Here is a 64884-nt window from a genome sequence, read left to right as displayed (position 1 = left end):
AAGTCATCTCCAGAAATTCACTCTTCCACTTTTTCCAATGCTACTGCACCCACACTTGTTTCCTCCTCATTTCCTATTGTTTTTCCTTTTCTGTCAAACTCTGTCTCATTTCCATGTGTTGAAAACCCCATGTCTCCTCATTCCTCTGATATCACAAAGAACACTTAGGAAGGGTTACCTCTCAGGTGTCAGAGGTTTCTGAGGATAATCCTGATCAGTATTTGAACTCCTTCCTTTTGGACTCAGTGGCTCTCACGGAGTCACCAGAAAAGGAAGCAGCACACAATATCATGGCTATCGCTGCTGATAATCTGTTGAATGAAAGAACCTATCTCTTGTCTGAGTATTAGGGGGAAGAAACTCCATTCCTAGGCGATGAAAGAACCATGGTACTCTTCAAGTCTTTAATCCATGAAATTGTCCCAGAAAAACCTGTTGGAGGACCTGATTCTCTTCCAGATAAATCCACTTCTGAACCTCTTGATTATCCTAATCCCTTAGAATCCTCTTCCAAGTCACCCCCTATCAGGTTGCAGCAGAAAGAGGGCTTCGAGTCTACCTTTCAGAAAAGTAAGAGGAGTGTCAAGACGAGGAAGAAGTGGGTGATGAATCAAGGGGAATTTGTGACTGACAAGAGCATTCCAGTGGGTGAGGTTGACAAAGATGCTCTAAAGGAACCAAGTTCCTTAGTAGAATGATCTATAAAAGTCCAGAAGTCTGTGGATGAAGCTTCTGATGAAGCTATTGCAAAACAAAAAGTGGAGCATCCGTAAAGGGTAGCAGTAAGTCTAAGATGAGTATAGTTGAGAAAGTTATGTCTGAAAGAGATACTGTAGGGCTTGTAAGTTAGAAAGTGAAGTCTCTTGAAGGATCTAGAAAACAAAAATGGGAAACTGTAGGGGAACCTGGTTCTCTGAAGACCATGCCTAGTGACAGTGGTCTTTGGCAGGAGAGACTGAGAACTCAGAAAGTCTTATGGGGCCGTATATTTGATCCGGCAATTTTAGAAATGGTAGGTATGAGGCAAATTCTGGAGATAATGGAAATTCAGCAATAGGAGCACTTGTTTCAGGAGAACATGCCTATAGTATACGAAGATGCGGTACAAAATTTCTACGCATCTCTCTTCACTATTGAGGGAGATTATATTTGTATGCTAGTAAATGGGGTAGGCATTGTACTTGACATTTTAGCATTGGGGAAGGTTCTCTAAATTACATGTGAAGGAATGTCCTCAATTAAAGGTATCTGTGGTGCCAACTTTAGGAGAGCTATCATGAAAGAGCAAGCTATTCAGCAGGGGGAACATGTGCATAAGAAGGTACTACTTCCTGAGTATCAGCTCCTCTTTGAGCTAGTTAATAAGGTGTTTTTACCTCGTTTTGAGAGGCGATCTATTGCTACAAAGTCTGATCTGGTCTTAATGGAGGCTCTTGATGATTTTGTCTCGATCAATCTGCCAGCAATCATGATAGATCATATGCAAAAGGTGGCAAACTTTAAAGGTGGTAATCATGGGCTTCCATATGGATTTCTCCTCACTCAAGTGTTTAAGTTTTACAAGGTTCCTTTGGGTAATCCCAAAGTGGGCACACGCAATCATACCTTCTCTAAAACCACTCTAGAAGAATATGAGTGCGTAGAAAGGGTTGGTGGAAGCATCTCAACCATTTTTTAGCTGATCAATGCTCAAAATGCTGCTTTCAAAGAGATCAGAAGGTTGAGGGCTCAAAATGCCATACTAGAAACTCAGCTCAGTCAAGCGGTTAAAGGACTCGGTTCCATTAATGAAAAAGTTGACCGCCTGACAAAGGAAAATGATAAGCTTCGTGCAAAATACTTGAAAAGCAGCTGTCTGCAAATGCCCGACTGGACCTGATCCTCAAGACCCTTGCTTCTTCTCTCTCCTAGTCCTCCTCGTCTAGTGTCTCTTAGATACCTCCTAGTGCCCAGTTGTCTTCTGTTATGATGTTTTGTGGCTGCTGTTTCTATTTTTGTTTGTCTTTTTGCTGATGGCATGCTGGATTTCACCATTACTACTCCTATTTTGCTCAGTCCATTGTTCATTTCAATGAAACAGCTCCTCTTTTTGCTTGTACAATGTTGTTTTCCTTAGCTTCTCTTTTCTGTCATATTGTGTGCAAATATATGGCATGAGTCGGCTGTGCTAGACTTCTTTATGTTGTTTGACTGCTTGTGTATTTTTAATGATGCCAAAAGGGGGAAGATAGTAGCGTATAGTATTGTGAAACGGGGAAGGTGGGGAACTTGTGAAAAAGTTGATTCAAAACAGGGGATCTGATTAAGGGGGAATCAAAAGCAAAAGGTTAGGGGGAACTTGTGAAGTTCATGGTACCTCATCTGGTTACTTTTGCTCTAAGCAAATACTATCAATGCCTAAGTTTGTCATTATCAAAAAAGGGGAAATTGATGGGTTTTCAATGTCTTTGTCTTATGCTTCTTATGTTTTGATGATCTAACAAACTTATTGTTAAGAACCACATAGAGAACCTGACTCACTTGGTACACATTTCAAATGAAGGAAGTTCAGTCTGAACTCCAGCTAATGAACTGCTACAAAGAGGAATATGACAGGGACCTGATCCCTTGGTGTTCTCTGATAGAAGTACAAGTCAACTATACAGTTGGAACGCAACTGCAGAAACTCACTGCATGCAACTGTACATGTTACAGTGCAGCAGACAGTGCAACAGTCACTTCCCATTGGGAAGAAGCGTGTACCAAGAATTGACATCACCATTGTGATATCTTTTGTAGTATAACAACCTGGTGCAAGGCACAAGATATTCACTTGAGCATTTACTAATATTCTCTCAAGCATTAAAGTGTTGATCCAGTATTAAAGTCACAAGTGTGTCAAGAACAAGAAGACAACTCCAGTAAAGGATCAGTTTCACAATGAGTCTATATGTATCCGTAGTTGAGTTGTAATCTTGTTATTTTCTCTTCATTGTAACTCCTATCTTGCTTTCTTAGAAGTTGTGTTTTAGAAAACCCAAAATCACAAACCTTCTAAGTTTGTGTTGTGACTAGAGTTAGTCATAAGTTAAATTCTTTGGAACTAGAGAGTGACAAAGTGGCTTGTGGTAAGAGTATCAAAAGTTAGTTAAGTTTAAGCCTTTGTAATAAAGTCATTGCAAAGTGGCTTGTAATAGTGTGATTACAAGTTAGCGAAGTTGAAAGCCTACAAGTGTAGGTTGTAGTTTTTTTCCCCTTGAGTGGGATTTTTCCACGTAAAAATCCCATGTCTCTTTAACTTAATGCTTCATAAGTATTCTCACTGGAAACTCATAGAGGATCAGGTATTTTATAGTTTGGTGGATTCATATAAACAAACAATTAGTATCAGAGCAGGTTCTTTCTAAAAGGTTAACACCTAGAAAGGATCTCAATGGCTGCTCCAGCCAACTTTGAGGAAGGACAATCAACCTACAGACCTCCTAGATTCAATGGTCAGTACTACGGCTGGTGGAAGACTCGTATGCATGATTTTATAATGGCCGAAGACTCAAAACTATGGGACATCATCTGTGATGGTCCACATGTTCCTATGAAGAAGCTTAGAGAAACTGGACCAATGGTGCCGAAAGACAGAAAAGAGTACAGTGATGTTGACAGAAAAGCCGTAGAAAAGAACTATCGTGCCAAGAAAATCTTGGTATGTGGTATAGGACCTGATGAGTACAACAGAGTCTCATCTTGTGATTCTGCCAAAGAAATATGGAAAGTATTGCAAACCTCACATGAAGGAACTACTCAGGTTAAACAGTCCAAGATTGACATGCTCACCACTAAGTATGAAGTCTTGTAATAGAGTCATTGCAAAGTGTCTTGTAATAAAGATTACAAGTTAGAGAAGTTGAAAGCCTACAAGTGTAGGTCGTGGTTTTTGTCCCCTTGAGTGGGATTTTTCCACATAAAAATTCTGTGTCTCTTTTACTTACTGCTTTATAAGTATTCTCAGTGGAAACTCATAGAGGATCAGGTACTCTATAGTTTGGTGGACTCGTATAAACTAACACAGCTATAACCAAACTTTTACCAACAATTAACTTCATAAATGAAACCTCAACTGGAGCCAATGCTCAATAATAAACCAATACCAAGAAGGTAATCATACGTCTCGCTCAACATGGATAATCAACAATTTAGGCAATTGTAGTACTTATTAAGAAACATAACGATCATAATCTAAGACTCACGGGCATGATTGACACCAACGTATAGATAGTCGTCACCACACCTATACATCGTACACTACACTAACACATCGCAAATAAAGCACAATACCTATTCCCTCAAGCTAAGGTTAGACCAAACACATACCTCAAACTTCCACGGCCAACTCAAACCTCAAACACTGGTATTCCTTTAGAATTCGCCTCCAATTTACTTGTATCTAGCCCAAATTAATTTAACAACATCAATAAATGCTAAGGAATTCATACCTAATGTTTAATTATAGGTTTTCTATCATTTTTCCTAAAAAGTCAAAATCGACCCCGGGCCGGCTTGGTCAAAACCCGAGGTTCGGACCAAAACCCGATCACCCATTCACCCACGAGCCCGAATATACAATTAGTTTCGAAATTCGACCCCAAAATGGGGTCTAAATTTCAATTATTCAAAAAGCCCTAATTCAACCCAAAAACCCTAATTCTACCATGGAAGAACAATATTTAGGCCTAGAAATCTAATGGGAGTTGATGAAAAATGAAGGAGATAAGTTTAAGAACACATACCTATGATTTGGTGTTGGAAATTTTCTTCAAAAAATGCCTAAGGTCTGATTTTAGGGAAGGAGATACGAAACTTATGGCTTATTCCCATTTTTGGTTCTGTTTTTAATTCACTGGACAGGTCTTCTTCGCGTTCGCGAGAAGCTTGTCGCGTTCGCGAAGGGTTAACCCCCCTGACCTTCGCGTTCGCGAGACCTACATCACGTTCGCATAGGGTAGAATCCATTTCCCCCAGTTCCCTGCCAAATGGCCTTCGCGTTCGCGATAGCCAGGTCGCGTTCGCGAAAGGTAACACCCCCAATGCTTCGCGTTCACAACTTGAGCCTCGCGTTCGCGTAGAAGAAAATGTCCCTCAGACTAACTTACTCTTCGCATTCGTGAGAGTTCCTTCGCCAACACGAAGAAGAATACACCAGCACACCAGAAGCAGGAAAACAGCAGAAAATCCTAAGTCCAAAACACTCCGAAACCTATCCGAAACTCACCCGAGCCCTCGGGGTCCAAACCAAACATGCATACTAACTCAGAAACATCATATGAACTTACTTGTGCGATCAAATCACCAAATTAACATCTCGAACTATGAGTTAAGCATCAAAATCAAAGAAAAATCTTCATAACTCTTAAGTTCAAATTTTAACAAACGAGGGTCCGATTCACGTCATACCAAGTCCGTTTCTTACCAAATTTTACAGGCTCAACTTAAATATCATATAAGACCTGTACCGGGTTCCCGAACTAAAATACGGGCCAGATACCATCAAAATCAAACACATTTGAATTTCCAAAATTCTTAAAATTTCAGTTAAACAATTTTCTTCAAAAATTCATTTCTTGGGCTTGGGACCTCGGAATTCAATTCCAGGCATACGCCCAAGTCCCATATTTTTTTACGGACCATCCGGGACCGTAAAATCACGGGTCCGGGTCCGTTTACCCAAAATATTGACCGAAGTCAACTTAAATTTAATTTTAAAGGCAAATTAGCATTTTTATCAAATTTTCACATAAAAGCATTTCGGATATACGCCCTGACCGTGCACGCAAATCGAGGTGAGATAAAAGGAGGTTTTTAAGGCCTCGAAACACAGAATTGACTCGTAAATCAAGTGATAACCTTTTGGGTCATCACATCCTCTACCTTTAAAACAATCGTTTATCCTCGAACAGACATAGAAAAGAAGTATCTAGGTCGGGGAAAAGATGGGGATATCGACTCCGTATATCGGACTCGGACTCCCAGGTAGCTGCCTCGGTAGGCTGACCTCTCCATGGAACACAAACTGAAGGGAACTTCTTTGATCTCAATTGACGAACCTGCCGGTCTAGAGCAGCTATCGGCTCCTCCTCATAGGTCAAGTCCTTGTCCAACTGGACAGTGCTGAAGTCTAACGCGTGAGATGGATAGCCGTGATACTTCCGAAGCATGGACACATGAAACACTAGGTGCACAACTGATAAACTCAGTGGCAACGCAAGTCTGTAAACCACCTCTCCCACTCGATCAAGAATCTCAAAAGGACCAATGAACCTAGGGATTAGCTTTTCCTTCTTCCCAAATCTCATCACGCCCTTCATGCGCGACACCCGGAGCAACACTCGCTCTTCGACCATAAATGTCATATCACGAACCTTGCGGTCGACATAACTCTTCTGCCTGGATTGAGCGGTACGATGCCTATCCTGAATGCTCGACTGGTAGCTGTTGTTGTAGGCAAACTCTGCTAATGGCAAGAACTAATCCCAAGAACCTCCAAAGTCAATGACACATGCCTGGAGCATATCCTCCAAAATCTGAATAGTACGCTCGAACTATTCGTCCGTCTGAGGGTGAAATGATGTGCTCAACTCGACCCGTGTACCCAACTCATGTTGTACTGTCCTCCAAAAATGTGAGGTAAACTGCATACCTCGATCATAAATGATAGACACGGGCACACCATGAGGACGAACAATCTCCCGGATATAGATCTCAGCTAACCTCTCGGACGAATAGGAGACTGCCACAGGAATGAAATGCACTGACTTGGTCAGCCTATCAACAATAACCCATACTACATCGAACTTCCTCTGAGTCTGTGGGAGTCCAACAATAAAGTCCATAGTGATCCGTTACCACTTCCACTCAAGAATCTCAATCTTCTGAAACAAACCACCAGGTCTCTAATACTCTTACTTTACCCATTGTCAATTCAAACATCGAGCTACATAGGCAACAATGTCCTTCTTCATTCTCCTCCACCAATAATACTACCGCAAATCCTGATACATCCTAGCGGCGCCTGGGTGAATAGAATACTGGGAACTATGGGCCTCCTCTAGAATCAACTCACGAAGTCCATCCGCATTAGGCACACAAATATGGCTCTGCATCCTCAGAACCCCATCATCTCCAACTGTAACCTGCTTGGCACCTCCGTGCCGCACTGTATTGCTAAGGACAAGCAAATGAGGATCATCATACTGCCGATCTCGGATACGCTCAAATAATGAAGAACGAGCAAATGTGCAAGCAAGAACACGGCTGGGCTCAGAAACATCCAACCTCACAAACTGATTGGCTAAAGCCTGAACATCCAAAGCAAGCGACCTCTCACCGATTGAAATATACGCAAGGCTGCCCAAACTAGCTGACTTCCTACTCAAAGCATCGGCCACTACATTGGCCTTTTCCGGATGATACAAGATGGTGATATCATAGTCTTTCAACAACTCCAACCACCTCCTCTGCCTCAAATTTAGTTCCTTTTACATGAACAAGTATTGCAAACTCTTGTGATCCGTGAACACCTCACATGACATGCCATATAAATAATGCCTCCAAATCTTCAGTGCGTGAACAATGGCTGCTAACTCCAAATCATGAACTGGATAATTCTCTCGTGGATCTTCAACTGTCACGAAGCATATGCAATAACCTTGCCATTCTGCATCAACACAGTGCCAAGTCCAATACGCGATGCATCACAATACACTATATATGGCCCTGAACCTGTGGGCAAAACCAACATCGGTGCCATAGTCAAAGCTGTCTTGAGCTTCTGAAAGCTCGCCTCACACTCGTCCGACCACCTAAACTAGGCACCCTTCTGGGTCAACCAGGTCATCAGGGCTGCAATAGATGAAAACCCCTTCACAAATCGACTATAATAGCCCGCTAATCCCATGAAACTCCGGATCTTTGTAGCTGATGTGGGTCTAGGCCAGTCCTTGACTGTAGCAATCTTCTTAGAATCCACTTGAATACCCTCTACCGATACAACATGACCCAAGAATGCAACCGAACTCAACTAAAACTCACACTTCGAAAACTTAGAACACAACTGACTATCCCTTAGAGTCTAAAAAATGACTTGAAGATGTTGCTCGTGCTCCTACCTACTGCGGGAATAAATCAAAATATCATCAATGAAGACAATCACGAAGGAATCCAAATAAGGCTTTAACACTAGGTTCATCAAATCCATGAAAGCTGTTGGGGCATTGGTCAACCCGAATGACATCACTAAGAACTCTTAATGCCTGTATCGAGTGTGAAAAGCCGTCTTAGGGACATCGGATGCCCTAATCCTCAACTGATGGTAGCCAGATCTCAAATCAATCTTCGAAAATACCTTGGCACCCTGAAGCTGATCAAACAAATCATCAATCCTCAGAAATGGATACTTGTTCTTGATGGTGACATTGCTCAACTGTCGATAATCTATACACATCCTCATCGACCCATCCTTCTTCTTAACAAACAACACCAGTGCACCCCAAGGTGAGACACTCGATCTAATAAAGCCTTTATCCAGCAAGTCCTGCAACTGTTCCTTTAATTCTTTCAACTCTGGTAGGGCAATACGATATGATAGAATAGAAATGGGATGAGTTCCCAGAGCCAAATCAATGCAAAAGTCAATATCCTTGTCGGGTGGCATCCCAGGCAGGTCTGAAGGAAATACCTATAGAAACTCATGAATAATGGACATAGAATCCATAGAAGGAACCTCAAACATCCTTTATCAACCATATGTCGAGCCTTCATATATGAGATAACCATGCTGGTAGAATGACCGGGAGTACCTCTCTACTCCAAATAAGGCAACCTCGGTAATGCTAAGGTCACAGTCATGGCATGACAATCCAATATAGCATGATATGGGGATAACCAATCCATCCCTAGAATGACATCGAAATCCACCATCTCGAGAAGTAGGAGATCTACATGGGTCTCAAGACCCCCAATAATGACCATGCAATCATGATAAACACGATCTACCACAATAGAATCACCCACCGGTGTAGATACATATAAATAAGCACTCAAAGAATCACAAGGCACAACCAGATAAGGGGCAAAATAAGATGATACATAAGAATATGTGGACCCTGGATCAAATAGAATTGAGGAATCTCTACTGCACACTAAAACCATACCTGTGATAACTGCATCGGAGGCCTCAACCTCAGGTCTGCCTGGCATAGCATAATATCGAGGATGGGCCCCACCACTTTGAACTGTATCCCTAAGACAGCCTCCTGCTGGCTGGCCTCCACCTCTAGCTGCCTGGCCTCCACCTCTAGCGGTCTGGCCTCCACCTCTAACACCTCTACCCCTACCTCTAGATGGCTGAGTGGGCGGTAGAACACCTGGTGCTAGAACCATAGCATGAGAACCCTGGTACTGAGAACTTCTCGAGACTCGAGGGCTAAAACCTAGCAATGTGCCTCGTATCACCACAAGTATAGCAAGACTTGGGTTGCTGAGACTACTGACCTTTACGGCCTAGATAACCACCCTAAAAACTCTAGAGCGGAGGTGTACTGATAGGAGCTGGTGGTGCACTATAGGGAAACTGATCAGAATACTGCATGTAAGAACCATATCCACCTAGAGCACTGTAAGAAACCTGAAGTGCTGACTGAAATGGCCTAGCAGGATGGCCTCTACCAAAAGAATCCCTGCCTCCAAATGAGGCACTACTGAATCTGCCGGAATGACAAGGCCTCTTATCAGACCCCTGACCGCTCCCCTGAGTTAAAACCATCTAAACCCTCCTAGCCACATTGGCCACATCCTGAAAAGAAATCTCGCTACCTATCTCCTTAGCCATCTATAGTCTAATAGGCTGAGCGAGTCCCTCAATAAACCTCTTCACCCTCTCTCTCTCTCTCGGTGGGGAGTATTATAAGAGCATGACGAGCCAAATTAATAAACCTCATCTCGTACTAGGTGACAGTCATAGAACCCTGCTGGAGACGCTCGAACCGCATGCGGTACTCCTCTATCTAAGTGACGGAAAGAAACTACTCGAGAAATAGCTGCGAGAATTGGTTCCAAGTGAGAGCTGGTGATCCAACTGGTCTGGCCAAACAATAATCTCTCCACCATTTCTTGGTAGAACCTGACAGACGGAAAGCAGCAAATCGACCACATTGGTCTCTAGTATCCCCATGTTCCGAAGAACCTCATGACAACTGTCTAAGTAATCATGAGGATCCTTTGAAGATGTACCACCATAAGCAGTAGTGAATATCTTGGTGAACCTGTCCAATCTCCACAAAGCATCGGCAGACATAGTTTCTCCATCACCGGTCTGAGCTACTACACCGGCTGAAACACTCCAGCTGGCTGAGCTGCTGGAGTCTAAAACTGGGGAGCCATCTGCTCCGGAGTGCGGGTAGCGGGAGTTTGTGCTCCTCCCCTAGCCTGAGAGATGGCTGGTGCTACAGGAAGTAAGCCCGCCTGAGTGACACTCTCCATAAGGCCCACTAGACGGACCAGAGCATCCTGGAGTACTGGGTAGCAATGAACCCCTTTAGGACCTGAGCTGGGCCTACCGGAACTGTCTGGGCTGGAACCTCATCATCAAACTCTACCTGAGGCTCTGCCACTGGTGCTGTTGCTCTGGGCTGAGCTCTGCCCCTGCCTTGGCCCCTAGTACGGCCTCGTCCTCTACCCCTTGTAGGTACTGCCGCTGGGACCTCGGGCTGCTGATCAACGAATGAAAAAGCGCTTGTTCTCGCCATCTGCGAATGGAAAGTAGAAGTTCAATTAGCATTAAGAAACCAAATCACACGACAGAGAAGAATAGAAGTGAAAATTGTTGCTAACTCTGTAGCCTCTAGGGGATAAGCACAGACGTCTCCGTACCGATCCCTCAGACTCTACCAAGCTTGTTCGTGAATTGTGAGACCTAAGCAACCTAGAGCTCTGATACCAACTTGTCACTACCCGAATTTTCCGCCCTCGGGAGTCGTGATGGCGCGTACTAGTGAAAGCTAGGGAAGTCACTATTCCGATTAATTTACCATTTTCATTTTTAACTTCTTAACAATTGAGGGAAATCATATTATAAACAGTGGAAATAATAATGCGGAAAAGCAAAAATTTAACGATAATACCAATATGAATCTATAAACATAAACCATCCAGAACTGGTGTCACAATCTCACGGACTATCTAGGAATACTACAAATAGGGTCCGAATAAAATAAATACATGTTTGTCTCTGAAATAGTAAAGAATAGAAAAAACTAGATAGGAAGGGAACGCAAAGGCCTGCGGACGCCTGCAGGACTACCTCGGGTCTCCTGATGGACTAAAGGCAGCAACCCCTAGCTAAGGTCCGTATGCTCCAGTACCGGGATCTGCACAAAAGAGCGCAGAGTGTAGTATTAGCAAAATCGACTCCATGTGCTGGTAAGTGTCGAGCCTAACCTCGACAAAGTAGTGACGAGGCTAGGACACAACAACTAACATAACCTGCAGTTAAACAGTACCTAACCTTCATGCTTTATCTTTATTCCTCACCATGTAAATATTAGAAATGTGCACGGCATCACCCTTCGTGCTTTATCTCTCTTGCTCACCATATGCATCAATATCAATGAAAATGTACACGGTTTCACCCTTCGTGCTTTATCACTCTTTCCTCACCAAATGCATAAATATGAATGTACACGGCATCACCCTTCGTGCTTTATCTCTCTTTCCTCACTCAAACAGTAGCAACAACAACATCCCGGTAAGGGAATCAACAACAAGAATAAACACATCCTGGTAAGGGAACCAACAGTAAGAAATAAATATGTCCCGGCAATGGAATCAACAACAAGAATAAACACATCCTGGTAAGGGAACCAACAGTAAGAAATAAATACGTCCCGATAAGGGAATCAACAGTAAAAATAAATACGTCCCGACAAGAGAATCAGCTATAACCAAACTTGTACCAACATTTAACTTCACAAATGAAACCTCAACTGGAGCCAATGCTAAATAATAAACCAATACCAAGAAGGTAATCATACGTCTTGCTCAACATGGATAATCAACAATTTAGGCAATTGTAGTATTACTAAGAAACATAATGATTACAATTTAAGTCTCACAGGCATGCTTGACACCAACGTATAGATACTCGTCACCACACCTATACGACGTACATTACACTAACACATAACAAATAAAGTACAATATGTATTCTCTCAAGCAAAGGTTAGACCAAACACTTACCTCGAACTTTCACGGTCAACTCAAACCTCAAACACCACTTTTCCTTTAGAATTCGCCTCCAATTTACTTGTATCTAGCCCAACATCAATAAATGCTAAGGAATTCATACCCAATGCTTAATTATAGGTTTTCTATCATTTTTCCCAAAAAGCCAAAAATTGACTCCGGGCCCGTTTGGTCAAAATCCGAGGTTCGGACCAAAACCCGATCACCCATTCACCCAACAACAATAATAACAACTACCCAGTAAAATCTCACATGATCACCCATTCACCCACGAGCCCGAATATGCAATTAGTTTCGAAATCTGACACCAAAACAAGATCTAAATTCCAATTATTCAAAAAGCCTAATTCTACCCAAAACCCCTAATTCTACCATGGAAGAACAATATTTAGGTCTAGAAATCTAATAGGTGTTGATGAAAAATAAAGGAGATGAGTTTAAGAACACATACCTATGATTTGGTGTTGGAACTTTTCTTCAAAAATCGCCTAAGGTCTGATTTTAGGGAAGGAGATACGAAAATATGGTTTGTTCCCGTTTTTGGTTCTATTTTTAATTCACTGGACAGGTCTTATTCGCGTTCGCGAGAAGCCTGTCGCGTTCGCGAAGGTTTAACCCCCCTGACCTTCGCGTTCGCGTAGGGTAAAATCCCTTTCCCCCAATTCCCTGCCAAATTGCCTTCGCGTTCGCGATAGCCTGGTCGCTTTCGCGAAGGGTAGCACCCCCAATGCTTCGCGTTCGCAACCTGAGCCTCGCGTTCGCATAGAAGAAAATTTCCCTCAGACTAACTTACTCTTCGCGTTCGCGAGAGTTCATTCGCGAACGCGAAGAACAATATACCAGCACACCAGAAGCAGCAAAACAACAGAAAATCTTAAGTCCAAAACACCCCGAAACCTACCCGAAACTCACCTGAGCCCTCGGGGCTCCAAACCAAACATGCATACTAACTCAAAAACATCATATGGACTTACTCGTGTGATCAAATCGCCAAATTAACATCTCGAACTACGAGTTTAGCATCAAAATCAAAGAAAAATTTCCATAACTCCTAAGTTCAAATTTTAACAACCGAGGATCCGATTCACGTCATATCAAGTCCGTTTCTTACCAAATTTTACAGGCTCAACTTAAATACCATGTAAGACCTGTACCGGGCTCCGGAACAAAAATATGGGCCCGATACCATCAAATTCAAACACATTTGAATTTCCAAAACTCTTAAATTTCAGTTAAACAATTTTCTTCAAAAATTTATTTCTCGGGCTTGGGACCTCGGAATTCAATTTCGGGCATACGCCCAAGTCCCATATTTTTCTACGGATCCTCCGGGACCGTCAAATTACGGGTCCGGGTTCGTTTACCCAAAATATTGACCGAAGTCAACTTAAATTCAATTTTAAAGGCAAAATTAGCATTTTTATCAAATTTTCACATAAAAGCGTTCCGGATATACTCCCGGACCAAACACGCAAATCGAGGTGAGATAAAAGGAGGTTTTTAAGGCCTCGAAATACAGAATTGACTCGTAATCACAATACAATTCGAATTAATCGAATCCTAATATGAATACCGGACGCAAAACAATTGAATTATAAGGATCTGTAGGATAGAGCAAAAGAATTTCACCCCTTGTTTCAAGACCGTGTTATTTTCAAACTTAAAAAGAGGATCAAAAAGTAAGAACAAATATAAATATTTGGAATGTACCAAATTAAACTAAGAACTCAATAATCAAACACAAAATTAACAACTAAAGTTATAACATATTTCAATAACATGTTTTAACCAAATAATTTCACGTGTTTAGTTAAAAAAAAAAAAGAATTAAACTAACACGTAAGGGGTATTATAGTATGCGTAAAATAAATAAAGAAATAAACAAATTTCCTCCATAATAACTTACCACTTTAGATGGAATGGTGCACATTTCAGTATAGTATCGTAGTATAATATCAGAAGAAGCAAGTTTATCAGTAGTAATAGTGTATGTTGACCACTTTTTTTAACTATAATTAAAAATAATTATTGTCATGAGGTTACAAATTTCAGTAAAACTCCATGACAATATCTCTAATTTCATTTGTGGAATTTGAAACTATACGAATTTTCAATTAAAGGAGCTAAAAAGTGGCTATTCGTGAATTTTAGGGAAATTTACATGAAAATATACTTGGAGAAAGTACTTTTCACCCGCCTAATCTACAAATATGATTTTCATCCGGTAGCCCACAAATATTAATCAATTTTATGAAAACAAGTCAAACTCGCAAATTTCGTCGAATATCGTCAACTACACCCATAATCACGCCTAAATGAGATTTCGCTTTTTACTTTTATTTTTATCTTTTCCCTTTTTCCATTTTTATTCTTATTTATTTTTTACTTCCCTCTGTATAGTATTTCCTAAAATTCACAATATCAGGAAGTTGAAGTAAAAAATATATTCATCCTTAAAGTCTATAATTTTATTTTTATTTTTATTTGCAAAATTCAAAGTTTTGTAAGGGAAAATCTTATTTCACTGGAAAAAATAAAAATTTACATTATTAAACACCTTATATACATTGTTATACATAGTCATACGTTAATTATACATAAATATATAATAATACACACTATCTGAAGGCAATTTTTTTACAATTATCTATGTTATATAATTATGTATAATCGTGTATAATCATGTATAATTCTGTATAACTATGAGAATACACACAAATATACATGGTTATAATTATGTATAATCTTGTATTGTGTATAATCATGTATAATTCTGTATAACTATGAGAATACATACAAATATACATGGTTATACATGATTATACAAAGTATATATAGTTATATACAACATATACATCATTCTTCCTCCCTTCGGAAGTCATTAAAAGTGAGAAGAAGAAGAAGAAGAAGAAGAAGGAGGAGGAGGAGGAGGAGGAGGAGGAGGAGGAGGAAAAATTACCAAAAAAGGAGATTTCATAACTTAGAATAAGAGACAAGAATTAAAAGAAATAACCACTCAATATTTTCTTTTTCTTCGAACGGGAATAAAAGGATCCTCTAATGTGAAAGTCGGAATCGGCTTCGGCGAGCACTGAATCGAAAAGAAAAAGACTACAAAAGATAAATCCTGTGTGGATTGTTCAACAGTGTTATTTTGTGGAAGAGGAAGATACAGATGAACAGAACAAGGAAATTTGAAGAAAAACTCGACTATTTTGCCAGAGAGAGAGAAAGAGCGAATTGAAAATGAAAGAGAAAGAGGGTTGGGGAGAAAATCGGAAAGAGAAAACTGATTTGGGAATGGAAAAAATTCCTTCGCATAAAGAAAAAGAGTGGGGAAAGTGATGTGACTAATCGGTGAAAATAATTTTTCAACATTATAAAAACTGGGCCATACCGGGTAAGAAGGGACACTACAACAAATTTGAGTATTGGTGATAAATTATTTTGTCACTTAAAATTCATATTTCGTCACAAATGTTTTTTTGTGATAATTTTTTTTTTTGTCAATTTTTCGTCTCTGAAACACCGTCACTAATAGTATATAAAGACAACTTTGAGTTTCATCACAAAATAAAGTTATATTAACTACGAAATATTTTTTGTCCCCAATTAAGTTGTATTTATGACGAACTTGTTTGTCATAAAAAGTGTCAAAATTTTGTAGTTAAAAGTATCATGTCATCACTAAAAAGGTCTTCAATACTGACGATTCTAATTTGTCACTAATTATAATTTTAATTAGTGATGATATTAATTGTCGTTAAAGCTATACGTAATTTGTAGCTAAAAGAATATGACTGTGTCACTAATTGGTTATGCTTTATGTACAAAAGGAATCTTTCGTCTCTAAATATATAAAATAGAGACAGATTTGGTTGTCGAAGAAGGCAACATTTTCGTAGTTGAAACTATTTTGGGTCTCGACAAATAGTGCTATTAGTGATGAGACTAATTTATCTCTATATGTTGTTTTAGTTAGTGACAATTTTAATTGTCATCAAATATTAAGTTAATTTGTAGATAAAAATATAATTATGTTGTTCATATGTAGGCAAATCCTGGACAAATTAATTTTTTGTCATTAAATGTACTCTTATGTAAACCAAAAACATCACAGAAATAAAAGAGAAATATAATACCGAAATTCATAAAAAAAATATGTACTATACATCTATAATTGTTCTAAGAAAACATCTGAGTACAAATTACAAACTAAAAGCCCTCAAACACAAAAAGTCTAATTAAAATACATGCTAATGCTAAAAAGAAAAATAGGTATGTTGCTTCCTCATGTGTGCAGCGTCCCTTGGTTAAAACTCGCACTTTTTGCACCTTCATATACCTGTGAAAAGGAAAAACAATTAGTATTACATACTTTCTAATTTCGTGATTTAAATAAAATATATCTTCAAACTTAAATCACAAAACTAACACTAATTAGTGAATCAAATAATAAAATGAGAAATAGATAGTAATTAAATTTTCTAAAAAATCCTACACTACATCAAGAGAAACTTACCTCTTCATCAAAAGAATGTCAAGAATTCCTCCGTTAAGCCATGAATCAAGACTTTCAATTCATAGCAAAGGACAGATTTCACAACAAAAGCTTGTGGAATTACTTTTGTGTTGATCAACTTTTGCATAGAGACTAACAGAGTGTTGGTGCGAGTTCAATATCATACAAGGGAGATGAGCTGTTTTAGTTGGGTAATAGAAAGCAATTGATAGAAAAAGAAGAAAAAACACTAAACATATGCAGGAACTTCTCTTTTCTTTAGGAGTCTACGTAGTTGTAGTTGAATTGGATACTTCAAGTTAATCTTAGTGGGAGGTTATTCGTGGTTTATAGGGAGGGAATGGGTGAGAGAAGAATTTTACACGAAAATGTTGGAGGGAAGGTGAAATAATTGAAAGTTTAACTTTTTTTATATTCCCTCCAATATTTTCGGGTAGAATTTTTATACATAAAACTTCTCTCCTTTAATGACTTCCCATTAAATATTAAGATTATATTATATATTTGTATTTTTGTATATTAATGATTTCAATTTTCAAGGGAATACATTAAATTCACGCCAAGAAAATAGTCAAGGCTAGAAAATATTGTAAAAAGTGTAGCATTTTATTCCAAATATTTTAAATATTATGATCTCTATAGTTCTACTGATTCTTCTTTAAACATTTTTTTTAAGAGTTTTTAACCTTGATCTTGAATCTAGCCATGAACAATAATTTTAAATTCAACGGACATATACTTTAGACTCGTACTCCTTGAATCTTGATTTATTTTTCGTTCTTTCTTGAGCTTGATCTCGTAAGTGTCCAAAATGTCGGGAGTCCCTTCTTGCGTTTTAATTAGGTACTTTTTTATTTCTTTTTATTTCTTCCTTTGGTTTGTTCTTTCAAATTTTAACGTAAAATATTATATTTAAAAAAATTGAACCTATGATTTTAAAAGTATAATAAGTTCAATGATAAAATTTAAAAGGTTGAACCTATTCAATTTATATAGTAGAACCACTTTTCATAATAGTGCATCCATCTTCTTGTAATCTTAGATCCACTTGTACTCCTATCAATCTCTAATGTAAATATAAAAAAGAAAGATATTAATTGGAATTATAATTTTTTCTAATATGCCATAAATTTCAAATTGGTAAAAATAATGATGGAAACATATATACCACTTTTTCTATAAAAAAAAGTTAATTTTTATCCGCTTTTATCTCAACAGACGATAATCATCTTCTAATATTAAAGTTTAAGTAAGACGAAATTAAATTAAAGAGGTACACTAATTTTGAAATGTAGATTTAATTTTACGGTATAAATTTAATATAAAAACCAAATAAAACGGTTCGCTTCAATATGGAATTAAATAAAACTAAAACTTTTTTCAATAAGAAATTTCATGTGCTCAAAGTAAAAAAAACACATTCATACAATTTCTATTATAAGTAAAATTGGGGATTCATCGCTCAATAATTTTTCAAAAATGGTTGTTTCACTTACTAGTTCAATTAGTCTTATGTATATTGCATGAACAAAACTTCAAATTCATAGTTAAAATGAAATATGGTTTTCTATTTTTTAACTACAAATTATTTTTGTAGCCAATAATGACACGATTCAACTATAAAATTAAGTCACAGAAAATTAAAAATTATATATTATATGACAAAATTCGTTTTGACTAAATTTTAGGTTAAATAGAGACAATAAAATAATCGTCACTAGTTGTTTGCACTATCAGTGACAAAAAGTAAGGTCATAATTAAATATAAAATTTTATGCCAGAAATTTACAATATTTAACTACTAATTGTAATTCGTCGCTATTGTTACCACATATTTTTTGTGACGAAAATTTGTCGTATCCAAAATTTAACTAATTTTATGACAAACAATGGTTCGTCGCTAATTAGGTACATCATTAGTGACAAACTTATTTGTCACTGATAATTTCAATTTTGTGGCTAATATTACTCAATAATGGCGCCAACTTATATTTTGGTGGGAAACTTTAGTGGACGATACTTTGCTATGAAATTTTATGTTTCGTCACTAAAAGTATGCGATTCATGTATTTAAAGACGAATTATAATTTTTGTCACGAAAAATAAATAATTAGTGACGAATTTTTATGTCGTGGCTAATAATTTCGTTGCTAAATATCATATTTGTTGTAGTAGGAAAATATAGGCCCGATTTTGTTAGAATGTTGGGCCAACTGACAATGAGAGTAATTTTGTCTGAATTTTATCCCTAATATTATGGGTTCAAATTATCATTACCTATCATACATATCTTGACCCATGAGGAAAATCTGACTAACCCGTGAGATAAATACATAATTAACCAATCAATAACCAAATTAAACATTTAACCACCAACAAATCACGTCAGATGTTAACTTTTCCTTTTAATGGTGAAATATATAATATATAATGTAGAAAATAGAAGTTGAGGATACCATCACCAACAAACATAAATATTATTATCAATTATGTATCTTATCTTATTGACTAACTTAACCATGATAAATCCTACATATTTTGTGCAACTTCACCAAATTTTCATCCCTTAATTCAGAAGAAAGAAAAACACATATTTTCCCCTCGAAATATTTTTTTTTTTTTTTAAAACTACCTTGAATTATCTGCATTGTTCAGCACGTTTTTCCCCGCAAATACGTACAGTCTCATGCAAAAAAAAACTGTAACCAAATATTTAAAAATGATTAAAATTAATTTATCGAAATGAAATACATATATATTTTTAACTAAACTGACAGTTGGGTTATTACAACTGCACATAATATTCTTATGACTAGCTCAATTGTGGCAATTATAATAAGTTCATTAATGGCATACTGACTCTAACGCAGTGGTTTCGATACAATATTAAGAATTCCTCAAACTCCCAACTTTCTGTCTTTCAGGGGCGGTGCCATTCTTTAATACCCTTGAAAAAATAATAGAATTAATATTAATCGATGGTGGATAAATATTTCATGATATATTAGTCTTAGTTCAAATGTCAAAATGAAATTATCGAATAAGTTCAAGATTATTACTCGATTTTAACAGAATTTTCACCGAGGGAAATTATCCTACCAAAAGCCTTTTATACTTTACAACTATTCTCTATGTTTCAATTTATTTGAACTTTTTCAGAATATGACGGTTAAATTGACTAATTTTTTGTGTGGATTCGGACATAGATTTTTTAAGTTTTTTGAAATAACATTTACATATTTAAAAATTATATATATTAAAGTATTATAAGCAAAGGGACTATATTAAAATATAGTCAAAGAAAACTTTGTTCAGACTCCCAAAATAGTTAAGTGTTCATTCGTTTTGAAACAACAACAATAACAATCCAATATAATCCTACAAGTGGGGTCTGGGGAGGATAGTGTATACGCAGACCAGTGGCGAAGGTACATAGAGCTAAGGGTGGTCAACTGACTACCCTTCGTCGAAAAATTACACTGTATATATAGGTAAAATATTAGATTTTAATGGTATATAATATATATTGAACACCCTTTATCTGGAATTTTTTTACTTATTTCAAGTTTGAACACCCTAAATGAAATTTCTGGCTTCGCCACTGACGCAGACCTTACCCCTACCCTAGGGTAGAGAGGTTGTTTCCAATAGACCCTCGGCATCCTTCCCTCCAAGAACTCCCTACCTTGCTCTTGGGGTGACTCGAACTCACAACCTCTTGGTTGGAAGTGGAGGGTGCTTACCATCGTTTTGAAACAAAGGCACTATTATTGTTTGAGCTTCAAAAATCTACAATATTACTTGTGAAGATGATTACTGTTGTGGCCCTATTAGTTTCATTGTTATGGACGACGACAATATAATTATGAAATAATGAGAAAAAAAAGATCTGTCTTGATTTTTTTTTTTAAAATTTGTTTATATAATGACATTCAGGTAGATTTGCCAACCACAAAGAAAGAAAAGGGTGGGGCGGGGATTGGGGGGGGGGGGTGAGCTTGATTTTAAATGCAAGAACAAAATTAAGATGCTTTGCAAATTGCATGTGCCTTACAAGGTTAGATCCATTTTAATACAGAGATTGTTAAGCTGTAAATCTAATATTACAAATATTTAATTATTTAATAATCTTCAACTAAATTTATCTAGCTAATCAAATCATGAAATAAAGTACAGAACAAATCCCAACTAATCCGAACGCGTAATGCTAAAACCCTTATATCAAGCTCTTACATTTGCTCTTTCTTTCCGTTTTCCTCAAATGATTACTTAAAAGAAAAATAAAATAAAATAGTAGCAGTTAAAAATTTTATTCTAGTTTCTTGTCATTGCTTAAACTTATAGGATACATCATACTTCATCTAGGATATTATTTTTTTACATAGAAGTTTAGACTGATATCGCTTTATTCCTAATGAGGATTAATTCAAGTTGCATTTAAGGTTGGGATTTACATGTAATTATCAATATAATGCTTGAAATAAAAGCAAGTAAGACAGGATCATTAGTTGTTGAGGATGCCTAATCGGTTAGTCCTAACCAGTATCATTTACCCAAACCAATGTAGATTTTATTCTCTAAACCTTTAGTCCATGTTCGAAACTCGCTCGTCCAACTAATTTAAAATTCACACCATTAATAATTTATTAGTGAAATATTAGCGCTCCCTATCAAAATGACCCATTTTAGCATTGGAACCTCTTTTAAGGGGAAACAAACATTTATTATTAAACCACACTCAACGGTTTTTCAAATTTTAAAAGATTTATATATTTTTTAATGTTACCTTTTCTAATTTTACCTTATTCTTGTTCACTAAGACCTAAGTAGTGGGAAGATGATCATGAACCATTAACTCAAAATTTTCAATCATGAAATAAATAGCAAGAGTAATTTGGTCAAACAAACTTGGCATCATTGATTATGTTTGCATCAACTCTTACGTCAAGTCACTAATATATTATCTCGAAGTTGACCCTCTACTCTATTCTATATTTATATATTAATCTTCATATACATCTCTCTACATGTATATATATATAAATGATACTCTTTTACAAAAACTTTCAAGAATCAAAGAACCCTCCAACCAGAAAAGGAGGAGGAAATGAGCAAAAAGATTCCCATTTGATCATATACTCACAAAGTTCTTAAATACTGAATTTGTCTTTTTTCTCATTGAGCAGTTACAAAATTAGTTCCACCTTTATTTCTTCTTGACTTATATATTTTGGCCTCATTCATTCAGTTGCTTAATGTGAGGGAAGAAAACAAGAAGAGAAAAATGGAGGGCGGTGAAGACATTTTTAGGGTAAGTAGTGCACGTTTGAGTAGTTCAAATGTATGGAGAAATAGTGCAATGGATGTTTTCTCAAGATCTTCAAGAGAAGCAGATGATGAAGAGGCATTAAAATGGGCTGCTCTTGAGAAATTACCAACTTATCTTCGTATAAGGAGAGGTATTCTCACTGAAGAAGAAGGCCAATCTAGAGAAGTTGATATAACTAAACTTGATTTGGTGGAAAGGAGGAATTTGTTGGAGAGGCTTGTCAAGATTGCTGATGAAGATAATGAGAAGTTCTTGTTGAAGCTCAAAAAGCGCATTGATAGGTAAAATATTTTCCGTGTGTTTGGTATGACCGAAGTCAGTTTCTAGGAAAATATTTTTTGAGGGGAAAGTTATTTTCCAGTATTTAGTTATTGGAAAATGTTTTCAAGGGAAAATGACTTCACTCACATATGAGTGGCGGAAGTCATTTTCCCGTGTTTAGATATTGGAAAATGTTTTCAAGGGAAAATGACTTCACTCACTTATGAGTAGCGGAAGTCATTTTCTCGCGACTATCTTAACTTATAACTTCGTATTACTTGTTTCAACCAACACTTAGACGTTATTATTAATTTTAAGTAATCAAATTTTCATTAGAACACTCTCCGATTTTGCTAATATTATTGCTCCCTCCGTTTCAATTTATGAGAAACCATTTCCTTTTTTGTCCGTGCCAAAAAGAATGACTTCTTTCCATAATTGGAAATAATTTACCTTTATGCAGAGCCACACAAAATATATGTGCCTCATTTTACACCACAAATTCAAAAGTCCTCTCTTTTTTTCTTACACTCTGTGCCCAGTTTGAGCATGTTTTTTTTTGTGATCTTGATATATTTGTTTGTGCTTTTTGGATGATGCAGAGTTGGTCTTGATCTTCCTACAATTGAAGTCAGGTTTGAGCATGTGAGTGTAGATGCAGAAGCTCGAGTTGGTAGTAGAGCTCTACCTACAATATTCAACTTCACAGTTAACATCTTAGAGGTAATAATACATAGGATTTTTCTTGTACATCAGCAATGACTTAAGTTATGTCATATTTTTACATGCAATATACTCATCTTCTATCTCCATTTCACTTTGTATGTAAAGGATTTCTTGAATTATCTTCACATTCTTCCAAGTAGAAAGAAACCATTACCAATCCTTCATGAAGTCAGTGGAATCATCAAACCAGGAAGGTGAGAAAAAACAGTTCTGTTAAAAGGGTCATACTTAGACCAATCAAAAAAAAAAAACTCTTTTTTAATTCATTTCAGTATTGTTATGCAGAATGACACTGCTGTTAGGACCACCAAGTTCTGGAAAAACCACATTGTTATTAGCTTTGGCCGGAAAATTGGATAAAGATCTCAAAGTAAGACACATAAGTCATATAATACTGTTTCAGATTATTGAGGTTTTTTGCATTGGCAGTCGATAATTTTATGTGTTTTCAGGTTTCAGGGAGAGTTACATATAATGGCCATGGAATGGATGAGTTTGTACCACAAAGATCATCTGCTTATATAAGCCAAAATGATCTTCATATTGGAGAAATGACAGTTAGGGAAACACTGGCATTTTCTGCTAGATGTCAAGGAGTTGGTGCTAAATATGGTCAGTGAGATTCCCTTACTCTAGCTCTAGGATCTGACACAATGAACATGTTGCATTTCCAATCTTTTTTGGACATCGCGTACTTTTTTATTAATTTACTATGAATTGTGCAGAAATTTTGGCAGAGCTGTCTAGAAGAGAGAAGGAAGCAAATATTAAACCAGATCCTGATGTCGATATCTTTATGAAGGTAAAGACATCTATATAAAAAAAAAAAAAAAACAGATACATGTTAGTCTTTTATTTCTGTGAATTATGCTAAGAAATTGGTTTGACTAAAGGTTTTATTTAACAGTCAGCATGGAATGAGGGACAGGAGGCTAATGTTGTAACAGATTATACTCTCAAGGTAATTGCTTTGCATTAAGGAACACTAATGCAGAAACTAGAAAACTATGCAAAGATTCACTATTCTGTGTACTTTTTTCAGATATTGGGGCTTGAAATTTGTGCTGATACCCTCGTTGGGGACGAAATGATTCGAGGAATTTCGGGGGGGCAGAGAAAGAGACTAACTACAGGTTAGGTCAAAACAAAAACATGTTATAACCTGTAATAGTAATAGATACCCTAGAAACCATAAGCTTGTACCAGGAGTTGTGCGAAAAAGCTATCGTGCTTAATTAAGGCTACTAAACTTGTTGATAACTTGTAATACAGGGGAGATGATGGTTGGACCAGCAAGAGCACTTTTTATGGATGAGATATCAACTGGTTTAGACAGTTCAACAACTTATCAGATTGTGAATTCAATTAGGCAATCAATCCACATTCTTCAAGGAACTGCTGTAATCTCACTTCTTCAGCCGGCACCAGAGACTTATGACTTGTTCGACGATATTATTCTTCTATCAGATGGGCAAATTGTGTACCAAGGTCCCCGGGAAAATGTACTTGAGTTCTTCGAGTATATGGGCTTCATGTGTCCCGAGAGGAAAGGCGTTGCTGATTTCTTACAAGAAGTAAACCTCATTGGAAATTATTCCCTCACCTCATTCTAGTCATGGATCATTTCTTGTTTCTAATTTAAGTCTTTTTACTACTATGTGTTAATAAAAGGTGACATCAAGAAAGGATCAAGAGCAATACCGGGCATGTCGTGATGAGCCTTATAACTTTATCACTGTTCGGGAATTTTCTGAATCATTTCAATCATTTCACATTGGAAGGAAGCTTGGTGATGAGCTTGCTGTTCCTTTTGACAAATCAAAGAGCCACCCCGCCGCTTTAACCACTAAGAGGTATGGTGTTAGCAAGAAAGAACTCTTAAAAGCCTGCACAGCTAGAGAATACCTTCTCATGAAGAGGAATTCGTTCGTCTATATATTCAAGATGATACAAGTAAGTAGCAAGTAATAACAAAAACAGGTTGCACTTTCAAGTTGCTAAATGCTTGTTTAGAAGTAAATCAATTCTTTTTTTTCTTTCATTTCAGCTAACATTGATGGCTTCTATAACAATGACGCTATTCCTACAAACTGAGATGCACAGAAATACAACAACAGATGGTGCTGTTTTCTTGGGTGCACTGTTCTATGCAGTTATCATGATTATGTTCAATGGATTCTCAGAGCTTGCCCTCAGTATTATGAAGCTTCCTTCCTTTTACAAACAACGCGATCTTCTTTTCTTTCCTGCTTGGGCATATGCTCTTCCTACTTGGATCCTCAAGATACCGGTCACACTTGTAGAGGTTGCCATTTGGGTGTGTATGACTTATTATGTTATTGGATTCGAGGCGGATGTTGGGAGGTAGAAGATCAATTTAATCTTTTTTCTAGGCGTGGAACTTCGTGGTCTGCTAAATGTGATATAGATTAATTTTCTATTTGCAGGTTCTTCAAACAGCTATTTCTGCTCATCTGTGTTAACCAGATGGCCTCGGGGCTGTTTCGATTCATAGGAGCTCTTGGAAGGAATGTCATTGTTGCAAATACATTTGGATCATGTGCACTACTCACAGTTATTGTAATGGGTGGATTCATTCTGTCAAGAGGTAAAATCACAGACATTTTTGGGGAAAAATCACAAGGACAATGCTCATGTATGTGTAGTCTTCGCCTTTTGTTAGTTTTCATTTAACATGGAAGCAATTTGTCTATTAGATGATGTGAAAAAGTGGTGGATATGGGGTTACTGGATTTCGCCTATGATGTACGCACAGAATGCTATCGCTGTGAATGAATTTCTAGGGAAGAGTTGGGCACATGTAAGTTAAAGCTTCTGTAGTTTTGGGAAGGACAGGTTGTTAAGGTAGAATTTTGAAAGTTTATCGGAATTTTGTTTTACAGGTTCCTCCTAACTCTACGGGGACGGAGACATTAGGGGTATCATTCTTGAAATCGCGTGGAATCTTTCCAGAAGCAAGATGGTATTGGATTGGAGCAGGAGCTCTTCTTGGATATGTTTTACTCTTCAATTTCCTGTTCACGGTGGCCTTAGCTTATCTCAACCGTAAGTATCCGCCAACTTCATTTATAAAATCTAGTCTTCATTTCCTTTTATAGGATAATCGGATCATATCAACAAGGTGGGTAATTTTGGTGCAGCATTTGGTAAATCTCAGGCAGTTCTGTCAGAAGAAACTGTTGCCGAGAGGAATGCAAGCAAAAGGGGTGAGGTTATTAAACTATCTCTGATAGAAAAGCACTCTTCAGGTAACAATTTCTTCCCTTTGAGCTTCAGTTTCAGTTTAAGATTTTCTACCAACTACTAACGCTATCAACGCCATATATGCAGAAAGATTAAATGATGTTCGGCGAAGTGCATCTTCCAGGTCTATGTCCTCAAGGGTAGGCAGCATTACTGAGGCTGATTTAAACAAGAGAAGGGGAATGATTCTCCCTTTTGAGCCGCTTTCTATTACTTTTGACGATATCAGATACGCAGTAGATATGCCACAGGTATACACTCAAAACTTGATCTATGGAAATTAACTGACCTATACAAATCTGAGTTAAATTCTCAAACCTATGGTTTGATTTCAGGAAATGAAAGCTCAAGGTGTGGCCGAGGACCGGCTTGAACTCTTGAAAGGTGTGAGTGGTGCTTTTAGGCCAGGAGTTTTGACAGCTCTAATGGGTGTAAGTGGAGCTGGTAAGACCACCCTTATGGATGTCTTAGCTGGTAGGAAAACTGGCGGATACATTGACGGAACCATCAGTATATCAGGGTACCCGAAACAACAAGAAACGTTTGCGCGGATAGCTGGATACTGTGAGCAAACTGACATTCATTCACCTCATGTTACAGTATATGAATCATTGCAGTTTTCTGCTTGGCTTCGATTGCCTCATGAAGTTGACACTGAAACCAGAAAGGTAAATTAGTCTGGAATTTGGCTGCTAAGTTTACTACTATAACATGAAAATGGATATTATATCAAATGTTGCATTGCAGATGTTCGTTGAAGAGGTCATGGAACTCGTAGAGCTTACCCCTCTAAGAGAAGCACTTGTTGGATTGCCTGGAGTGAATGGTCTTTCAACCGAACAACGAAAACGGCTTACAGTTGCAGTTGAACTTGTTGCCAACCCTTCTATAATATTCATGGATGAGCCAACCTCTGGATTAGATGCTAGAGCAGCTGCAATAGTGATGAGAACAGTTAGAAACACGGTAGATACAGGCCGAACAGTGGTGTGCACTATCCATCAGCCTAGCATCGACATATTTGATGCTTTCGATGAGGTGACCAACAATTAATCTTCCAAAATCTTTCAGTTTACTGTAACTTCATTTGGAGAAAAACATTCTCAGTCTACTAATTTTGTGCAGCTCCTACTCCTGAAACGAGGAGGTGAAGAAATATATGTCGGCCCATTAGGACGCCATTCTTCTCACCTTATTAAGTATTTTGAGGTAAGGAATATGTAAGGTAAAGAAACTAGTAATCCTTTTATGTTGGCCAAGTACACAAATAATGATTCTTTTACCATTTGCCTCAGGGAATTGATGGAGTTCCAAAAATCAAAGATGGTTACAATCCAGCAACATGGATGTTGGAGATAACTTCAGTAGCACAAGAAGCAGCTCGCGGAATTGACTTTACAGAATTATACAAGAACTCAGAATTGTATAGGTATGAATCATTCAGTTCATGAACTCAATCACAATCTATATATAATATAAATAATCTTGAATTCTGAAGTGGAGCAAATATTCAGGAGAAACAAAGCATTAATCAAGGAACTAAGTGTACCGGCCCCTTGTTCAAAAGACCTCTACTTTCCAACTAAGTACTCCCAATCTTTCTTCACCCAATGCATGGCTTGTTTCTGGAAACAGCGCTGGTCATACTGGAGAAATCCACCTTACACAGCAGTCAGGCTCATGTTTACATTCTTCATTGCTCTCATGTTTGGAACTATATTCTGGGATCTTGGCTCCAGAAGGTAAATAGAAAAAGTGTTTTTCATCTTCAAGATTTATTATCCTCGACGTGTTTTTTTAGTCACAAGTCTAATGGTTTTGAACCTGATTTCAGGAAAAGGCAACAAGATCTTTTGAATGCAATAGGTTCAATGTATGTTGCTGTCTTGTTTCTTGGTGTACAAAATGCTACTTCAGTGCAGCCAGTTATTGCCATTGAGAGGACAGTTTTCTATAGGGAAAGAGCGGCTGGAATGTACTCTGCTCTGCCTTATGCTTTCGGACAGGTACAAATATGTATCCCCTACAAATAATTTTATTCGGTCAAAATCCTTCAAAAACCTGGTGACATTCGCTGTTAGCGCATTGAGTAAACTTTTGTTATGCAGGTTATGATTGAGCTCCCATACCTTTTCATCCAGACGATCATATATGGAGTTATAGTATATGTCATGATCGGATTTGAATGGACAGTTGCCAAGTTCTTTTGGTATCTGTTCTTTATGTATTTCACCTTGTTATACTTCACATTGTATGGGATGATGACAGTAGCTGTTACTCCTAATCACAGCATTGCAGCCATCATTTCATCTGCATTTTATGCAATATGGAACCTTTTCTGTGGATTCGTCGTTCCAAAAACAGTAAGTTACCTGCTAATGCTTCTCCAATTTACCAACATGAAACGCGGTTCCATGTTGGAACATTTTTGGAAATTTTATTCAAAATTAAAATAGTAAGGTACCTACTAATTCTTCTCTTTTTTCCTGGTTTATAACAGAGAATGCCAGTGTGGTGGAGATGGTATTATTACATTTGTCCAATTTCTTGGACATTATATGGACTAATTGCCTCACAGTTTGGAGATATACAAGACAAACTTGACACAAATGAGACAGTGGAAGAATTCATAGAGAGTTTCTTTGACTTCAAATATGATTTTGTAGGATATGTTGCAGTAATTCTTGTAGGAATATCTGTTGTTTTTCTCTTCATTTTTGCGTTTTCAATTAAAGCATTTAATTTTCAGAAAAGATAGGTTTGTCCAGGTATGGACATGAAAAGAGTTTTATCTAGAAATGTGTATATTTTAGGCAATAATGTAATGTTCTTTTTTCTTTTTTGTCCTTTTTATGATTTTCTCAATTTTGTAATAGTAAGGAAAGAAGAAATGTGTCCTGTATCTAAGAACAACCTTGTACACATTGTTATATATTGAGAAAAAATTGGCTTTTCTTTTGTAAAGCGTCTTAGCACTTGTCGGACGTCTATGCTTTAATGTTATATCTTCAGAGGAGTACCTTAAGTAGTTTAGTTGGTTGAATACTTGATTTACGTTATTGGCAAATGTTTGATTTTTCATCTTGTGACCATATTCATTTTTTTCTTTTTCTTTTTTCAATGGGAAAGGGGATTACAAATTGAGGAATTGGTAGCCAATTAACTGAACTATTAATATTCCCGGTAGAATATTCATTAGCATATTAATTCTTTCTTCTTCCGTTTATTTTTTTCTTTTTCGACCATAAAATGTATCCTATGAAACGCTAATTTTAACTCTGACCTGATCTTAGTGCCGTTTCTTTCTTTTACTTCTAAATTCTAATCATGTTCTTTTTCATGTTCTTCTTTATAACAAACACAATAAATATTTGTAGATGTTCGACAGAAAAACAAGTCCAAAAGCGAAAAGCAACATGATATCAGTTTTCTTCTTAGTTGATTTATGTCAAACCCTTCCTTTTTTTTTTGGTACATTGAAAATTTGATTATATGAAATCGTCAAAATCTTTATAAGCCACAATGTGGTTCAAATATGCTAGGAGCAGAAAGAATCAGGATTTAATGTTTATGGTTTTAGAATTTTAGCATTTTTAAATTGTTGAATTCCAAATTAATAATTTATATATAGTAAATAGATCTTTTAAGATAAAGTTATAGCTTGGACCAAAGTTAATGAGTTCAGCCGAACAACTACTTTGGTCTCTAGCTCCGCCCCTTCATTTTCTTTAGTGCTCCTGTTTAAGCAAATTAGTTAAATCCCACTAAAACTCTCAGGCCAATAGTAAAGAATACGAATAGAGCGGAATACACCAGCTAGCTTGGAGTAATTGATTGACTTAATTCTCGGGCGATTAAACCGTAAGAGCTTCACCGGAAATCACAACGTTAGAATTCAGGAGCAGTTCCATATTGAAAATTCGATGGGATTACTCACAAATTCTGAGAAGACTGATGCTACGAACAATGTCATCGTTGAGCTCCCATAGTGCCGTCATCTTCTTATATGAGAAACTTTAATCAGAGCGAGAGAGAAATTTCTTAGAAAAATTATTGTAATAGTTTTATGCTTATAGTTATAGGGTTAATATAGTCGAGCACTTAATGCGTATAGTTATATCTTGTAATATATCACCTCCAAACTTAATATTCAACTTTGTATTAGTATTTCCAATAAGAATCTATGCTACCTAGTTAATTTCTCACACAAAATTCAAATCTCACATAAAACTCAGTTTCTTCGAAGTACGACGATGGCGCTTTTAATGTGAAACTCAAAATTTCTCCACCAAATCATTATGTTCTCATCAATATTTAAGTTTTTCAGTTCAAACAAATATGAATTAGTGCGCATGAGTCGATTTGGAATTCATTCTCAATCTTTCTTTCCTTAATAAATTAATTGAGAAAAGAACAATGTATCGTACATCAACATACAGATTAAACCAATATACAAAATTTGAGGAAGATTGGAGGTGATTTGGACTGGTTTTGTATAAAAATTTGTAATTAAATCGAGTTCAAAAAATTCTTATGTGACACATGTATCAAACATGTATCACGCATGTATCTCACACATAGGTATACATGGATATACATGTGATACACAATTGATACAAATATGATACATATGTGATACACAGTATGATACACATATCATTTTTTTCATGTTCAGTTTTTACTTCGAATTTTCAATTCAAACCACTTCAAAACTTCACCAAATCAACCCAAAACTGAGATTCAAGCTACTTAAGATGTACCCAATCTATTCTAATAACACTCACTCAAAAGAAAGTAAAAATTTGATATATTTTTGCTACAAATAGCTAATTGGCTAATATTAGTACTATTTGGCTAATATTAGTAATATTTTATGAATTGGTCAATTTTTGTAATGAGCTACTTATAAATGGACATAGCTGGTAGATTCCCTTATATATTCTTAATGGTGTGAAGCCTTATGGAAAAAATTGTGCAAGCTTCGCCCAAAACAGACAATACCATACTATGTTAAAAGTATCTTTGGACCTAGCCCAACATAAACACTTAACAACTCAAAGGGGGATTTGCATCTATACCCGCTTTTTGTGTCACGTTTTAACTTGTGTCCGCTTCACAAAAAAAGTTGCAAGCAACCCGGCTTTTCACATAACTTCAGTATACGGGGTTGAAGTAGCAAAGGCAAACACGCAAAACTTCAGCATTCTAGTAGACGGGCCTAAAGTAGCAAGTGTGCTGAACCAAGTGTGCTGAAGTTTTTGTTTGTAATTGCTGAACTTAAACATAGTAGCTGAAGTTTTGTTCTCTAGTTACTGAAGTTTTTGTTTGTAATTGCTTAAGTTTTTATTTTTGTAACTGACGAACTTCAACTCTAGAGCTGAAGTTTTTGTTTTTGTAACTGACGAACTTCAGCTCTAGAACTGAAATTTTTGTTTTGTAATTTGTAACTGTCGAGTTTTGTTTTGTAACTTCAGCTTTGTGTTTAGGAGAATAGATGGGAGTTTGTTAATTAACTTCAATTTCAAGAACACTCAGAAAATTGTGCGCCAGTGGGAATAAGGACCTATATCTATAAGAATATGTACATGTCAATGTATTTTTCGCTTATTCCACTTCCGTATGTAGACTTCTGTTGGTGTTCTGCTCCTCACTGTAGTCTCTGCTAAAAATGAATAAATAACTACACAATGCGTCTTTTTGTATAATTCATCTTTTTTCTAGCATTTGTAAGGGGTTAAAATTATTTTAAAAATAATTACAAATTAAAAGTTTTTAAAAAAATAGGTATATGTTAAATGGGGGCGACCAAATAAGGCACTCCGTGCAAGTTTTACCAACTCAAAGGAAAGTTGTTTAGAATTTTAGGTACAACAACGAAATTGATAGTCTAACGTTGAAGTTTCTTTAGAAGGAAAATAAATCACGCAACGGAAACCCCTCCGAAATATTTGGAGCCACACTCACGACGTAAGCACGTGATAATATTGATAATCGATGCCCCTTGCAATTAATTATTGTCCATACTTTTATCAGTTAAAAATAAGAAGATTTAGTGTTAATCATAATATACTTAGGCAGATTTAAATTTAATAAGTTTAATATTTATGTTCTAGTTGAACTGTTGAAAATTTAGTAATTTTCACCGGAGGCGGATCCATGATTTTGGCAGGATGGGTGCACAATTAAGGTTAGATGGATCCATAATATAAATTTTAAGGATTCAACCTTTAGTTCTTACGATTGCATACCCATTGCATTTTTGGAATTATAAATTCAAATTATTATTTTTTAAAAATAGTAATTTTTTTACATCTATATCTATTTTCTATGTTGAAAATATTAAAATCAGTTGAACCCATTGATTATATAATACATCATACACTACTACTAGTTTTAATATACACATTTTATTTAATCATATAAGATTTTACAGCAACAAAAGAAGAATAGGAATTTCAGTGTGTGAAAATTTTAAAAGAATAAGCCAAAAAAAAGAAATAAATAGAAAAAGTACTTAATTAATACGCAAAAAATAACAGCAGACACGCCCATCTCCTGTGGGCGTCTACTTTTAGAAAAAAAAAAGGAAAAAACAACAAGATTTGTTGAAAATGTCAAAAGTCCCACATCGGTGGGTGACATATTTGGTTGGGATTTTTTCCATGTAAAAGGAGGCCTAATGTTTAGGATTTAAACACACCTCTCATTTGTCTTCTTATCTTCTTAAGGCATTTGTATCTAGTATTATTTCACTTGTATATTTGGAGTGAAATAAAATATTGGTTGTGTCCGAGGAAGTAGGCAAAATTGGTCGAACCTCATAAATTCTGGTGTTCCTTTTATTGTTGCTTTATTGTCTTATTTATTATTTGGTGGCTGTCATAATCTTTGGTATAGCAGTTGTGACTCATTCACACTATATACATTTGGCTTCCGGAACAATTAATATCGGAGCCAAGGTACTGTCTAAGTATGCTCTGTGGTTGCAGCATAGTCTGATCTTCCACATCAGAAAAGATTTATCTTGGTAACTGAGTAAAGGTTCTGTCTGAGTATGCTCTGTGGTTGCAGCTTAGTCTGATCTTCCACACAAGAAAGAAAATAATCTTGATTTGTAATATTTGTGTCAAAGATGGGAGACAATAAACAAGAAGAATCTACATCAAGTGTCAACAATACGTCATCATTGGCATCTTCGCTTATGACAAGAATTGTGTCAAATGCAAAATTTGCGGTAGAAATTTTTGACGGGTCAGGACATTTTGGGATGTGGCAAGGCGAGTATAGATGTCCTTATTTAATAAGGGCTAGATCTTGCTATTGAAGAAAAGAGACCAGATGTTATTGGAGAAGAAGATTGGAGAATTATCAACCGTGTTGCTTGCGGTACCATTCGATCCTACCTTGCTAGAGAGCAGAAATATCCATACACAAAGGAAACTTCTGCAAGTAAATTATGGAAAGCACTGGAGGATAAATTTTTGAAGAAAAACAGTCAAAATAAATTGTACATGAAGAAGAGACTGTTTCGCTTCACCTATGTTCCCGGTACCACGATGAATGAACATATCACCAGTTTCAATAAGTTGGCCACAAATTTGCAAAATATGGATGCAACTTTTGATGATGGTGACTTGGCCTTGATGTTTTTGGGGTCACTTCCTAATGAATACGAGCACCTTAAAACTATTCTACTCTATGGAAATGACGAAATTTCTCTCAGAGAAGTTTGTTCGGCTTTGTACAGCTATGAACAAAGAAAGGGAGAAAAATAGAAGGGCGGAGAAGGAGAAGCACTGGTTGTGAGGGGTCGTCCTCAAAATCAAACAAGGACAAAGAAAGGAAGATCCAAGTCAAGATCTAGACCCAGCAAAGATAAATGTGTCTTTTGTCGAGAAAAAGGGCACTGGAAGAAAGACTGTCCGAAGTTAAAGAATAAGGCCAAACATAACAATGAAAAGGCCATTATGGATTCAAATGTAGCTGATGGTGGTGATTCAGACTTCTCATTAGTTACAACAGAGCCATCAACATTATCAGACATATGGTTGATAGACTCGGCTTGTAGCTATCATATGTGTTCCAATAGGGACTGGTTCGTGGATTTTCAAGAAGGAGAATATGGAGTCGTCCACACAGCGGATAACAACCTTCTTACCTCATATGGCATTGGTTCAATATGATTAAGGAACCATGATGGAATGATCAGAACATTAACATATGTTCAATATGTCCGGATTTGAAGAAAAATCTCATATCTGTGGGAGCCCGAGAATCAAAAGGGTTCAAAATCATTGTAGAAAATGGAGTGATGAGAGTATGCTCTGGTGCACTAGTGGTAATGAAGGCCAATCGGAAGAACAATAACATGTACCGTTATCGCGGTAGTATAGTTATTGGGACAGTGACAGTAACATCTAGTGACAAAAAAGAGGCAGAAACAACCAAGCTATGGCACATGCGCTTGGGACATGTAGGAGGTAAATCCTTGAAAACTTTATCAGATCAAGGATTGTTAAAAGGAGTAAAGGCTTGCAACTTGGAGTTTTGCGAGCATTATGTCAAAGGGAAACATACAAGGATTAAATTTGGTACAGCGATCCATAATACTAAAGGCATTTTGGATTATGTACACTCTGATGTTTGGGGTCCTTCCAAAACACCTTCATTGGATGGGAAGCGCTATTTTGTAACCTTTGTTGATGATTTTTCCCGAAGAGTGTGGGTGTATACATTGAAGAGCAAAGATGAAGTGTTGGGAATTTTTCTCAAATGGAAAATGATGGTGGAGAATCAAACAGGCAGGAGGATCAAGTGTATTCGCACAGACAATGGAGGTGAATACAAAAATGATCATTTTAATAAGGTCTGTGAAAATGATGGCATCGTTCGACACTTCACTGTCAGACATACACCACAATAGAATGGAGTGGCAGAACGTATAAACCAGACCTTGCTGGAGAAGGTACAGTGTATGTTGTCCAATGTTGGCTTGGGAAAATTTTTTTGGGCTGAGGCAGTTACATATACATGCCACCTCATTAATCGTCTACCATCTGCTGCTATTGATGGCAAGACACCATTTGAAAAATGGTATGGAAAGCCTGTTGTAGATTATGACTCTTTGCATGTATTTGGCTCAACTACATATTATCATGTGACATAGTCAAAATTGGATCCAATGGCAAAAAAGGCTATTTTTATGGGGATTACTTCTGCAGTCAAAGGATATCGCTTATGGCGTTCTATGACAAAGAAAGTAATATTCAGCAGGGATGTTACCTTTGATGAATCTGCTATGGTAAATAAGGTAACAGAAGATACCAAACAAAATGAGGGTACTTCTAAGCAGGTGGAGTTTGAGGAAAAATTTATTTTTCCTACACAAGAAGCAGAGGAGGAAACAAATGAAGATTATCCTCTGGAAGAAGAGCCAGTAGAGAGGGAGATTCCAACTAAGGAACCTCAACAACAACTTGAATCAATAGCAACCAGCATGCCAAAAAAGATAATAACAAAACCTGTTCGTCTTATAGAGACGGTTGCTTGTATCGCCTCAATTGTAGCTGATGATGTTCCTATTAGATCATGTTTTAATGATGCAAATAATATACATGTGCAGGAAATCAAGTTCAAGAAGTAAAGAAGACTGCTGGAATAGTTCATGATGTACAAGGAAAGAAATCAATCAGCATGTGATCAACAAATCTGGATTGGTCTAGTAAATCTGGGCGCAATCTAATCAACGAATCAATGAGCGATAACAATGATTAGCTGAGCTGGAAAAAATCAAATAAGCCTTGGACAAAGGCACGAATCATGGGCAGAATTACGGAAGACTAAAGGATACGAGGAGATCTGGGAAGCGACCACATTTGGAAGATCCAACAATCAAGGAGAAATCAAGTGAAGCAATCCTCTGCTGAAGGAAAGCAATCAAGAGAAGCAACGGCTCATTCCTTATTCTTAGAAAGAATCAATTCTTTCTAAGGATCAAATCTCTTGGGTTGTCAAGCCTCTACCATCCATCAAAGTATTTATACACCCTTGCAAACCCTAGCTTAGACATACTTTGATCAAACCAAATCACTCTCTTCATTCTACTGCAAACAAGCATTGTAGTTCACTAAGATCTGTTGTGTAACAAGTTAGGGATAGAAAGAGAGCACACAACTGGTAAGGCATTGTATCAAAAATGAGTGCTAGAGCAACTGAGCGATATACACCACATTTGTACTCGAAGGAAACTCTTTACTAAAGAGAACTCCCTTGCAACCCAAGGGGACTGGATTAGGATTCACATTGAATCCGAACCAGTATAAAAATCCCGGTGTTTTTAATTCCTGCAATTATTTTCTGCATTTTACGTTCCGTTACCATATCTGCTAAATTATCATATTCAGTCGACTACTCAAGTTATAAATCAACTTATAAGCAATTAATTTTAAGTATTTACAATCCACCCCCTCTTGTATTTTCAATTGGTATCAGAGCAAGGCTCACATTTTACCTTTGGCTTAACAACTTTTGAGAAAAGATCATGGAAAATCAAAATTATCATAGGAGCTCTCTTTTAGGAAGGAACTTCACAAGTTAGACCACTATACTTCAATGGACAACATTTCTCTCACTGGAAAATACGAATGGAAATCTTTTCTAAATCATACGATGTCAAAGTCTGGAGAGTCATTAAAAAGGGAAACTATTCCCTGCCTGCTAGCACTCCACCACTTGCTGATCCTGATGATATAGATTCATACTCAAAAGAGCAACTGGAAGCGGTACAAGTGAATAACAAGGCAATAAATCTACTGCACAATGCTATAAGTGGTGAAGAATACGAGAAAATATCGAGTTGTGATACAGCTAAAGAGATGTGGGATAAACTTGAGGTCACCTATGAGGGAACCAGCAAAGTAAAGGAAACTCACATCAACATACTAGTTCATGACTACGAACTCTTCTCAATGAAAGAAGGAGAATCCATTGAAGAAATGTTTGCCAGGTTTAGTAAAATAATTAGTGACTTAAAGGCATTTGGCAAGCCCTACACCAGTGGTGATCAAGTCAGAAAAATTCTCAGAAGTCTGCCAACCACTTGGCAGGCCAAAGTAGTCAAACTGGAATCTCAAGGTCTAAACAAATTGTCCTATGATGAAATGCGAGGAGAACTTATTGCTTTCGAAAGGACGCATTTGAAAAAGACAAATCAAGAGGAGAAAAAGAAAATAGTTGCATTCAAAACCTCTATTGAAATGGCTGAAAATGAAATTGATGATCCTGAAGCTCTACAAGAAGAGATTTCTATGATGTCTAGAAATATGGATGGGCTGATGAGAAGATACAGAAACACAAAGAAAGGAAGATTCCCACCAAGACGATCCAGGCAATACAATGAATAGGATAAGAACGATGGAAAATGCTACGAATGTGGAAAATTTGGGCACATTCAAGCTGAATGCCAAGAATTGAAAAGGAAGATCTCTAGAGGCTTCAGCAAGAACAAATCCTTCGGAAGCTGGAGCGATGAGGATGACTCAGACCACGAAGAATAGCAAATCTTTGTTTCATGACAATTCTGGAAAATGAAATAAACAAAACCTCAGGATGTTGGACAGATGAAGATGATTCAGATGACGAGAACTATTTCATGGCACGGGGTGAAACTAGTGAGGTAATATCTTATGACTGCGAAAGATGTAATGAATTGCAGGATATTCTTGATTCCACCTTAAAGAGTCTCAAATAATGATGAATGAACTTAAGAGACTCACTAAGGAGGTTAAAGACTGGAAACTCAAACATGAAGTATGTGAAATCGAAAAAGAAGTACTTCAAGAAGAGTTTGAGGAGTTGCAAATGCAGCTTAACAGCTTGCGCAAATCTACCAGTCATAGTTTTGTTAGGTCAAACCAGACGACTTACAAGTCAATTGGAAAGGAACCAATCAGAACCAAGTCGACCAGTCGGTCGGACCAGATGACTTACAAGTCAACTAGGAAAGAACCAGCTAAATTTAAGTCGGCTAGTTCTAACATTTATGAAAACAGGTCTGGAGCTAAATGTCATTACTGTAATAAAAGTGGGCATAAATATTCTGGTTGTTGCTTTCGTAAATCAAATGTGTCAGGATGGGTTTGGAAACCAAAAAATTCTAAACCTAGTAACACTAACCCACCAGGACCCAGGCAAGCTTGGGTACCAAAAAGAAAGCGATCATCTTGTCTTGCAGGAACACCACAGAGTAAGCCGCAAAGGAAAATGGTATCTAGATAGTGCGTGTTCCAGTCATATGACAGGTGACAAAAACCTGTTCAAGGAAGTTACAAAGATCGATGGAGGAAGTGTAAAATTCGGAGACGATTCAAGGGGTAAAATAGTTGGCACTGGAACAATTCCTTTCAATAACAACTATGACATTACTAAAGTATATCTCGTTGATGGCCTAAACTATAATCTCTTGAGCATAAGTCAACTCTGCAACTCAGGATATGAGGTAAAGTTTAAGAGAACAGGGTGTACTATTGAAGACGAATCAGGTAAGATAAACTTTCCTGGAAAAAGGTATGGAAATATTTATATACTTGATGATTTTGAAAAGATAGATGGCCACATTTGCTTATCCTCTATGTCTGATGATCCATGGTTATGGTATAGAAGACTTGGCCGTGCTAGCATGCATTTGATTGAAAAACTGTCCAAACATGATTTAGTTATTGGTTTGCCTAAACTGAATTTCTCTAGAACTCATATTTGTGATGCATGTCAAATGGGTAAGCAAACCAGAAATTCCTTCAAAAATAAAGATATAGTATCTACTTCAAAACCTTTCCAATTGCTTCATATGGATTTATTTGGGCCTACTAGAAATGCTAGCATAGGAGGTAAGAGGTATGCTTTTGTTACTGTTGATGACTTTTCACGTTTCACCTGGGTGATCTTCTTGTCTCATAAGGATGAAGCCTTAAGAAATTTTGAAGTTTTATGCAAAAAGGTTGAAAGAGAAAAGGGATATCTGATCTCAAAAATTCAGAGTGACCATGGAGGAGAATTTGAAAGCAGAGCTTTTGAAGACTTCTGCAACGATCAAGGATACACTCACAATTTCTCTGCACCACGCTCACCACAGCAAAATGGGGTTGTGGAAAGGAAGAACAGAACTCTCCAAGACATGGCAAGAACCATGCTACTAGAACATTCATTGCCAAACCATTTTTGGGCAGAAGGCGTAAGTACTGCTTGTCACATCCTCAACCGTTGCCTCATAAGGCCAATTCTAAAGAAGACCCCTTATGAACTCTGAAAATGTAAACGTCCAAATATCAGTTACTTCCATCCCTTTGGAAGCAAATATTTTATTCACAATAACGGTAAAGATAATCTTGGAAAGTTTGACCCAAGAAGTGACGAAGGTATTTTTCTTGGTTACTCGTTAAATAGCAGATCTTTTAGAGTCTACAATAAACGTACTTTATGTGTAGAAGAATATGTACATGTTATATTCGATGAAAATAATCCCTTGGTCGAGAAAGGAACTACTGCAGGTGACGAAGATCAAACTCAAGAAGCTCAGGACAAAGGAAAATCACAGAAGTCGACTAGCACATCTGGGGTGATCGAGTCAACTGGAGAAAATAGCAGCAATACTCCAGACCCACAAGTCAAGTCGACTACAAATATAATTCGACCAAATGAATGGAGAAGCGAACCCGAATATCCTCAGAAATTTATTATAGGGGATCCAAACGAAGGAATGATAACCAGGGCTGCCCTAAAAAAGAAAGCAAATATTACAGTGATTTCTCAAATTGAGCCAAAAAAGGTAGAGGAAGCACTGAAGGATTCAAGCTGGGTGCAAGCCATGCAGGAGGAATTAGATCAGTTCAGCAAGAATCAAGTGTGGAAACTAATACTCAAATCTGATAATGTGTCTGTGATTGGAACAAAATGGGTATTTAGAAACAAATTGAACGAGGATGGAAACGTCATAGAAATAAAGCGAGACTAGTTGCTCAGGGTTATTCACAACAAGAAGGAGTCGACTGTGATGAGACTTTTGCCCCAGTAGCTCGTTTGGAGTCTATACGGATTCTTCTAGCATACGCATCCTTTAAAAGATATTCAAATGGATGTTAAAAGTGCCTTTTGAATGAATTTATCGAGGAAGAAGTTTTGTAAAATAGCCTCGAAGCTTTGAGGATTCAAAATTTCCATACCATGTATACAAGCTTACCAAAGCACTGTATGGGTTGAAACAAGCTCCACGTGCCTGGTATGATAGGCTGAGTACTTTTCTTATTGATCATGGCTTTACCAGAGGTAAAATAGACACTACTTTGTTTATTAAACGATCATCAGAAGGTAATCTCATTATTCAAATTTGTGTTGATGATATTATATTTGGTAGTGCTAACCCTCTTATATGCAAGGAATTTTCAAATCTTATACAAAGCGAGTTTGAAATGAGCATGATGGGTGAACTCACGTTCTTCCTTGGGCTACAAATCCAAAAAATCGAAGAAGGAACTTTTATTTGTCAGACCAAATATACAAAAGAGCTGATTCAAAAATTTGGTATGAACAATGCAAAATCAATTGGCACTCCTATGAGCCCCGCTACAAATCTAGACAAAGATGAACAGGGCACGCCAGTTGATGAAACCAAATACAGGAGAATGATTGGATTACTGCTATATCTGACAGCAAGTCGACCAGATATTATGTTCAGCGTATGTAAATGTACCAGGTTTCAATCAGCTCCCCAGGAGTCACATTTAACTGCTATAAAGAGAATCATTCGATATCTCATTGTAACTGTATCTCATGGATTGTGGTATCCTCGCTCTAACTCTTTTAAATTAGAAGGTTTTTCAGATGCTGATCTTGCAGGTGATAAAGAAGATAGAAAGAGCACTAGCGGCACTTGTCAATTACTAGGAAAGGCATTAATATCCTGGAACAGTAAAAAGCAAGCATCAGTTGCCTTGTCCACAACTAAAGCTGAATACATTGCTATTGGACAGTGTTGTGCACAACTACTGTGGATGTCTCATCAATTGTTCGTTTAAACCTATACAAATTTTTTGTGATAATTCTAGTGCTATTTGTCTTTCAAAAAATCCTGTGCATCATTCTAGAGCAAAACATATAGATATTAAGCATCATTTTATTAGAGATCATGTTCTTAAGGGAGATATAGAAATAGCCTTTGTTGGCACCTCTGCTCAATTAGCCGATATTTTTACTAAGCCTTTGTTAGAAGAAAGATTTTGTACTTTGAGAAAATTACTTGGCATTATTTGCTTTTCTAATAACTCTTAGAACTTATGTGCTCAATTACTTTTAAAGTGCTATAATTTTCCTTTTCCTACGCATTTATTATGCCTCCGATTTTTCCCTCTCTTTTCACTTCGTTCACATCAGTTCGCAGTTCGAAGATGGAAAGCCAATCATCACGTCTTCTCAATTAACAACTTTTCCTTTTCTATACTCAACCGTCAAAACCCTCTTCTTAAGTTAGAAAACCCTTTCAGTCACTCTCATCTCCATCTTCTCTCCAAAACCTCGAGCAAATCCCCTCTTCTACAATGGCGAAACACTCCAAGAATCCCTCTGCCTCCACCAGAAAAAGTACCCGCTCTAAGGCGAAACCCCCTTCTGCACCTCCTGAGCAAGTAGACCTAGGGTCTAATCACTCTAAAGGCTTCGCCTCATCTCAGGGTGATTTCTCTGAACAATCCCAACTTCTAGGAGAAAAGGCCTTAGGCAAACGACCCATGGAAGATTCTCCCATTTCATCCACCCCAAAGAAATCAAAGGTTGATTTTTCTGCCTCACTCGAGTCGGATCTAAATTTCTGGGATACCCCAAATAGGGGTCTTTTCATCACTCTTAAGGACAAGCCCATCGCCCATGGAAGGATCGTGGATCTTGATGATATGGAAGCCCTCAACTGTATGGTTAAAGAACTCTTTATTTATCAAGGGTGGGAAAAATTCCTCTCTATTCCTCCGCCTAAGGTATATGAACCCCTGGTCAAAATGTTTTATGCAAATCTTCGCTCTAGTAAACCAGATAGGCTAGAATCTCTAGTGCTAGGTAAGCGCATTGTTCTTGATTGTGCCTTGTTTGACTCTCTTTTCCAATGTTGTTGCTCTGGTTCCCTACTCGTTTTAAAAATGTGTGGCCTGAGGATTTTGAAATCTCTTTTGACCAAGCCAAACAGTGCATTATTGAGTGTCCCTCTGAAATTCTTCCAAACCAATTGGGCCCCAGTGATGTAAGTTTTGAAAATTGGGTTCTGGCCCATATTGTGGCAACCACCATGCTTCCTCGTACTGGTTCCTTTTCAACTTTCTCTCAAAGGGATACATTCTTTGTCTACTGCCTCATCACCAAACTCAAACTCAAGCTTTCCTTCTGGGTCATTAATTTCATGATAGAAAGTGCTGAAGATCCCACTAGTTTACCCTATGGCATGACAATCACTCATATTCTGGAAGCCCATCAAATTTTTCTATCCAACTATCCCTTCATTACTGTCTCCAAGTCCTATAATTCTAGAGCTTTTGCTAGTATGGGCTATGTGAGTATCAAGGGCTCCTGGGTTAAGAAAAGTGAGAGTGAAGCAAAGCAGGCCCCTATGGAAACCAAACCTTCATCAGCTGTTCCTCCTCCTACTCTTGTCAGTTCTGAGCTTAGTGAGAAGCTTAGCTCTATTGACTCCAAACTCTCTGACATCAAGAATCTTCTTTCCGCCACTCTGTCCACTGTGGGTGATATTCATGCTATTTCAAAGGAAACAGGGTCTGACGTGTCAAAAATTAGAGTTGCTATTCTCAGAGTAAGGGAGAATGTTGTCAAAGCCTTCAAGGAGGTTCACGACAAGCTGGATGGTCTGAGCGTCGCTGCAAATACTAGCTTCGAACAGTTAAAGGAGGCCATTTGCAACACCCTTACCTATTTCCTGCGCCGCTAGTGTGGATGTTTTTCAAAACTATGTTTTTTTTGACATCTTGTTTTGGTGGTATTGTGGGCTGCGGTTTAAGCCCTTGGATAATTCTGTTTTTTTTGCTACTGTGGGCTGTTTCACCAGCCATTGGATAATCTCTTTACCTTTTCTGCTTTACTGTTATCTATATTTCTAATCCCTCTTTGCTGATGATAAAAAGGGAGAGAAAAAGCCTATATTATTTTGCCTATGTTATGTGTATGTGTATAGGTACAAGTCGGCTATGCGTCTATTTGTGTATGTGTATAGGTCGACTGCACACATTTTATATGTGTATAGCTAGTATATATTGTATACTGTATAGGTACAAGTCAGTACAAGTTGACTGCACAGATTGAGGGGAAAGTCATGGACAGGTCAAGTCGATTGCATACATTGAGGGGGAGTCAATCGTACATACATTGAGGGGGAGTCAAGTCGACTAGTAAAACAGAGGGAAGTCGACTGGTGTTTACTTTTTTACCTTATTATATTATTTTGTCATCATCAAAAAAGGGGAGATTATTAGATTATGTTTTAATGATGCAAATAATATACATGTGTAGGAAATCAAGTTCAAGAAGTAAAGAAGACTGCTGGAATGATTCATGATGTACAAGGAAAGAAATCAATCAGCATGTGATCAACAAATCTGGATTGGTCTAGTAAATCTGGGCGCAATCTAATCAACGAATCAATGAGCGATAACAATGATTAGCTGAGCTGGAAAAAATCAAATAAGCCTTGGACAAAGGCACGAATCATGGGCAGAATTACGGAAGACTAAAGGATACGAGGAGATCTGGGAAGCGACCATATTTGGAAGATCCAACAATCAAGGAGAAATCAAGTTAAGCAATCCTCTGCTGAAGGAAAGCAATCAAGAGAAGCAACGGCTCATTCCTTATTCTTGGAAAGAATCAATTCTTTCTAAGGATCAAATCTCTTGGGTTGTCAAGCCTCTACCATCCATCAAAGTATTTATACACCCTTGTAAACGCTAGCTTAGACATATTTTGCTCAAACCAAATCACTCTCTTCATTCTACTGCAAACAAGCATTGTAGTTCACTAAGATCTGTTGTGTAACAAGTTAGAGATAGAAAGAGAGCACACAACTGGTGAGGCATTGTATCAAAAAACGAGTGCTAGAGCAACTGAGCGATATACACCACATCTGTACTCGAAGGAAACTCATTTACGAAAGAGAACTCCCTTGCAACCCAAGGGGACTAGATTAGGATTCACATTGAATCCGAACCAGTATAAAAGTCCCGGTGTTTTTAATTCCTGCAATTATTTTCTGCATTTTACCTTCCGTTACCATATCTGCTAAATTATCATATTCAGTCGAATACTCAAGTTATAAGTCAATTTATAAGCAATTAATTTTAAGTATTTGCAATTCACCCCCTCTTGTACTTTCAATTCCTACCACTTATAAAGACGCAGTCCAAAGTTCAGAAGAAAATAAGTGGAGGATTGCCATGAATGATGAAATACAGTTCCTTCATCAGAATCATACATGGAGATTGGCCAATCTCCCGAAGGAAAAGAAAGCAATTGTGTGCAAATGGGTATTTGCAAAGAAAGAAGGATTTCCTAACCAAGAAGATGTTCACTACAAAGCAAGATTGGTGGCCAAAGGAAATGCTCAAAAGGAGGGAATTGTTTACAATGAAGTGTTTTCTCCAGTTGTAAAACATTCCTCCATTAGAATTATGTTGGCTTTGGTAGCACAGTTGGATTTGGAACTAGTTCAGATGGATGTAAAAACTGCATTTTTACATGGAAACTTGGAGGAGGAAATCTACATGACTCAGCCAGAAGGATTCAAAGTTGCTGGAAAGGAAAATATGGTGTGCAAACTTGAAAAATCATTATACGGATTGAAACAATCTTCTAGACAATGGTACAAACGATTTGACAAGTTTATGTTACGGCAATGGTACAAGAGAAGCAAATACGATCATTGTGTGTATTTGCGCAAGCTTAAAGATGGTTCCTTTATATATCTTCTCCTATATGTTGATGATATGTTGATAGCTTCCAAGAATTCGGAAGAAATTGATAAGTTGAAGATTCAACTGAAGAAGGAGTTCGAGATGAAGGATCTGGGTGAGGCAAAGAAAATTCTTGGCATGGAGATAATAAGAGATAGACGTTCAAAGAAACTCTGTTTATCTCAGAAAGAATATCTGAAAAGAGTACTACAATGTTTTGGCATAGATGAAAAGACTAAGCCAGTTAGTACTCCACTTGCTCCCCATTTTAAGCTAAGTACTACTATGTCGCCAAAAGATGAAGCTGAACATGAGTATATGTCAAGGGTACCATACGCAAATGTTGTTGATAGCTTGATGTATGCAATGGTCTGTACGAGACCTGACATTTCACAAGCTGTTGGAGTTATTAGCAGATATATGCATAATCCAGGAAAGGAGCATTGGCAAGCTGTGAAGTTGATTCTACGGTATATTCATAATATTGTAGATGTTGGGTTAGTTTTTGAGCAGGAAGGCAATCAATCTGTAGTTGGATATTGTGACTCAGATTTTGCGGGTGATCTAGACAAACGAAGATCAACTACTGGTTATCTGTTTACTTTTGCAAAGGCACCAGTTAGTTGGAAGTCTACTTTGCAGTCAAAAATTTCTTTGTCTACAACAGAGGCAGAGTACATGGCTATTATAGAGGTTGTGAAGGAGGTAATTTGGCTTCAGGGATTGCTAAAGGAGCTTGGTATTGGACAAAAAGTATCACAATTTTTGGTGATAGTCAAAGTGTTATTCAATTAGCGAAGAACCAAATTTATCATGCCAGGACAAAGCACATTGATGTTCGGTATCATTTCGTACGAGAAATCATAGAAGAATGTAGAGTCACGATGAAGAAAATTCATATTACGGAGAATCCTGCTGATATGCTGACAAAGGTGGTGACTGCGGTCAAGTTTCAACATTGTTTTGGATTTGATCAACATTGTTGAACACTAAAGATTGAAGATGAAGACACAACCAAAATTTGTTATTGAGAGAAAATTGAAGATGTGAAATTTTGCCAAGGTAAAGAATTGTTGAAAATTCAAAAGTCCCACATCGGTGGGTGACATATTTGGTTGAGATTTTTTCCCTATAAAAGGAGGCCTAATGTTTAGGATTTAAACACACCTCTCATTTGCCTTGTTATCTTCTTAAGGCATTTGTATCTTCTCTCTTTAGTATTATTTCACTTGTATTTCTGGAGTGAAATAAAATATTGGTTGTGTCCGAGGAAGTAGGTAAAATTGGCCGAACCTCGTAAATTCTGGCGTTCCTTTTATTGTTGCTTTATTGTCTTATTTATTATTTGGTGGCTGCCATGATTTTTGGTATAGTAGTTGTGACTCATTCACACTATATACATTTGGCTTCCGCAACAAGATTGACATAAGATTTAAACTCACAACCTCACCTAGAGAGGTACACCCAATAATCATCACATCATATAATACTTTGAGCATGGATGCACACATATATTTAAATATTTTTGTAAAACATATATATCATTACTATACATGATTTAGGGTAGGGAGCATGGGTTCACGTGCCTCATGGAACCCCCTAAATATGCCCCTGATTTTCACATATGATCTAATTTCCGTAGCAAAATTAACCGAAATAAATCGCCATTAAATAAAATACTTTTAATAAATTTGTATATACCATCTGAAGTAGTTCAATATAGTTTTTTTTTACGATATTGATATACATTGTATAATTCCATAAACTTGTATTATATTTTCATGTGATTTGTTTTTTCATTTTCAATAAAGACATTAAACACGTACTCACTTTAACTTCTAATTGCTCTTGTGTAATGCGTGCTCCAATTGTATTAACTTTCTACACATGAAATTTGTCCATACAAAATAAAAAAATTGGTTGAGTGATCCCTCTAAATTTGAGGTCTTGTGTAATGCGTGCAAGCAATTGTTATGAGAAGATGTTAAAAGCCGTAGCTTTCAGATTTTTGTTGGTTTGAACTTTGAAGTAGGCATGGAAAAAAGCATTATAAGCTGACACGCCAGAAAAATTGGACTAATTACACAAATCTCCTCAACATTTTGTCTAACTACCAAGACCATCCCACTAGTTTCTGATGTTACAAAGTCAATCCGAAAGTTTAAAGTAGCTGATTTTAGGACCATAACGAATTTCCTTTTAATAGACATTAACATAAACTTAATTAGAGATAAAGTATTCGACTCGTGCTAAACTCTGTCTAGTTCGTTGTTCCATTGATTGAAGTAGCACATTTAGTTATGAATGTAATGAGATTATATCTTTTATCCTTCTAATTTTTGTACTTTTTCTATTTTCCTTTTGATATTAGTCCGCAATAAATAAATAAATATTTAAAAGGTAAATATTTTTTCCGTACGTTTAAGACATGCCTCGAAGAGCCAACCTCCATAATAATGACTTCGCTTGAACCATTGCATTGTAATCTTCAGCCCTTAAAAACAAAGACATTTTAATAACCTTTCCGTTGATACTCTAAATGATAATTCTTCTCGTATCGAGAGAAAGTTCAAATCTCATGAACAAACTTCATCTACCAATGAGTGTGCGTAGTGTCGGAGCCACATTGGACCAAGGGGTGTCAAGCGACACTTCTTTCGTTGGAAAATTACACTAAATTGCTAGATATTTTATTTTATTTTATGTGTATTTACTATACGTTGACTCTCCTTGATTTTTCGATATATCTAATTATTTATATTTTGACACCCCTTGATGAAAATTCTGCCTTCGTCACTGAGTGTGTGTGTGTATATATAACAACAACAACAACAACAACAATAACAAAAACCCAGTGAAATCCCACTAGTGGGGTCTGGGGAGGGTAGTGTGTACGCAAACCTTACCCCTACCCCGAAGGGGTAGAGAGTCTGTTTCCGAAAGACCCTCGGCTCAAGAGATCAAAAAAAAGTAGACAATATTAGTATCACCATAAAAATCATAAGAAAAATAGGAACAACATGAAATCTAGAAGAAAGATGCAAAGCAAAACCGATAGCTATTAAATAGGCCCAGTACTGAAAAATAGTAAGACACAACATTGACACTAGCTATATCAGACAAAAATCCTACCAGACTAGTCTCACAAAGGTATTACTAAGGCAAGACTCAACTACCTCCTAACCTACTACCTTAATACTCGACCTCCACAACTTCCTATCAAGTGTCATGTCCTCGGAAATCTGAAGCCTCGCCATATCATGTCTGATCACCTCTCCCCAATACTAGGCCATCCTCTACCTCTTCTCGTTCCTTCCACAACTAGCCGCTCACACCTCCTTACCGGAGCATCTGGGCTTCTCCTCTGGACATGCCCAAACCATCTGAACCTCATTTCCCGCATCTTGTCGTCAATGGGAGCCACGTGCACCTTCTCCCGAATATCATCATTCCTAATTTTATCCATCCTAGTATGCCCACACATCCACCTCAACATCCTCATTTCTGCTACTTTCATCTTCTGGATATGTGAGTTCTTAACAGGCAAACACTCCGCCCCATACATCATCACCGATCTAACCACTACTTTATATATATATATTAAAGAGATAGAGTTTATGATTTTTGAAACTTCAAAAAACATTTTTTTTAATTAGACTAACCTCAAGGGAGGTATATAGAAATAACTTATGGTAGTCGTATTAAAGTATCTTCCTAGAAAGTATTTCAAATTGATTGATAGAATTAGCTAAAATACTAAGGGTCCTACCCACGTGTCCATAGCAAAAGGAAATGGGGCATGCACCTTCTGAGTTTTGAGTAACTTTCAGCTATCGTAAACTGACCAATGACTCCCATCCACCAAACCTCATTCAACAAAAAGAAAGTACGAATTATAAATATCTAATGAAGCTAGTACGTACTATTCTTCTTACCAAAAGAGATCGTAAAGAAAACTAAGTACCTACAACTAATACTTCTCTTTGCTTTCTTCTCTTGATCATTTTGCCGGAGAAGATGGCCGTTGCAACAAAGTTGTGCCTCAATCTCTCCCCTCAACCTCCTTCTTCTAACTCAATTCCTCCGCCTTCAAAGACTACTCAAGTTTCTTGGTAAGTTTACTATTTTTCCTTATATATGTTGTACTATATCAAAAAAAAAAAAATTACCGCTATACTAGGACACTCTATATTTTTTATTTTTTATTAAAGGGCAATTCGATGCACAAGACATCCCGTATTTATGCAGGATCCGGAGAAAGGCTCCACCTAAGGGATGTGATGTACACAAGTTACGTTCTTATATATACCTATTGAAATGTCATGATATATTTACGGCCATAAATACTAATAATATTTTAGATGTGCCAAAAGTCTTCTTAATTTTTCTGGTAAACTCAATGTCTAGTCAAACGCCACCGCTAAAATGGTAAGAATACATGTTTAATCATACCTTTAATTCAATGGAAATTTGTAAGATTGTCAATGTTATCTCAAAAGCAACTATTATCCTTCCAAATTATTATAGGCTTATAACTAATTATACCGAGTATCCTCGATCTTTATATATAGTCTGTTACACTTAGATCTCTTTAGTAATTGAAAACCAAGAATCATTATTGTGCCATATGAATAACGTGTGACATAGTCAACATCTTTAACTTTTCATTCATCTGTATTATCCCCAAAAAAATCTTCTTGTGTCTGACACGAACTTCCTTATTTTATTTTCTAATTCCATAAAAGCATGCACCTTTTTCCTTGCTATTTATTTAAAATGTCATAATTTGGCTCTCTTTTAATTTACGCAGGCAACGAAAAGAAAGATCATGGAAAAGCCAATGTGTATTAGGGATGGCATGTATCGTAATTGGATTAGAATTAGACAGCTCAATATTAGTAAATCAAGAAATTAGTGCTATCGCCGGAGACATGCAATTACAAATTATTGCCGGAAAACCAGTACAAAAATGGAGCGAGAAAAGATCATGCCCGCCGTGGAATGGGAACTCTTTAGAAACCATCGTGCCGGAGAACTTACCGAGGCCGGTGACTCGCCGGAGATGGGAAGCCGTTGATTATACTACTACTCAATCTGCACCAGAAGTAAAGTCGGTGGCAAGATTTAGTAAAGGGTGCTTCACTATGTGAACATATTAAATGTTAATGTACAGTCAAGGGAATTGGGTATAGGTAAAGGGTTCAATTCAATTCCCACGAAATGGGGTAGTTGAATCCCTTTGACATAAAAGACAAGTTCAAATTTCAGCTGTAGCATTTTTTTTAAAAAAAATCCTCTTATATAAACTTGTTGGCTAATTAATTATCGTGTATATTGAAGAATGCTAATAAAATATAAAATATTTGTGGTCTTAATTTGTTTTGGTTTTTGCTTGATTAATGAATATTATCAGTTGTAGTACACGATTGGCAGTTTATTTGCAGTACACGAAGTACCGGAATATACGTTACACGTGAAAATTAGAAAAGACAAATAGCACGTTTGGCTTAGCTGATTTAGAGTAGCTGATAAGCATTAGGTGCTGAAAAATACTTTTAAGTGCTGAACCTGATTTAAAAAATAAGCAATTATGTATTTGGATAAAAATGTTGAAATTAATAATAAGCGGCTGAAGAACTGGGTGTACGAAGAGTTTTGTTTTAAAAAAAAGTATTTTAGGGATAGAATAGTAAATATTTTGGTCAAACCTAAAGTGCTTATAAGCTGAAATTTGATAAGTTGGGGGAGACCAACTTATGACTTTTGACTTATTTTTGACTTATAAGTACTTAACTTATAAGCACTTTTAATTTACCAAACGCTTAGATAAACCAAAAATTACTTATAAGCCAATTTGACCAGCATATAAGCTTAGTCAAACACCCTCATAGTATACTTTGGATTTTAGTGGTCAAAATCTGTTTGGGCCAGGTATAACTTGTCAATCAGTTGCTTCGGGCCATTTGCTTTTAGCTATGGGCTGATGTCGACCAAACCAATATGCTTTTTATTGAGTTTGGGAATGGGAAAAGCAAGAGCTGACGTAACTTGAGGGTGTTTGGCTAAGCTTATACTGGATTATAAGCATTTTTTGATTTATTTACGGGTTTGATAAAATTAAAAGTGCTTATAAGCCAAAAATCATAAGTTGGTCTCCCCTAACTTATCAAATTTCAGCTTATAAGCACTTTAGGTTTGACCAAAATATTTACTATTCTTTCCCTAAAATACTTCTTTTTAAAACAAAACTCTTCGTATACCCAATTCTTCAGCTGCTTATTATTAATTTCAGCACTTTTATCCAAACACGTAACTGCTTATTTTTTAAATCAATTTTAGCAATTAAAAGTGCTTTTCAGCACCTAATGCTTATCAGCAACTCTAAATCAGCTAAGCCAAACAGGCTCATAGTCTGTAAGGGCTAGGACTTCTTGTTTGCAATTTCAAGAGTTTAGTTAATGGAGATATTAACTCTTCGGTTAAAAGGTTGGTAAAGAAAATGCTTGGCGTGCATTAATAACACTATTAATGATTTTGGTAGTCGAAAGTAAATAGCCAGTAAGAGTCAGTTTCTCTTGTCGCTCTTTGTGAACTTGTTTAATTATTGTTATGATTTATTTGTATGGATATCCACTACTGAAATAATTCACATTATTCTTTTTCATTACGAAAAAGGATCATTTATACCTCAGTTATACTATTCATCTACCATTACCCCTGCGTTACCGAATTGGATCAAAAGTACCCCTCTACCGTTAAGACCCTCCAACCATGGCCAATAACACCATCCCACATGGCTGGAGATTTGCTGAGGTGGACGCCATGTAGCAATGCCCTCATCACCTTCAGCCTCATTTTTACACCTTTCTTATTTTTTAATTCACCCTTTCCATCAATAATCATCTTGAACACACTTACTATACTAATGTAGTTAGTGGTTAATTGGTTGAGGGGTTTATCTGTATACAGTAGAAGTTAGATGACCTTCTTATTATTTAGGAAGTTATGTCAATTGTATATATAAACAGTGTACAGTCGCTTTATCAGTTATATAAGAATATCATTTTCCAGCAGAGCTTCTTCTCGATTCTTCTTCTCCGAGTCTCTATCGAGATATTCTGACATGGTATCAGAGCGGGATATCGATTTGTGTGAATTCTCCAACTCATTCTAGTATTCTCAGAATAGAATTTCTCTATTTTTTTTAGTTTTACCTAATCAATCGCAGTTTTCCCAATATCTGCAAATTCGAAGTTTCTTCCTCAAATTGGTTAACAATGGCAGAAGAGAAGATAGATCATACTCATTTGTTGTACCTACAGCCGTCAAATACACCAGGCTTAGTGTTAATTCCAATTCAACTCACTGGCTCGAAGAATTATGCGTTATGGAGCAGATCGATGCAATTAGCATTGAAAGGAAAACGAAAACGAAAACTAGGTGTTGTTATAGGAACTTGCACAAAGAGTTCATTCGAGGATGCACTTCATGAGGAGTGGGAAATGTACAATGCAATTGTCATTCCGGGATCATGAATTCCGTATCAAAGGAGATGTTGAGCGGAATTATATATGCTTCCGATGCCCACGCTGTGTGGCAAGACCTTAAGGAACATTTCGACAAGGTAAATCGAGTTAGAATATTCCAACTGCATCATGAAATCTTGAAACTGTTGCAAGGAGGATACATTGTAGCAGAGTACTTCACTAAGTTGAAAGAGTTATGGTCAGAATATGATGTTTTGGTTCCTTATCCAAATTGTGGCTGTCCAAAATCGAAGGAACATGTAACACAGCTTCAGTAACAAAGGTTGATGCAATTTTTGAATGGTCTTAAGGACACATATGATCATGCTGATAGACAGATTTTGATGAAAATTACTGAGCCAACATTGAATCAAGCATATCTATGATTACACAAGATGAAAGTTAGAAGTTGGTTAGTGGAAATACTGGAGCTGAAATATAGATCCTTTGGCACAAGAGGGAAGAGGTCAAGCACCACGCTGGAAGAAACAATCTATGCAATGTGAATACTGTCACTTGAAAGGACATACTAAAGAGAATAGTAATAAGATCATTGGATATCTAGAGGATTATAAAAGAAGGAAAAGGTACCAGTCTAAAGAGTTTAGACCTAACGATGCTTATCAAAACAAAGAGTTTAGGCCAAGAGGCAATCTTACAGCCGCAAATAATGTAGTTGTATCTGGGAATATTAGAGCAGAAGGACACTCGCAGGCCAAGAGTGGGGACTACTTCTTCATAGAGGAGAAATATCAGCAAATTGTGAATCTCCTCGGCAAGGATGGACCAAGTGAAAGTCAGGCACAAACACAAACTCATACTCAAACACAAGCTCACATGGCAGGTATAACTATTAATCCCTCTTCAATTATGCAAAGTGATAATTGGATAGTGGATTCTAGAGCCATACATCACATAGCATCTACAATAGGTTTATTGCATAATGTGAAAAGTGTAAATAATCTAGGGAAGGAGAAAGTTAAGTTGTCTAATTGAGATAGTACAGATATCACACATGTTGGCAGTTCTTGGTTGTCAGAAGATACGCAGTTATAAAATGTGCTTTATGTTCCTGTTTTAAGTTTAACTTGATGTCAGTTTCAAAGCTAACTAGAGACTTATCATGTGCTTCTATTTTCCTACCTAAAATATGTGTATTTCAGGACCTCTACAATGAGAGAGTGAAGGGGATTGGTAAATAGGATGATAGATTTTGCATGATGAAAGGAAGAGAAATCAGAGAGTTGATAGCCAATGTCAGTGTAGTTAAGGGATTTGGAGTCTCAAGAAATCTATGGAACAAGGGATTGGGACATGTATCTACACATGTGATGCAACTCATTTCCTTTCTTCAACATAATGTAGATAATTCAATACAGAATAAGTGCCATGTTTGCCCATTAGCGAAATAGTCTAAACTATGCTTTCCAAACAGTGAAAAGAAAAGTGTTAAGCCTTTTCAATTAGTCCACATCAATATATGGGGACCCTATAAGGTTGCTACTCATGATAAGAAACATTATTTTTTTTATTGTAGTAGATGATTACTCTAGGGCAATGATATTAGGTCAAAAATGCATATATTTAATTATTATTGCCTCACATTCTAATATTTTTAATCGTCTTTTAAGTGTTAATTATATTATTTTGTGCTTAATATTATATTTCAACTATGTAGGAATAAAGCAGTGCGAAGATGAAAAGATTTGGAGCAAAATTAAATAAAAAGCGAAAGAAAAAGAAAGAAAATTAAAAGAATATAAAAAGGGAGGGACCCCCTTTGGGTTTTGTACCCCGAGTGGAGATAACAAAACAAGAAAGATATATAATGCAATTGCATTCTAAATGCAATGGATGAAAGTAACGTGAAGGAATTGAACATAAAACTCACTATTTTTAGCGCCATGACCAGCGCTTAGCGCTGGCGTGGACACTGGGTACGGGATTTTTTGCTTCTTCATTCGGGACAAGGTTATTTCGGCCCAAGACCCCTCCAACTCGTATAAAAAGAGTTCTAAACCTATTTTGGAGGGGATCTAACATACTTTGAAGGGGAATTCACGTGGAGGAACACACACCATATTGGGAGGAGGCTTTTAACTAGTTTTTCTTCTCTTCCTTTAATTTTATAGTTCATTAGTTCTAGAGTTTTCGGTACTACATGAATGTTGTAGTTTGAAGCTTGAAATTTTCTTATTATTTTATCATATTGGTTTATTTATTTAATCTTGCGCTTAATTATTTGATTGCTTGATCACCAATTGAATATTATCTACGAATATAGGATTGAGCTCGGGAGAGAAAATTCTAGATTGCATATAAGATTGAATAGAGAAAGATCTTAACTCTGTGGGGAGGGGGGGGGGACGGATTTGCGGTTAGGATATGAATATACCTAATCTCTGTGCTAGGTTATTATACAGGAATTACAAATGCATTTTTGTTAATCCTAATTCCATAGGAATACAGGCGTTAGGCTAGCTTGAATAGGCGAGTTGTACTTCGGGAGAAGGCTACGAGCAATAGTAACCTCGTCAATCAATAAACTAGATAAATTAATTAGACAATTTAGGTAGAAAACTCAACGAGATTGTTGGCTAACCCATAGCTCTAGCATATTCACTCACATTGAATTTGTCTCTATAATTTTCCAACTTATTTTCTTTAATCTCTTCATTTGTTACCCTAGATTTATTTTAGTTAAAGATTCATACTTTAGGATTCACTTTAATTGATTAATTATTTGGGTTTAATTTAGTTGATAGTTAATCATAAGTCCCTGTGGGTACGATATCTAGACTTACAATTCTATATTACTTATCGACCACGTATACTTGCGTGTGCGTTTGGGAGCAACAAGTTTTTGACGCCGTTATCAAGGACTTAAAAATTAACTATTCTACTAGATTAGATTTTTACTTTTTGTCTATTCAAGTTTTTTAAATTTTAGATTAGTTTAATATTTTATTATCTTTGTTGATATGGCATCTTGGAACAAGAATTGGTAAAATATTGATTATTCTTATTTTGGTGATCCCTGTTCATATTGTGGAGGACCACACTTGTGGCAAAATTGTGAATATCAATCGTATGGGTAGAATTTTTGTAACGTGTATGGTTGTCAAGGTGGTTATTGGGATGGTTGTCATAGGAGCAATGAAGTGGAGGATGAGGAACGTGCTGCCCGTATTATGGAGATGATGAGGCAAGTAGCCGAGCAACAAGATGAAAATCAAAAGGCTATACAAAGGATTAGTGCAGCAATCATGAGAATGAAGGCCGAGGCAGAAGAAGTGGCTAAAGAGAGTGAGTTCCCACAAGAAAATAATTTTGAAAAAGAAGATATAGTGAGCCAATCTTGGCTAGAGGAACAAGCTCAACTGATAAAATATCGTGAGTTTCTTCGTGATGGTCTTTCAAATATGACAGAACAACTGATAGAAGGAAGAACTGATCTCAAGCAACAGATAGACCAATTTGGCTCAGATATCCATGACCTGCAAGCTAAATTGAATAAAACGGTTGAGGCGTCTGATGCCCTACAACCAATTTTTGTGGATATTGGCCAGCTTGTGGATCGAAAAGAGGAATTCCAACTATTTGACCAAAATTTTATTAATGATGCCAAAGTTAAGGAAGTGTGCAAAAGTGAGGATGTTAAAAGTGAAGGAGTTTTAGAGTTGGAGCGTATTGGATCTCATTCTAACCATTTTTCAACATTGTGCTTGGTTGGTGACACGAGAATTAAACCATTTGAGCATCTGGAGGTGTCAATGGATGAGGAACAAAGTGTATATATTCTGAAATTTGTGACACCAAAAAGGCAAAACGACATTCCTCACTTAAAGGCCTAGAGGTGCAAGATGCGATACCTATTTCTTGGTTCCTTTATTTTCACACCACTGCCCCATGAACATGATAGAAAAATTGATGCAAAATTGGGGGCGCCATTTATGTCCTCAAAGTGGAAGGAAAAGTAGTGAAAGTGATGGTGTCGTGCCACGACTATAAATAAGGCGCTTGTTGGGAGGCAACCCAGTTATATATTTTTATTTTTTTATTTTTGTTTATTTTTTTTAGTGTGTTATCGTTGTAGTATTATTTTTGTGTTTTGTAGGAGTAGGAGCATGGAGTCAAAGCCAATAGGCGTGTACAAAAGCGAGCAGGTGGATGAAACTAAGTGTGAGGTACCCACAGAAGGGATCATACCTGGGAGAGTCTGAGTATCCCGTGAACTGCTAATGTTTCGGCTTTTGGCCTACCAGGGAGTCTCTTTTACCCTATTATTATTTGCAGTGTGCATTGAGGACATTGCATAATTTTAAGTATAAGGTGAGGAGATTATCTGGGTGATTTTCTGTACTATCTTAGCTTAGTTGTAGTACTCATTTTTAGTGTAGTAGTTTTTGTTAAAAATAGAAATTAAAAAAAATGAAAAAAGAATAAAACTCAGAAAATTAAGACTTTTCCTGATGATGGATTTTGTGGACAGCTTTCTTGAGGGACTAAGATCCAATAAAATAAAAAAATTCAAAAATATTTTATTTTTGTTCTAGTTAGTTTTAGTTAGGTAATAATTCCCCTTGATTTTTCTTTGTGCATTGGTTCTTTTCCAGGGGATGTAACTTGAACCGGGTAATTTTTTATTTTTTTTATTTTTAGGATTAGAAAAAGAGAGAGATGAAAAACATTTATGACTTGTTTGATACTAGCATATTTAAGCCTAAGCTTGAGTAGTACTTTCCTCTGTGTGCTCGAGTAATAAATAAAATAGCAGACTTTCTGACACCTAAGCTCATAGTTGTGACTCTGTATATAGCTTATTCTTATTTTGTCGTTCGCTATGACCTTGTCTGTCTTAGAGTGGAATTGATCCATCTTGATTGATACTTGTGCCATGTGGTGAGGATTTCTTACATATATTTCATGTTTTGCATCTTAGTCTAGAACTTGTCTGGCATGTTATTGAAGCGAAATAAAAGTGTTGCTCTGGTTAGAAGGTGATAGTAGGCTTTCTTTGATATGTCTTGTGAATTTTAGCTTTTTCAGATATTGTATCACTAGTTAGCCCTTTGTGCCTGTAGCCTTTTGTTTGGAAGTCGTATTTTTGCCTTGATCCTTTTATTGAATCCCTAGTTTTTGCACCCTGCTTCCTTGAGCACTGTTGCTTAGACCGTGATATTAATTAATAAATTTGAAGAAAGGGATGGTTAAGTAAAAAATAGTGACCAAGGATAGCTGAAAAGTGATGAAAAGGCCCTCTTGAAAAAATGTGACATGAAGAAAAAAATAAAATAAAAAAGAGAATGAAGCGAATTGGTTTGAAAAATATATGAAACATTCTTGATATGAGGGAAATACTTGTGAAATAATAGATCAAGAGAGGGCTGAAAAATAAAAGTGAAGAGTAGAAAATAATGGGTGATGAAGTCTAAAAGTGCAAAGTGCTTAGGAAAGTGTAAGTCACTATTATATAATTCTCCTACCCGTTCCTTAGCCAATATTACAACCCGTTAAAGTCCTATTTGATTCTATTCGAGCATACATAATTAGTAGAGATATACATAATGGGAAAGCCTATGGTTCTTTATGCATGCATGTGAATTTCTTTGTGAGTGCGAGAGTTGTTCTTTGATGCTAAGTCCTTAAATTATATACATTCTTTGATTTGAGAGTATGGACTATTTATTCTTGTGAGGGCACTTGTTTCATGATATATAAGTGATGTTATTAGCTTCTTTGACAGAGCAGGTGAGCGGGCTTAAATTTGGTAAGAGTCCGTCTCAGAGGTTAGGGGGTTAGAAGTTTGTTGTTTGTTTGTGATTTGTATATCTTGCACGATAATTAGGAAGTGTATATCTGATGGTTTGAGTTGCTATAGGGACTAATGGTTAGTATCAACCGAAGTGGTGGTATTTCTAGGTTTGGTTTATTGAGAGTGGTTTTAATGCTTACTCGAGGACGAGCAAGGGTTTAAGTGTGAGATTGTGATACTAGGCCAAAAATGCATATATTTAATTATTGTTGCATCACTTTCTAATACTTTTAATTGTCTTTTAAGTGTTAATTATATTATTTTGCGCTTAATATTATATTTCAACTGTGTAGGAATAAATCAATGCCAAGATAAAAAGATTTGGAGAAAAACTAAATAAAACGCGAAAAAGAAAGTAAATTAAAAAAAATATAAAAGGGGGACACCCTTTGGATTTTGTTCCCCCAAGTGGAGACAACAAAACAAGAAAGATATATAATGCAGTTACATTCTAAATGAAATGGATGAAAGTAACGTGAAGGAATTAAACGTAAAACTCACTGTTTTCAGCGCCAGGACCAACGCTCGCTGGCCTGGACGCTGGCTACGAATTTTTTCCTTCTTCATTCGGAACAAGGTTATTTCGGCCCAATACTCCTCCAACTCATATAAAAGGAGTTCTAAACCTATTTTGTAAGGGATCTAATATACTTTGAAAGAGAATTCACGTGGAGGAACACACACCACACTGAGAGGAAGCTTTTAACTAGTTTTGTTCTCTTCTCTTCCTTTAATTTCATAGTTCATTAGTTTTAGAGAGTTTTAGGTGCTACGTGAACATTGTAGTTTGAAGCTTGAATTTTTCTTATTATTTTATCATATTGGTTTATTTGTTCAATCTTGCACTTAATTATTTGATTGCTTGATCACCAATTGAATATAATCTACGAATCTAGGATTGAGCTCGGGAGTGAGAATTCTAGATTACATATAAAATTGAGTAGAACAAGATCTTAACTCTGTGGGGGAGGGAGAAAGGAGGCGGATTTGCGGTTAGGATAGGAATATACCTAATCGTCTTGCTTGATTATTATACAAGAATTACAAATGCATTTTTGTTAATCCTAATTCCATAGGAATACAAGCATTAGGATAGCTTGAATAGGTGAGTTGTACTTCGGGAGAAGGCTACGAACAATATTAACCCCGTCAATCAATAAACTAGATAAATTAATTAGACAATTTAGGTAGAAAACTCAACGGGATTATTAGCTAACCCATAGCTCTAGAATATTCACTCACGTTGAATTCGTCTCTATAATTCGCCAACTTGTTTTCTTTAATCTCTTAATTTGTTACCCGAGATTAATTTTAGTTAAATATTCATACGTTAGGATTCACTTGAATAGATTAATTGTTTTGGTTTAATTTAGTTGATAGTTAATCACAAGTCCCTGTGGGTACGATATCTAGACTTACAATCTTATATTACTTGTCGACCACGTATACTTGCGTGTGCGTTTGGGAGCAACAAGCAACTTGGATTTTTAATGCAATTGAAGGATACAACCATAGTTTTTCTGAAACAGTTCCTTTATATGGTTAAAACTCAATTTGGTACAAGATAATCAGAACATAAAATGGTTCAGAGTTCTTTAATAATCAATGGAATGAAGTTTTGCAGGTCGGTGGTGTGATCCATCAAAGTAGTTGTGTCTACAATCCACAATAAAATGTTGTGAGAGAAAGTATATGCATATTTTAAACATTTCTCGGGCATTGAACTTTCAGGCACATATTCGTCACAAATTCCGGGGTAAGTGTGTGCAAACTGTTGTGTATATTCTTAATAGGATACCATCCAGGATTTTGGGAAGCAAGAGTTCGTTCAAGTTGTTGTAAGGTAGACAACCATCACTGGTATGAATGTTTGATTGCTTGTGCTTTACCATAAATGTGTTAAAAGAAAGACAAATTTGCAGCAAGAGCAAGGAAAGTTGTGCTCATGGGGTATTCCACAACTCAAAAAGGCTACAGGTTATACGATCTCACTACTAAAATATTCTTTGTTAGCATGGATGTCATTTTTTGGGAGTCAGAATGTCCATTCATGCAGCCACAACATGACAATCCACCTACATCAGCCGAGGGCTAATCCACAGACTTTCTAACTATCCTCATGAAAGAACCTACTCCAGTTGTTAGAGGTCCCTTTTTCTGAGTATACTGAACATACATTACCTCTTTTGGAGGTAGAACCTGAAAGAATAGCAGTAGAACTAGGTTCCAACAAGGAAACAATTTAGGATGTAGTAGCTACTGAGGGATAAGAAACCTCAGCTACGTTGCCTATACCAAATAAGCAGTAGAGTCTACATCAGGGATGACCTGGCTGAGCTACTATCTATCCCAACTCACAGACAGTCTACTAGGACAAAAAATCCACTTTTTTGGATGGAGGATTACATTGTAAAGGGACATAATCCTCACATTGCGCCTATCCTATATCCAACTACTTATCATTGGCATTCTCACTCCTTAGAGAACAATAAATTTTTAGAGAGGCAACCCAAGATCCTAAGTGGATAGAAGCTATGCAACAAGAAATCTATGCCCTGAAGGAAAACCAAACATGGGAAGTGGTAGACCTACCCCTAAGGAAGAAATCTATTGGTTCCGAATGAGTTACAAGATCAAATACAAGGCTAATAGATAAGTTGAGAGGTTCAAAGCTCGATTAGTGGCCAAGGAATACAACCAACAAAAGGGCCTGGACTACAATGAAATATTCTCTCCGGTGGCCAAGATGGTCACTGTGAGATCAGTCATTGCTTAGCTACTTCTAGAGATTGGGGTTTATACCAAATAGGTGTATTCAATGCATTCTTACAGGGAGACTTGTCATAAGAAGTTTACATGGCCTTACCATAAGGTTTCCAAAGACAGGGAGAGCAGAAGGTTGTAGGTTATTGAAATCTATATATGGCCTTAAATAGGCATCAAGGTAGTGGAATTTATAGCTTATAAAAGCTTTATTGAAGGCTGGGTTCAGTCAAAGTGTATTTGATTATTCCTTGTTCACTAAGAAGTCTGGGGTTCACATTGTTGAGATTTTAATCTATGTAGATAATCTGCTTCTTACTAGTAGTAGTAAGGTTCTTATTGATGAGGCAGAAATTGTTTTGCATCAGGAGTTCAAAGTAAAAGACTTGGGAGAGTTAAGATACTTTCTTGGAATTGAAGTTATAAGATCTAAGCATGGTATTCTCCTTAACCACAGGAAATACACACTTGAGCTCATTTTTGAAATGGGTATTAGTGTAGCCAAGCCAGCTGTCACACCTCTTGAGGTTAATCAGAGGTTGGCTTCTGTAGAATTTGACAAAATTGCAGGTCTTCAAAGTTCATATCCCTTGGTGGATGTCACTAGTTACCAAAAACTAATTGGGAAATTGTTGTATCTTACACTGACAAGACCTGATATTTGTTATGCAGTACAAAGCCTCAGTCAGTTCATGCATGCTCCTAAGAAGTCTCACATGGATGTAACTACCAGAGTTGTCAGGTATCTTAAAAATGCACCTAGACTTGGTGTTCTGCTGAAAAGGGAATCTGCACAGTCCGTACTTGGGTTCTGTGATTCAGATTGGGGTGCTTGCCCTATTATTAGAAGGTCAGTTAGTGGTTATTTGATCAAGTTTTGAAGTCCAAAAAATAGCATACTGTTTCCAGAGGTAGTGCAGAGGCTAAGTGCAGGAGTATGGCCTCAGTAGTCGCAGAAATCACTTGGTTGCTAGGCTTCTTTACTGAGCTTGGAGTTACCATTCATCAGCCAGTTGTCTTGTGTTGTGACAATAAAGTTGCGATGCAGATTATTGCGAATCCCATTTTCCATGAACGGGGCAAACATATTGAACTCAATTTCCACTTCATTCATGAGAAGATTAAGCAAGGGATACTGGTTACTTAGTATGTGCATACTACACACCAACATGCAGACTTACTTACAAAAGGGTTGACTATTGTGCAACACAATTTCTGTTGGGCAAGTAGGGTGTGCTGAATATCCTTCACGCTCCAACTTGAGGGTGAGTATTGTAATATTGTAGTTAGTAGTTAATTAGTTGAGGAGTTTATTCGTACACAGTAAAAGTTAGAGGACCTTCTTATTATTTAGGAAGTTATGTCAGTTGTATATATAAATAGTGTATAGTCGGTTTATCAGTTATGTGAGAATATCATTTTCCAGCAGAGCTTCTTCTCGATTCTTCTTCTCCAAGTCTCTCTCGAGATATTGTGACAACAATCCATTCACCCTTAATTTTACCACCATTGACAACCTATTTTTTTTCATTTTCATCTCCACACTTCAACTATTGTTTACCGGATCTCACAAATATTAATACTCAAAATCAATTTTTTTCAACTCAAACTTTGACCCAAATTTCGCAACAAATAGTGTGATATTGTCTAAGCTGTTAAACTATGTGTGAGCTGTGTGCACTAGGTATGAACTTTGGATCTCATGTCAACAACTTCCTTATTTCCGTTGTCCCATCTTCTTCGATGCTATCTGTACAAAAAATAATCTACACGATTCCAACTGCTGATTGTAGGCATTCGATTTTCTTCTGTTCTAGTATTGGCATCTATTTAAGTTTACCTGAGATAAAATTAAGTTATTTGAGCCATCCATGAATGAATTTTACTTTGGAACGGATTATGCTATGATTATTTACATTATTTCATAAATGGGTGTTTGAATGGAATTGTTGATATAGTGGTGAGTTAGGCAGTACACTTTGGTGATAGATTGGTAGGGTAAAACTGTAGTAGTGGATTATGGTGATGCTCATAGGACTTCACCACGTTTATTTGTTTGAAATTTTGGAAGTGACTCCCAACTATTTGTTGAAATGTACACACCAATTAATTTTGATACAATAATGATGATGGGTTTGTGGATTTACATAGAAGAGGTGCTGGTTGATGAAGATTGTGGTGGTGGTGGTGGCGGCGGCTAGGTGATTGAGGAGGAGGTGTTGGAGGAAGAAGTGGGAAGGGGATAAAATAGGGTTGACACAGTGAGGTGGCATGATACATGACATCCACCTCAACAAAATGTCATACCACGTAGAATGGTATTATCCATGATGGAGGGTCCGAATGGTGGAGGGGTACTTTTTATCCAATTCTATAACGTTAGGGATAATAGTAGACAAATAGTATAACGAAAGGTATAAATATTCCTTTTTTGTATAATAGAGGGGTATTTTTGGCCCATTTCCATTTCTATTATGTAGATAACCTTCTCACTGCTCTTCGCTATTATCAAGTTACAACAAGAATTGCAGTTGATATGGTAGTGTTGGAGCTGAGTGGAGATTTGAGAAACCAAATGAGATTTTTTGGAAGTTTCTTGGTGGTGATATTCTGATGGAGAAGATGAGGGCTTGCCACCAACCATAAAAATTTCTAGCAAGGTAGTCGTCTTCAAGCAAAATCAGAGTAACAGAAAAAAAAGAGAAGGTGAATTAATTTTTTTTTAATAAGTGAACAAGTTCAAAGAGAGTGAAAAACACACATTTTGCCATATCGGCAAAATGTGTTTAATTGGTACCCTTTTGAAAGAGTTTAGGTGTTCAATGGTACTAACTCAAGTTTAAGTGTCTCAATGAAAATGTCGAACAAGTTTAAGAGGTCACGTATGTATTTGGCCAAACTAATATATATATATATATATATATATATATAATGTTGTCAATTTGGTTCAGTGTCAGTTTATTTTTTTGATTACTGTCGCACCCCATTTTCTCGCGAAAGTTGGTTTCGATGTGTGACAACTCTTTAAATGGGTATTGAAAGAGAAGAGTCTCCACCTAATGATTTTAAGGTACGTTAAGACACCTATTTACAAATAACTCTGTTTGTCTAGTCAACGCCATTAAAGATTGGGTAAGAGCTCAAATTACCTCAAAGAGAAGGTGTTAGACACTCTTCGAGGTTCACAACTGAACTTTAGACTATGTGGATTATATAATTAAGCTAGGTGATCCAATAAATTGAAGGGGAAATTTAGAAGTTGTAGAGTCTTATTAGAACATATGAGAATCAATAGAAGTCTTAATAACTACAAAGATACAAACTACGTCGATCTATGTTAAATAACTAAGTATGAATAACATGCACATAAACAAGGGAGGGGGGAGGATCCTAAGTTTTTTAGCCTAAAGGATCAC

At 36.7% G+C, this 64884-nt stretch overlaps 6 protein-coding genes across 6 annotated transcripts; 5 read left to right on the top strand and 1 right to left on the bottom strand.

Annotated features, from left to right (window-relative positions):
* Positions 1–3517: 3517 nt before the first annotated feature.
* LOC138875863 (uncharacterized) lies at positions 3518–3832 on the top strand. The gene has a single exon (XM_070154737.1). It carries the CDS (start codon positions 3518–3520, stop codon positions 3830–3832), a length of 315 nt encoding a protein of 104 aa, XP_070010838.1.
* A 160-nt stretch (positions 3833–3992) lies between these two features.
* LOC138875862 (uncharacterized) lies at positions 3993–6338 on the bottom strand. The gene is made up of 2 exons (XM_070154735.1): positions 6026–6338; positions 3993–4093 (listed from the first exon to the last, which is right to left on the bottom strand). The coding sequence occupies exons 1-2, from the start codon at positions 6336–6338 to the stop codon at positions 3993–3995; spliced, it is 414 nt and encodes a 137-aa protein (XP_070010836.1).
* Positions 6339–21873: 15535 nt separating this feature from the next.
* Positions 21874–29336, top strand: LOC104225018 (pleiotropic drug resistance protein 1). Its single transcript, XM_009776771.2, has 24 exons — positions 21874–22402; positions 22985–23105; positions 23214–23302; positions 23394–23478; positions 23561–23720; positions 23834–23910; positions 24016–24069; positions 24151–24241; positions 24381–24682; positions 24780–25061; positions 25156–25472; positions 25556–25716; positions 25826–25929; positions 26012–26174; positions 26270–26377; positions 26460–26623; positions 26708–27040; positions 27120–27410; positions 27498–27581; positions 27668–27801; positions 27887–28114; positions 28207–28378; positions 28481–28735; positions 28873–29336. Exons 1-24 carry the CDS (start codon positions 22077–22079, stop codon positions 29128–29130), a joined length of 4359 nt encoding a protein of 1452 aa, XP_009775073.1. The 5' UTR covers positions 21874–22076; the 3' UTR covers positions 29131–29336.
* Positions 29337–34683: 5347 nt separating this feature from the next.
* On the top strand, positions 34684–36071 carry LOC138875861 (uncharacterized mitochondrial protein AtMg00300-like). The gene is made up of 2 exons (XM_070154734.1): positions 34684–34963; positions 35995–36071. Exons 1-2 carry the CDS (start codon positions 34684–34686, stop codon positions 36069–36071), a joined length of 357 nt encoding a protein of 118 aa, XP_070010835.1.
* A 4772-nt stretch (positions 36072–40843) lies between these two features.
* On the top strand, positions 40844–41440 carry LOC138875859 (secreted RxLR effector protein 161-like). Its single transcript, XM_070154733.1, has one exon. The coding sequence runs from the start codon at positions 40844–40846 to the stop codon at positions 41438–41440; it is 597 nt and encodes a 198-aa protein (XP_070010834.1).
* A 20083-nt stretch (positions 41441–61523) lies between these two features.
* LOC138875858 (uncharacterized mitochondrial protein AtMg00810-like) lies at positions 61524–62349 on the top strand. The gene is made up of 2 exons (XM_070154732.1): positions 61524–61603; positions 61698–62349. The coding sequence occupies exons 1-2, from the start codon at positions 61524–61526 to the stop codon at positions 62347–62349; spliced, it is 732 nt and encodes a 243-aa protein (XP_070010833.1).
* The last annotated feature ends 2535 nt before the right edge of the window (positions 62350–64884 follow it).

The sequence above is a fragment of the Nicotiana sylvestris genome, chromosome 8, assembly GCF_000393655.2.
Source record: "Nicotiana sylvestris chromosome 8, ASM39365v2, whole genome shotgun sequence".
NCBI classification, from domain to species: Eukaryota; Viridiplantae; Streptophyta; class Magnoliopsida; order Solanales; family Solanaceae; genus Nicotiana; species Nicotiana sylvestris.
The sequence above is the reverse complement of the archived record's forward strand: the minus strand, read 5'-3'. Positions and strand labels throughout refer to the sequence as shown.

Coding starts and splice junctions, on each gene's coding strand:
- LOC138875863 (XM_070154737.1), top strand. CDS start 3,518: ATGGCCGAAGACTCAAAACTATGGGACATCATCTGTGATGGTCCACAT.
- LOC138875862 (XM_070154735.1), bottom strand. CDS start 6,338: ATGAAGGGCGTGATGAGATTTGGGAAGAAGGAAAAGCTAATCCCTAGG. Junction 4,094..6,025: donor AGTTTGTGTTCCATGGAGAG/GTCAGCCTACCG, acceptor CATTGGCTCCAG/TTGAGGTTTCATTTATGAAG.
- LOC104225018 (XM_009776771.2), top strand. CDS start 22,077: ATGGAGGGCGGTGAAGACATTTTTAGGGTAAGTAGTGCACGTTTGAGT. Junction 26,624..26,707: donor ACGCAGTAGATATGCCACAG/GTATACACTCAA, acceptor GTTTGATTTCAG/GAAATGAAAGCTCAAGGTGT. Junction 27,041..27,119: donor TTGACACTGAAACCAGAAAG/GTAAATTAGTCT, acceptor GTTGCATTGCAG/ATGTTCGTTGAAGAGGTCAT.
- LOC138875861 (XM_070154734.1), top strand. CDS start 34,684: ATGAGAGTATGCTCTGGTGCACTAGTGGTAATGAAGGCCAATCGGAAG. Junction 34,964..35,994: donor ACATACAAGGATTAAATTTG/GTACAGCGATCC, acceptor ATACATGTGCAG/GAAATCAAGTTCAAGAAGTA.
- LOC138875859 (XM_070154733.1), top strand. CDS start 40,844: ATGGGTGAACTCACGTTCTTCCTTGGGCTACAAATCCAAAAAATCGAA.
- LOC138875858 (XM_070154732.1), top strand. CDS start 61,524: ATGCATTCTTACAGGGAGACTTGTCATAAGAAGTTTACATGGCCTTAC. Junction 61,604..61,697: donor AAAGACAGGGAGAGCAGAAG/GTTGTAGGTTAT, acceptor GGCTGGGTTCAG/TCAAAGTGTATTTGATTATT.